The sequence below is a fragment of the Taudactylus pleione genome, unplaced genomic scaffold (assembly GCF_031769625.1).
Source record: "Taudactylus pleione unplaced genomic scaffold, aTauple2 ptg000356l, whole genome shotgun sequence".
In the NCBI taxonomy this organism is placed as follows: domain Eukaryota; kingdom Metazoa; phylum Chordata; class Amphibia; order Anura; family Myobatrachidae; genus Taudactylus; species Taudactylus pleione.
This window is the reverse complement of record NW_028284757.1, coordinates 160,092-232,180: the sequence shown is the minus strand read 5'-3', so window position 1 is coordinate 232,180 and position 72,089 is coordinate 160,092. Positions and strand designations below refer to the sequence as shown.

The 72,089-nt window shown below is 46.0% G+C and overlaps 1 pseudogene; it reads left to right on the top strand.

Moving 5' to 3' along the window:
* The first annotated feature begins 32,051 nt into the window (after positions 1-32,051).
* On the top strand, positions 32,052-43,063 carry LOC148508562 (uncharacterized; annotated as a pseudogene).
* Positions 43,064-72,089: the final 29,026 nt, after the last annotated feature.

Genomic DNA, 72,089 nt, shown 5'->3' with positions numbered 1-72,089 from the left:
AGACCTGAACAGTGCTCCCTGCCCTGCGGTGCCCTGTACCATGGCACTGGTCGGACTGCCCTAGTTACGGCCCTCTGAAATAGATGTGAGATAGAGGGACGTGAGATAGAGGGACGTGAGATAGAGGGACGTGAGATAGAGGGACGTGAGATAGAGGGACGTGAGATAGATGGATATGATATATACAAAGTTATGAGAGAGATGTGAGATAGGTAGATATGAGATGTGAGATAGGTAGATGTGTTGATAGATGTGAGCTAGATATGAGCTGCTGTAGATATGAGATAGATAGATATGTGATAGATATGAGATATATATATGAGATAGATAGAAGTGAGATATTGTAGATAGATGTGAGATAGATAGATATGAGATAGATAAGATATATAGTTATGAGATAGATGTGAGAGAGACAGATATGAGATAGATAGATATGCGATAGATAGACAGATATGAGATAGACAGATATGAGATAGATAGATGTGAGATAGATGGATGTGAGATAGATGGATGTGAGATAGATGGATGGATGTGAGATAGATGGATGTGAGATAGATGGATGTGAGATAGATGGATGTGAGATAGATGGATGGATGTGAGATAGATGGATGGATGTGAGATAGATGGATGGATGTGAGATAGATGGATGGATGTGAGATAGATGGATGGTTATGAGATAGATAGATATGAGATAGATAGATATGAGATGGATGTGAGATAGATGGATGTGAGATGGATGGATGTGAGATGGATGGATGTGAGACGGATGGATGTGAGACAGATGGATGTGAGACAGATGGATGTGAGACAGATGGATGTGAGACAGATGGATGTGAGACAGATGGATGTGAGACAGATGGATGTGAGACAGATGGATGTGAGACAGATGGATGTGAGACAGATGGATGTGAGACAGATGGATGTGAGACAGATGGATGTGAGACAGATGGATGTGAGACAGATGGATGTGAGACAGATGGATGTGAGACAGATGGATGTGAGACAGATGGATGTGAGACAGATGGATGTGAGATAGATAAGATATATAGTTATGAGATAGATGTGAGATAGATAGATATGAGATAGATATGCGATAGATAGACAGATATGCGATAGATAGACAGATATGAGATAGATAGACAGATATGAGATAGATAGACAGATATGAGATAGATAGACAGATATGAGATAGATAGACAGATATGAGATAGATAGACAGATATGAGATAGATAGACAGATATGAGATAGATAGACAGATATGAGATGGATGTGAGATAGATGGATGTGAGATAGATGTGAGATAGATTGATGTGAGATAGATGGATGTGAGATAGATGGATGTGAGATAGATAAGATATATAGTTATGAGATAGATGTGAGATAGATAGATATGAGATAGATATGCGATAGATAGACAGATATGCGATAGATAGACAGATATGCGATAGATAGACAGATATGAGATAGATAGACAGATATGAGATAGATAGACAGATATGAGATAGATAGACAGATATGAGATAGATAGACAGATATGAGATAGATAGACAGATATGAGATGGATGTGAGATAGATGGATGTGAGATAGATGTGAGATAGATTGATGTGAGATAGATGGATGTGAGATAGATGGATGTGAGATAGATGGATGTGAGATAGATGGATGTGAGATAGATAAGATATATAGTTATGAGATAGATGTGAGAGAGACAGATATGAGATAGATAGATATGAGATAGATATGCGATAGATAGACAGATATGAGATAGATAGACAGATATGAGATAGATAGACAGATATGAGATAGATAGACAGATATGAGATAGATAGATATGAGATGGATGTGAGATAGATGGATGTGAGATAGATGTGAGATAGATGGATGTGAGATAGATGGATGTGAGATAGATGGATGTGAGATAGATGGATGTGAGATAGATGGATGTGAGATAGATAGATGTGAGATAGATGGATGTGAGATAGATGGATGTGAGATAGATGGATGTGAGATAGATGGATGTGAGATAGATGGATGTGAGATAGATGGATGTGAGATAGATTGATAGATGTGAGATAGATTGATAGATGTGAGATAGATTGATAGATGTGAGATAGATTGATAGATGTGAGATAGATTGATAGATGTGAGATAGATTGATAGATGTGAGATAGATTGATAGATGTGAGATAGATTGATAGATGTGAGATAGATTGATAGATGTGAGATAGATTGATAGATGTGAGATAGATTGATAGATGTGAGATAGATTGATAGATGTGAGATAGATTGATAGATGTGAGATAGATAGATAGATGTGAGATAGATAGATAGATGTGAGATAGATGTGAGATAGATAGATAGATGTGAGATAGATAGATAGATGTGAGATAGATAGATGTGAGATAGATATGAGGTGAATGGATGTGAGGTAGATGGATGTGAGATAGATGGATGTGAGATAGATGGATGTGAGATAGATGGATGTGAGATAGATGGATGTGAGATAGATGGATGTGAGATAGATGGATGTGAGATAGATGGATGTGAGATAGATGGATGTGAGATATGTGTTGATAGATGTGAGCTAGATATGAGATACTGTAGATATGACAGATAGATATGACATAGATATGACAGATAGATATGAGATAGATATGAGATAGATGTGAGATAGATGTGAGATAGATGTGAGATAGATGTGAGATAGATGTGAGATAGATGTGAGATTGATGTGAGATTGATGGATAGATGTGAGATAGATAGATGGATGTGAGATAGATGGATGTGAGATAGATGGATATATAGATATGAGATAGATGTGATATAGATAGATATGATATATAGATAGATATGAGATAGATAGATATGAGATACGATAGATAGATATGTGAGATAGATGGATAGATGTGAGATAGATAGATGTGAGATAGATATGAGATACTGTAGATAGATATGAGAGATAGATGTGAGATAGAGAGATGGATAGATGTGAGATAGATATGAGATACTGTAGATATGAGAAAGATAGATGTGAGATAGATGGATAGATATGAGATGGATGGATGTGAGATGGATGGATGTGAGATGGATGGATGTGAGATGGATGGATGTGAGACGGATGGATGTGAGACGGATGGATGTGAGACGGATGGATGTGAGACGGATGGATGTGAGACGGATGGATGTGAGACGGATGGATGTGAGACAGATGGATGTGAGACAGATGGATGTGAGACAGATGGATGTGAGACAGATGGATGTGAGACAGATGGATGTGAGACAGATGGATGTGAGACAGATGGATGTGAGACAGATGGATGTGAGACAGATGGATGTGAGACAGATGGATGTGAGACAGATGGATGTGAGACAGATGGATGTGAGACAGATGGATGTGAGACAGATGGATGTGAGACAGATGGATGTGAGACAGATGGATGTGAGACAGATGGATGTGAGACAGATGGATGTGAGACAGATGGATGTGAGACAGATGGATGTGAGATAGATAAGATATATAGATGTGAGATAGATGTGAGATAGATGTGAGATAGATGTGAGATAGATGTGAGATAGATGTGAGATAGATGTGAGATAGATGTGAGATAGATGTGAGATAGATGTGAGATTGATGTGAGATTGATGTGAGATTGATGTGAGATTGATGTGAGATTGATGTGAGATTGATGGATAGATGTGAGATAGATAGATGGATGTGAGATAGATGGATGTGAGATAGATGGATGTGAGATAGATGGATATATAGATATGAGATAGATGTGATATAGATAGATATGATATATAGATAGATATGAGATAGATAGATATGAGATACGATAGATAGATATGTGAGATAGATAGATGGATAGATGTGAGATAGATAGATGTGAGATAGATATGAGATACTGTAGATAGATATGAGAGATAGATGTGAGATAGAGAGATGGATAGATGTGAGATAGATATGAGATACTGTAGATATGAGAAAGATAGATGTGAGATAGATGGATAGATATGAGATGGATGGATGTGAGATGGATGGATGTGAGATAGATAGATGTGAGATAGATATGAGATACTGTAGATAGATATGAGAGATAGATGTGAGATAGAGAGATGGATAGATGTGAGATAGATATGAGATACTGTAGATATGAGAAAGATAGATGTGAGATAGATGGATAGATGTGAGATGGATAGATGTGAGATGGATAGATGTGAGATGGATAGATGTGAGATGGATAGATGTGAGATGGATAGATGTGAGATGGATAGATGTGAGATGGATAGATGTGAGATGGATAGATGTGAGATGGATAGATGTGAGATGGATAGATGTGAGATGGATAGATGTGAGATGGATAGATGTGAGATGGATAGATGTGAGATGGATAGATGTGAGATGGATAGATGTGAGATGGATAGATGTGAGATGGATAGATGTGAGATGGATAGATGTGAGATGGATAGATGTGAGATGGATAGATGTGAGATGGATAGATGTGAGATGGATAGATGTGAGATGGATAGATGTGAGATGGATAGATGTGAGATGGATAGATGTGAGATGGATAGATGTGAGATGGATAGATGTGAGATAGATATGAGATACTGTAGATAGATATGAGAGAGAGATGTGAGATAGATAGATGGATAGATGTGAGATTGATAGATGTGAGATAGATATGAGATACTGTAGATATGAGAAAGATAGATGTGAGATAGATGTGAGATAGATATGAGATACTGTAGATATGAGAAAGATAGATGTGAGATAGATAGATGTGAGATAGATGTGAGATAGATAGATGGATGTGAGATAGATGGATGTGAGATAGATAGGATGTGAGATAGATGGATGTGAGATAGATGGATGTGAGATAGATAGGATGTGAGATAGATAAGATGTGAGATAGATAAGATGTGAGATGTGAGATAGGGAGATGTGAGATAGGGAGATGTGAGATAGGGAGATGTGAGATAGGGAGATGTGAGATAGGGAGATGTGAGATAGAGAGATGTGAGATAGAGAGATGTGAGATAGAGAGATGTGAGATAGAGAGATGTGAGATAGAGAGATGTGAGATAGAGAGATGTGAGATAGAGAGATGTGAGATAGAGAGATGTGAGATAGAGAGATGTGAGATAGAGAGATGTGAGATAGAGAGATGTGAGATAGAGAGATGTGAGATAGATAGTTGTGAGATAGATATGAGATACTGTAGATAGATATGAGATACTGTAGATAGATGTGAGAGAGATAGATGGATGTGAGATAGATATGAGATACTGTAGATGGATGTGAGATAGATGGATGTGAGATAGATGGATGTGAGATAGATGGATGTGAGATACTGTAGATGGATGTGAGATAGATGGATGTGAGATAGATAGGATGTGAGATAGATAAGATGTGAGATAGATAAGATGTGAGATAGATAGGATGTGAGATAGATAAGATGTGAGATAGATAAGATGTGAGATAGATAGGATGTGAGAGAGAGAGATGGATGTGAGAGAGATAGATGGATGTGAGAGAGAGAGATGGATGTGAGAGATGTGAGAGAGATAGATATTAGATCAACATGAGATAGACGTGAGATAGATAGATGTGAGATAGATAGATAGAGAGATGTGAGATAGAGAGATGTGAGATAGAGAGATGTGAGATAGATGTGAGATAGATAGTTGTGAGATAGATATGAGATACTGTAGATAGATATGAGAAAGATAGATGTGAGATAGATAGATAGATGGATGTGAGATAGATAGATGGATGTGAGATAGATATGAGATACTGTAGATGGATGTGAGATAGATGGATGTGAGATAGATGGATGTGAGATACTGTAGATGGATGTGAGATAGATGGATGTGAGATAGATGGATGTGAGATAGATGGATGTGAGATAGATGGATGTGAGATAGATAAGATGTGAGATAGATAAGATGTGAGATAGATATGATCTGAGATAGATATGATGTGAGAGAGAGAGATGGATGTGATAGAGATAGATGGATGTGAGAGAGAGAGATGGATGTGAGAGATGTGAGAGAGATAGATATTAGATCAACATGAGATAGACGTGAGATAGATAGATGTGAGATAGATAGATAGAGAGATTTGAGATAGAGAGATGTGAGATAGAGAGATGTGAGATAGAGAGATGTGAGGTGGATAGATGTGAGATAGATAGATATATAGATGTGAGATAGATATGAGATACTGTAGATAAATGTGAGATAGATGGATGTGAGATAGATGGATGTGAGATAGATATGATATATAGATAGTTATGAGACAGATGTGAGATAGATGTGCGATAGATATGTACAGAGGCGTCGCTAGGGATGGTGTCACCCAGTGCTATATCTCATGGTGACAGCTCCCTCTCCACCCAAAAAAAAAAAATCAGGACCAAGATGCGCAGCTCCACACTCTCTCCCCCTTACCAGTCACGCAGTCCAGTACTCACACTGCAGTGCTCCACCCAGAATGCCGGCGGGCATAAGCAGAGAGAGAGGGACTCACGAGATGATGGCACATCATCTCACGGGACCTGTAGCTCCGTTTCGGCGAGATACAGTGGGCAGTAACTATGATAGACACATAACACAACAGTACCAGTCCAGACTGAACATTAGGCTGGCCCGGAGAGCAGGGCCATTTCAACGGGCTGGAGCTCCCAGTGCGAACCTATAAAATATGCCCCCCCCACAAAAAAGCTTAATATAGTAAAAGTGGTCTCACAATAAGAGGCGTGTTAAAAGACTACCTTTTGAATAAATGACGTTAACATAACCATAGGATTAGGGACAGCAATACCTGTTAAAATTTCCATGGTACCATCAGTCATCCCCCCCCCCCACAGGGAAAAAAACACTTTGCTCCCCAATACAAAAAATAACAATGCTCCCCATAGAGATAAATAACATTGGTCCCCCACAGAAAATAGCACACGTCCCGGCCAACCAGCCACCCCTTTTATGTCCACAGCCAGCCTGCTCCCCCCTTCTGTGTCCCCAGCCAGCACTCCTTCTGTGTCGCCAGACCGCCAGGCCCCCTTCTGTGCCTCCAGATAGCTACCCCCCTATTGTGTCCACAGCCAGCTAGCTCCTTCTGTGACCTCAGGCAGCCTGCCCCCTTTTGTGTTTCCAGACAGACTATCCCCCCTTCTGTGTTTTCAGACAGCCTACCTCCTTTTGTGATCCCAGACAGCCTGTCTCTCCATCTCTGTCCCCAGCAAGCTACCCCTTCTTCTGTCCCCAGCCAGTCAGCCCCACTTCTGTCCCCAGCCAGCCACTCCCTCTACTGTCCCCAACCAGCCAGCCCCACTTCTGTCCCCAGCCAGCCCCTCCCTCTTCTGTCCCCAGCCAGCCCCTCCCTCTTCTGTCTCCAGCTAGTCAGCACCCCTTCTGTCCCCAGCCAGCCACTCCCTCTTCTGTCCCCAGCCAGCCACTCCCTCTTCTGTGCCCAGCCAGCCACTCCCTCTTCTGTCCCCAGCCAGCCACTCCCTCTTCTGTCCCCAGCCAGCCACTCCCTCTTCTGTCTCCAGCCAGTCAGCCCCTCTTCTGTCCACAGCCAGCCACTCCCTCTTCTGTCTCCAACCAGCCACCCCCTCTGCCCACTGTTGTCCCCAGCCAGCCATTCCCTCTTCTGTCCCCAACCAGCCACCCCCTCTGCCCACTGTTGTCCCCAGCCAGCCACTTCCTCTTCTGTCCCCAGCCAGCCCCACCTATCCCCAGCCAGCCACTCCCTCTTCTGTCGCCAGCCAGTCAGCCCCACTTCTGTCCCCAGCCAGCCACTCCCTCTTCTGTCCCAAGCCAGCCACCCCCTCTGCCCACTGTTGTCCCCAGCCAGCCACTCCCTCTTCTGTCCCCAGCCAGCCACTCCCTCTTCTGTCCCCAGCCAGCCACTCCCTCTTCTGTCCTCAGCCAGCCACCCCCTCTGCCCACTGTTGTCCCCAGCCAGCCACTCCCTCTTCTGTCCCCAGCCAGCCACTCCCTTTGCCCACTGTTGTATCCAGCCAGCCACTTCCTCTTCTGTCCCCAGCCAGTCAGCCCCACTTCTGTCCCCAGCCAGCCACTCCCTCTTCTGTCCCCAGCCAGCCACTCCCTCTTCTGTCCCCAACCAGCCACTCCCTCTTCTGTCCCCAGCCAGTCAGCCCCACTTCTGTCCTCAGCCAGCCACTCCCTCTTCTGTCCCCAGCCAGCCACCCCCTCTGCCCACTGTTGTCCCCAGCCAGCCACTCCCTCTTCTGTCCCCAGCCAGCCACTCCCTCTTCTGTCCCCAGCCAGCCACTCCCTCTTCTGTCCCCAGCCAGCCACCCCCACTTCTGTCCCCAGCCAGCCACCCCCACTTCTGTCCCCAGCCAGCCACCCCCACTTCTGTCCCCAGCCAGCCACTCCCTCTTGTGTCCCCAGCCAGCCACCCCCTCTGCCCACTGTTGTCCCCAGCCAGCCACTCCCTCTTCTGTCCCCAACCAGTAAGCCCCTCTGCCCACTGTTGTCCCAAGCCAGCCACTCCCTCTTCTGTCCCCAGCCAGCCACCCCCACTGTTGTCCCCAGCCAGTCACTCCTTCTTCTGTCCCCAACCAGCCACCCCCTCTGCCCACTGTTGTCCCCAGCCAGCCACTCCCTCTTCTGTCCCCAACCAGTCAGCCCCACTTCTGTCCCCAGCCAGCCACTCCATCTTCTGTCCCCAACCAGTCAGCCCCACTTCTGTACCCAGCCAGCCACCCCCTCTGGCCACTGTTGTCCCCAGCCAGCCACCCCCTCTGCCCACTGTTGTCCCCAGCCAGCCACCCCCTCTGCCCACTGTTGATCCCAGCCGGCCACCCCCACTGCCCACTGTTGATCCCAGTTAGCCACCCCCTCTTCTGTCCCCAGTTAGCCACCCCCTCTTCTGTCCCCAGCCAGCCATGCCCACTTCTGTCCCCAGCCAGCCACCCCCACTGTTGTCCCCAGCCAGTCACTCCCTCTTCTGTCCCCAGCCAGCCACTGCCTCTTCTGTCCCCAGCCAGCCACCCCCACTGTTGTCCCCAGCCAGTCACCCCCTCTTCTGTCCCCAGCCAGTCACCCCCTCTTCTGTCCCCAGCCAGTCAGCCCCACTTCTGTCCCCAGCCAGCCACCCCCACTGCCTCTTCTGTCCCCAGCCAGCCACCCCCACTGTTGTCCCCAGCCAGTCACTCCCTCTTCTGTCCCCAGCCAGCCACTGCCTCTTCTGTCCCCAGCCAGCCACTGCCTCTTCTGTCCCCAGCCAGCCACCCCCACTGTTGTTCCCAGCCAGTCACCCCCTCTTCTGTCCCCAGCCAGCCATGCCCACTTCTGTCCCCAGCCAGCCACCCACACTGTTGTCCCCAGCCAGTCACCCCCTCTTCTGTCCCCAGCCAGCCACTGCCTCTTCTGTCCCCAGCCAGTCAGCCCCACTTCTGTCCCCAGCCAGCCACCCCCTCAGCCCACTGTTGTCCCCAGCCAGCCACTTCCTCTTCTGTCCCCAGCCAGCCCACCCCCACTGCCCACTGCTGTCCCCAGCCAGCCACTTCCTCTTCTGTCCCCAGCAGCACTCTGGCTTCCCTTACATTGATGGCTCCTCTCTTGCAGCAGCGGTGGGCAAGCAGCAAGCTCCACTCCACTAGCAGCGTCGGGCGGGACGGGAGGCTCTTCTCCAGCAGCGGCAGGCAGACGGGCTCCTCTCATCCAGCAGCGGAGGTGCAGGTTGACGCCATGATGTCACGCGCTGCGTGCCTTAACGGCGGCCGGGATGTGCAGCGGCCGTGGAAGAAGGTGGGAAATGGGTGGGCAGATCCCCTTCCAGAGACCATGAAGTGGCTAGCGGCTGGTGTGCTCCACCTCCGAGGTTCTGCGGTAAGTGTAATGGTGGGAGAGTGTGTGGTCTTTGGTGTCACCCCCTTGGAGGGTGACACCTAGTGCGGCCCACACCCTCCGCGCCACTGGATAGATATGAGATAGATAGATGTGAGATAGATAGATGATAGAGAGAGAGAGAGCTAGATAGATATTAGATCAACATGAGAGAGAGAGATGTGAGAGAGAGATGTGAGAGAGAGATGTGAGAGAGAGAGATGTGAGAGAGAGAGATGTGAGAGATGTGAGATAGATATATATGATATAGATAGATATGAGATAATGGGATTTTGGTGCCTACCGGTAAATCCTTTTCTCTGATTCCACAGGGGACACTGGAGGTGCTTACGCTGGGTGTATAGAGGCGTGGATAACTGGAGCCGGCAATTTAAATAATTTAGAAGTGTGAAGCTCCTCCCCCTCTATGCCCCATCAGCCCTCAGTTTAGAAAATGAAGACCGAGAGGAGATGGAAAACAAGCGGAGTAAAAAAGGGAGAGAACACACAATAATCAAAACATACAATATATGGAACAAACCGAACAGGTAGGCTAAGAGCGCAGAGGTGGGCGTCCACTGTCCCCTGTGGAATCAGAGAAAAGGATTTACCGGTAGGTACCAAAATCCCATTTTCTCTTTCATCCACTAGGGGACACTGGAGGTGCTTACGCTGGGGACGTCCCAAAGTTTTCCCCACGGGTGGGAGCACTCTGCGGGACCTGCTGAGCAAGACGGCCAAAACGGGATGCCGAAACCGCGAACGTATCAAATTTGTAAAACTTGACAAACGTGTGCACAGAAGACCAAGTTGCCGCACGGCACAATTGTGACATGGAGGCTCCCCTACCAGCCACCCAGGACGCACCCACAGAACATGTGGAATGAGCTGAAATGGACGAAGGAGGCCGGCGTTCGGCACCAACATAAGCCTGATGAATAGTCAGTTGGATCCACCGTGCCAAAGTCTGCTTAGATGCTGGCCAACCCCTCCGAACTGCATCATAGAGGACAAAAAGTGACTCAGACTTACGGAGGGAAGCAGTCCTGTCAACATAGATGTGGAGAGCTCTAACCACATCCAAGGTAGAAGAACCACCAGAGTCCTCCACCAAAGACGGTACCACAATAGGCTGATTAATATGAAAAGCCGACACTACCTTGGGAAGGAAGGTGGCTCCCATCCGGATTTCCGCCCTATCAGCATGAAACACAAGGTAAGGTGGCTTATAGGACAGAGCACCCAATTCCGAAACTCTACGAGCCGAAGCAAGAGCCAAGAGGAGGACAGTCTTCCAAGACAAGTACTTAATATCAACCTCTTCCAAAGGTTCAAACATGGACGACTGAAGAAACAAAAGCACTAAGTTCAAGTCCCAGGGAGCAATCGGAGGTACAAAAGGAGGCTGCACCCGCAAGACCCCCTTAAGAAACGTCTGCACCTCAGGAATGAGGGCCAATTTCCGTTGAAAGAAAATGGAAAGGGCAGAAACCTGCACCTTTAAAGTTCCAAGACAAAGGCCAGAATGCAGACCCGTCTGAAGAAAAAGCAGAAACCGGGACAACCGAAAAGACCTAGATGGAAGATCCCGACTGGAACACCACGAGATATAAGAATGCCAGATGCGGTGATAATGCGCAGCAGAAATTGTCATTCCCACCATGCTACGCGCCAGGAAACCAGAGTCTGGGATTCCTCTGCATCTTAGGATATCTGTTTCAAGAGCCACCCCGTTAAACGCAGTTGCGCTAGGTTGGGGTGTACTAAAGGACCTTGCTGTAGCAGATCTGGGCGCAGAGGAAGGGGCCACGGATCATCTGACAATAGGGACCGAAGGTCTGCGAACCAACTCCTCTGAGGCCAGTTCGGAGCCACGACAATGACAGAGGCTGACTCGTGTTTTATCCTTTTTAGCAGTCGAGGAAGAATTGGAATTGGAGGAAAGAGGTAAACCAAGTCGTAGTTCCACGGAACTGTCAGAGCATCTACTGCCACTGCCTGCGGATCTCGAGTTCTTGACACTTATACCGAGAGCTGATGATTCAATCGTGATGCCATGAGGTCCACCTGAGGACATCCCCATCGACGTATCAGCGCGTTGAACACGTCTGGATGAAGCTTCCATTCCCCGGGGTGGATATCCTGTCGGCTTAGGTAATCTGCTTCCCAGTTGTCCACACCCGGGATGAATACCGCCGATAGGATTACTGACTGGCTCTCGGCCCACCTGAGAATCTGAGTTACTTCTCGAATGGCCATGTGACTCAGAGTCCCTCCTTGGCAGTTGATGTACGCGACGGCTATCGCGTTGTCGGACTGAACTCTTACTGGACGAGTTCTTAGAAACTCTGTTGCTTCTATCAGAGCATTGTAGATCGCTCTGAGTTCCAACACATTTATGGGCCACTTTTGTTCTAGAGGGGACCATCGACCCTGAAAATTATAATCGAGGACTACAGCTCCCCATACTCGAAGGCTGGCATCCAATGTTACGATGATCCAGTCCCACACTCCGAATCTCCGGCCCACTAGAAGATTGTTGGATTGTGTCCACCAGAGAAGGGCCACTGTGGTAGCTGGGCTCAGACAGATCTGTCGATGTAGGAGCAGATGAGACCCTGACCCCTGTGTTAGTAGGTCCAGCTGAAACACCCTGGAGTGGAACCGCCCGAACTGTATTGCCTCGAAGGCCGCTACCATCTTCCCCAGGAGATGCAGACAAAGAAGGAGGGACACCCTTTTTGGTCTGAGGACCAGCTGAACTAACAACCGGATATCCCGGGCCTTGTCTACTGGAAGAAAGATCCTCTGTGATGCCGTATCTAAGATCATGCCCAGAAACAGGAGCTTCTGGGACGGATTGAGATTTGATTTCTTGAAGTTTATTATCCAACCATGTTGGATTAGAGTCTGATATGTCAGTAAGGCATGACTTGTAAGAAGAGATACCGACTGCGCCTTGAGTAACAGGTCGTCCAAATAAGAGATTATGTTCACTCCCAATGACCAAAGGAGAGCAATCATGACTGACATGAGTTTGGTGAAGATGCGGGGAGCCGAGGATAACCCGAACAGCAATGCCCGAAACTGATAATGATCCTTCAATATGGTGAAATGCAGAAAGGCTTGGTGTGGTTCCCAAATGGGAACGTGGAGATAAGCATCCTTGATATCCATGGATAATAGGAACTCTCCTGGTTCCAAGCTCGCAACAACAGACTGCAGAGACTCCATTTTGAACCGATACATATTCAGATACAGGTTCAATGACTTGAGGTTCAAGATGGGCCTGACTGATCCATCCGGTTTGGGTACTACAAACAGGTTTGAGTAAAACCCCATACCTCGTTGATGTTCTGGAACTGGGACTAGCACAGATGATACTACTAGAGACTGGATAGCCTCCTGTAGAACCCTGGCCTTGTCTGCAGGTATTGGCAGACTTGTAGTGAAGAACCGAGGTGGAGGGGGACCTCGAACTCTATTCGGTACCCCAGGGAAATTAGTCTGTGGATCCACGGCTCTGGAGATGTCTGGTTCCAAACTTGTTGAAATCTTTGCAGGCGGCCTCCCACTGTAGGTGGTCCCAGGTGGGACGGAAGACCGTCATGCCGCCTGTTTCTCAGCTGGCTTAGGCTCCTGTCTACGTGCAACCGAGTGTGGGCGACCTCTACCTCTGCCGCCTCTTGTTTGGGAGGGAGCACCTCTGGCTCTACCACGAAAGGAATGTGGTGCACGAAAGGAATGAAAGGAAGGTCCAGTGTAAGATCTTCTGGGAGCCGGTGCAGTTGACGGGAGGAAGAAAGACTTACGCCCCGTGGCCTGGGATATCCATTTGTCTAATTCCAGGCCAAACAGCATGTCCTATTGAATGGTAAACCCTCCACCATACGCTTGGATTCTGCGTCCGTATGCCAGGCGCGCAACCAGAGGGCTCTGCGGCCCGAAACAGCAGAAGCAGATATGCGAGCACTAATCTGACTGATATCTTTTGACGCTTCTCCCAGGAAAACTGCAGACTCGCGGATGTGTTCTGCTAGTAAGCGTAACTCTGCTCTAGAAGTACCCGAGTCCAAACCTGTAATCAACTGGTCAGCCCAGCAAACCACTGCCTTGTTAACCCAAGCAGTAACAAGGGTGGGCCTAAGTTGAGCACCCGCTGCGGTATTAATAGATCTTAGCATTGTCTCCAATTTACGATCCGAAGGATCTTTTAGTACTGTAGCTCCCGGTACTGGGAGTGCTGTTTTTTTAGAAAGACGGGAGACGGATGCATCTACTGGAAGGGGTGTTTCCCACTTCTCCATCATGGATGATGGAAAAGGGTAGCTAGAAGGAAACCAGCGCGGAATTTGGAACAGTTTATCCGGTTGCTTCCAGGCCACTGAGAGCTGCTGTTGAAGATGCAGTGAGAACGGAAAAACTGCCGAACTCTTTGGTTGTTCATGTAATAATTCACACTCCTGGGATGCAGGAATAATATCCTCAGGTAAGTTAAGGGTTTTTCTGACCGCCAAAATTAAAGATTCCACCCCGGGAGAGGTGGACTCTAACTCTAGAGGGGTATCGTCCTGTAATGCGTCCTCCAATTTCCCTTCCTCAGTATCCTCCGCAGCGAGGAATTCCTTGTCAGACTCTTCTGACTGGAGAATAGCCGATAAAGGACGCTTTTGTGTCGGTCTTTGGTAGGAGGTGGAGGGTGCGGACACAGCTGTACCCATTACCTGTACCAGGGTGTCTAGAGACTTGGTTAGCCCAGCAACCCAGGGAGGCTGAGACTTCCGTGCCTCAGCTAACTTAAATCCGTCATTACTCCTACCATGTCAGCGGCCCATGTAGGCGCAGGTGAGGCAGTATTAGCCACAGGTGGATCAATTGCTATACAAGCATCACATAACGTGGACCCAGTGGCATGCGGCCTGGATAGTTTGTTGTTACACCTAGAACAGACAAACATCTTTTGAGATGCTTTTGTTCTGTTAGACATGGATACACACTGTCACCACACACAGAGGGACAGAGTATACTCAGAGGGACAGAGTATACGCAGAGGGACAGAGTATACGCAGAGGGACAGAGTATACGCAGAGGGACAGAGTATACGCAGAGGGACAGAGTATACGCAGAGGGACAGAGTATACGCAGAGGGACAGAGTATACGCAGAGGGACAGAGTATACGCAGAGGGACAGAGTATACGCAGAGGGACAGAGTATACGCAGAGGGACAGAGTATACGCAGAGGGACAGAGTATACGCAGAGGGACAGAGTATATGCAGAAGTAAAGAAAAACAGAAGGCTGGCTTGGCACACAGAGGAGGAGATACACCCCACCCCCTTCCCACAGATCAGATTCCCTGCACCCCCAGTGTATTATACACAGCCTCCGCTTAACTTGTAGCTGCTGTAGCCAGTAATGGGGGAGCCAAAGAATCCAGCCTTCAGTTCTGCTGCACTTCTCCTGTATAAGGGAGAGATGCAGGCATTTAACAGTTAATAAATGGCAGCCACGCTGTTTTTTACAGCCGCTTGCCGCATATAGAGAGAGAGAGCCCACGCTAATTAGGCCCCGCCCCCTTCTTCATGCCCTAAGGGTCCAATATGGCTGCTAAGTCCATTCCCCCCTCCGCGCTACCCGCATGTATCAACGGGGAGAGGGAAGAAACAAGCAGCTGCGTGTAGCTGTGTATTCCCTAACAGCGCAGGGCAGCACTGACAGCGGGACCTTGTAGCGCTGTCTAACAGCGCTATGCACACCTAACAGCGCAGCATGCTGTGTCAGCGGGGGCAGGAGCTGGGGGCAGGAGCCAGGGGATGCGCAGCTTGTTACTCACTGCGTGTCCCCGGAGGTCTCTCTCTCTCGGCAGTCAGCAGAGTCTTCTCTTCTTCTTGTGTGAAGACTTTGCTGTGGCGATAAGGAGCTGTCAGGAGCCCTTGTAATGAGCCCTGCGCACTCCTTCCTGGTGTTTGCTAAAACATCAGGGCGCCAGGTACCCGGATCCCACCTTTTAGATAGGTGGCGAAGGGTACCTATAGGAGTGTAAAAGATGCTTATAAATAAAAAAAAGAGCACAGCATAATGTGACCAGCTCCTAGAGGCACATTTTCTAAACTGAGGGCTGGTGGGGCATAGAGGGGGAGGAGCTTCACACTTCTGAATTATTTAAAGTGCCGGCTCCAGTTATCCACGCCTCTATACACCAGCGTAAGCACCTCCAGTGTCCCCTAGCGGATGAAAGATAGATGATAGATAGATGTGAGATAGATAGATGATAGAGATATAGATAGATATTAGATAAACATGAGATAGATAGATATGAGATAGATATGAGATAGAAATATATGAGATAGATAGAGAGATATGAGATAGATAGATATGAGATTGAGGGGCCTATTCATTAAATGTAAAAATTCTCTGGAGATAATTAGCTTTAGAACTCTCATGGAGTTCTAGCTAATTATAGGTGGGATTCATCATTCCACCTCTCCATAAGTATCTATTCCGGTACCTGTCATTTTTGCGATGACAGCTTTTCGGGAAATAGATACTTTTCCCTGCGTACACTACCTTATCCCATCTGGAAACAGTGCTGCGCATGCGCTGTTACATCTGTAAAACCAGCGCATGCGCAGCACTGCCTACAGATGCGTTAAATTTCGTACCCCCCCCGACTTACCTGTCCGCGCAGCAGCCTCCGGCTCCGTCCTGCTGCGCTGTCATGTGGTTTCCCAGCAGACCACATGACAGATTAGAAAAAGAAAAAAATTTTTTTTCTTTTTCTAAACTTTCTTGTGCTCTGCTGGGGAGCACACATGTCCGACCAGCCTCCGGAGCCTGAGGACGGAGCAGAGCGCCAGAGGGACTCGTCGGGGGACCTGCACACGCTGATACAGGTAAGTGGGTTCTGCTATTTGCCACCTCACAGTGGCGAATAGTAACTGCATCAAATTCCGAAAATTGATAATTTTCGGAATTTGATGAATACCACAATTTCCACATCCCCATACTAATGTACTAATACTAATGTACTAATACTAATACTAATGTACCCATACTAATGTACTAATACTAATACTAATGTACCCATACTAATGTACTAATACTAATACTAATGTACTAATGTACCCATACTAATGTACTAATACTAATACTAATGTACCCATACTAATGTACTAATACTAATACTAATGTACTAATGTACCCATACTAATGTACTAATACTAATGTACTAATGTACCCATACTAATGTACTAATACTAATGTACTAATGTCCCCATACTAATGTACTAATGTACTAATGTCCCCATACTAATGTACTAATGTCCCCATACTAATGTCCCCATACTAATGTCCCCATACTAATGTACTAATGTACCCATACTAATGTACTAATGTCCCCATACTAATGTACTAATGTACTAATGTCCCCATACTAATGTACTAATGTCCCCATACTAATGTACTAATGTCCCCATACTAATGTACTAATGTACCTATACTAATGTCCCCATACTAATGTACTAATGTCCCCATACTAATGTACTAATGTACCCATACTAATGTACTAATGTACTAATGTACCCATACTAATGTACTAATGTACCTATACTAATGTCCCCATACTAATGTACTAATGTACTAATACTAATGTACTAATGTCCCCATACTAATGTACTAATACTAATGTACTAATGTCCCCATACTAATGTACTAATGTCCCCATACTAATGTACTAATTTCCCCATACTAATGTACTAATGTACTAATGTACCCATACTAATGTACTAATGTACCTATACTAATGTCCCCATACTAATGTACTAATACTAATGTACTAATGTCCCCATACTAATGTACTAATACTAATGTACTAATGTCCCCATACTAATGTACTAATGTACTAATGTATGGGGAGTGTGGAAATTAACGTAGGGGAACTTAGCAATGAGATATCTGTGATATCTCCTGTGCTAAGTCTGTTCATGAATACCAAAATAACGTTATTTAAGGAAAATGTCCTTAAAAAAGTTATTTTAGTGTTGATGAATAGGCCCCATAGATAGATATTAGATAAACATGAGATAGATAGATATGAGATACTGGAGATAGATGTGAGATAGATGTGAGATAGATGTGAGATAGATGTGAGATAGAAAGATGAGATAGAAAGATGAGATAGAAAGATGAGATAGAAAGATGAGATAGAAAGATGAGATAGAAAGATGAGATAGAAAGATGAGATAGAAAGATGAGATAGAAAGATGAGATAGAAAGATGAGATAGAAAGATGAGATAGAAAGATGAGATAGAAAGATGAGATAGAAAGATGATAGATAGAAAGATGAGATAGAAAGATGAGATAGAAAGATGATAGATAGATATGAGATAGATAGATGTGAGATAGATGTGAGATAGATATGAGAGATAGATAGATGTGAGATAGATATGAGAGATAGATAGATGTGAGATAGATATGAGAGATAGATAGATATAAGATAGATATAAGATAGATAGATATGAGATAGATAGATATGAGATAGATAGATATGAGAGATAGATAGATATGAGATAGATAGATATGAGATAGATAGATATGAGAGATAGATAGATATGAGAGATAGATAGATATGAGATAGATATGAGATACTGGAGATAGATATGAGATAGATATGAGATAGAAAGATATGAGATAGATGTGAGATAGAAAGATGTGAGATAGATATGAGATAAATATATAGATCGATAGACTGATAGATATAAATTAGATAGATATTAGATATGTAGATAACATAGATAGATATGAGATAGTAATCAACAAAGAGAAAAGAAAGACCAGGCGCTCTAATTAGGTCTCCTCTATAGTCCCTCGTTAAGGGTAATTAATAGAAGTACCAAGATAGGTGTATGCTACACCCTATATAGAAAACCAAACAAGCAAAAGTATAGACAGCACTGGTAAAAAAAGGACAATATTGCAGTAGATAGAAAAATGAAAATTAATAAATGCAAAGAAATATTAGAATTCAGAATAAGTATCAATATACCTGTAAAACAGTTAGCACAACATTGGTAATTACCGGCCGGTAAAACTTGCATACAATTTTATCCAACCCTAAGGGCTCTATTTGTAATGCAGATTGTAGTGTGAATTCAGGCAATATCACAGGGATTTACTACAAATCCCTTGCAGGGACAGAGCTTTGCGATAAAGCTCTGTCCCTGCGAATCCCCTCCGCACACTAGTCACGGTATTTTCGCAAAAAATGCCGTGACAAAGTGCCCGCGCATGTGTTGAACCCCTGGCGCTAAGCCCCATCCCCGTCATTAAGCCCCACCCCCTGCAACCCCCCCTCCTTAATAGCACTTACCTGCAGTCACCGGTGCTCCGGTTATGTCTTCCATGCCTCCGGTCAGCTGATATCCCATACTGCACTGGGACCTGATCACCTGATGACCGGGCAGCAATGCACCATGGGAGACCAGCTGACCGGAGGGAGAACATCACTGGAGCCCTGATCACCGGTCCCTGGAGTCAGGTGAGTGCATTTTTTTTTGCAGAGACCAGATCTGTTAGACCACACAGCTGATTACTGGGACCGACTCCCGGCGCTCCTATCCCCGTTAGAGCAGAGCAGGAGCCGGTAACCGGGGGAGACCCTGGATAACGCCACCTCCAGGTGACGTTATTATCACAGGGCTTCCCCCAGTATTTTTTTTACAATTTATTCTTAGTAACTATGGTTAGATCACATTTCCCATTACAGTTATGGGAAATGCGATCTGCTTTACTAACAATAAGTGATAATTAGGGGTTGGAGTAGAATTTTATGAATTCTACTCCAATTGCCCTGTAATAACTACAGGTGATACTAAAATAATGTGACAAGGGTGTGACAGCACAAAACAGCCTTTATCACTTCAAAAAAATCCCTTATAAAACCTCCAGGTGGGAGAAAAAATCATTTTATAGCTTCAGTCTCAAAGAAATGGCAAATTGCTAAGTATATAGTTATTATGTCAGTCAGCTTGGGATAGATGATAAGCCACGCTAATGTTCATGCAGAAAGCGGTGATTAGTTTGCTGAAGGCTTTTATATTTGCAGAATAGAGGGTTAGTAGTAACAGTAGTCCAAGAACGCATCCAGGTGTATAAAAATGCTTATTTGTTCCCCATATTCATTCTGAAGCCTCTATACAGCGTAGCGCAGTCTCACGGTATTCTGCTCGCAGTAAGAAAAGGCTTTGTATGTATAATTCTCCCGGGAGTTAAAAAGAAGGAATATACCAGCTGGTTTAAATAGAGGGGGCACAATCCTTTACGCGTTTGTCCACCTTCATATGCACTCAGCGGCTTCCTCAGAAGTTCGTGAGATAGATAGATATGAGATGAGATAGATGTGAGATATATAGATGTGAGATAGATAGATATGGGATAGATATGGGATAGATAGATATGGGATAGATATGAGATATATATGAGACAGATAGATATGATAAAGATAGAAATTAGATAGATATGAGATAGATAGAAATGAGATAGATAGACAGAAAGATAGATATGAGAGATATATGAGATATGGGATAGATAGATAGAAATGAGATAGATGGATAAATATATATGAGATAGATAGATATGAGATAGATAGATATGAGAGATAGATAGATAGGAGATAGATATGGGATATATAGATAGATATGAGATATATATGAGAGATAGATAGATATGAGATAGATAGATAGAAATTAGATAGATAGATAGATATGGGATAGATAGATATGGGATAGATAGATAGATAGAAATGAGATAGATGGATAAATATATATGAGATAGATAGATATGGGATAGATAGATATGAGATATATATGAGATAGATAGATAGATATGGGATAGATAGATATGAGATAGAAATTAGATAGATAGATACAGTGCATCCTGAAAGTATTCACAGCGCTTCACTTTTTTCACATTTTGTTATGTTACAGCCTTATTCCAAAATGGAAAACATTCATTTTTGTCCTCAAAATTCTACACACAATACCCCAAAATGACAACGTGTAAAAAGTTTTTTTGAGACTTTTGCAAATTTAGTTAAATAAACAAAAACAAAGAAATCACATGTACAGTACACAAGTATTCACAGCCATTGAGCAATACTTTGTTGATGCACCTTACAGCCTCAAGTCTTTTTGAATATGATGCCACAAGCTTGGCACATCTATCTTTGGGCAGTTTCGCCCATTCCTCTTTGCAGCACCTCTCAAGCTCCATCAAGTAGGATGGGAAGTGTCGGTGCACAGACATTTTCAGATCTCTCCAGAGATGTTCAATCGGATTTAAGTCTGCGCTCTGGCTGGGCCACTCAAGGACATTCACAGAGTTGTCCTGATGCCACTCCTTTGATATCTTGGCTGTGTGCTTAGGGTCATTGTCCTGCTAAAAGATGAACCGTCGCCCCAGTCTGAGGTCAAAAGCGCTCTGGAGCAGGTTTTCATACAGGATGTCTCTGTACATTCCTGAATTCATCATTCCCTCTATCCTGACTAGTCTACCCGTTCCTGCCGCTGAAAAACATCCCCACAGCATGATGCTGCCACCACCATGCTTCACTGTAGGGATGGTATTGGCCTGGTGATGAGTGGTGCCTGGATTCCTACAAACATAACGCCTGACATTCACGCCAAAGAGTTTAATCTTTGTCTCATCAGACCAGAGAATTTTGTTTCTCATGATCTGAGAGTCCTTCAGGTGCATTATGGCAAACTCCAGGCGGGCTGCCATGTGCTTTTTACTAAGGAGTGGCTTCCATCTGGCCACTCTACCATACAGGCCTGATTGGTGGATTACTGCAGAGATGGTTGTCCATCTGGAAGGGTCTCCTCTCTCCACAGAGGAATGCTGTAGCTCTGACAGAGTGACCATCGGGTTCTTGGTCACCTCCCTGACTAGGGCCCTTCTCCCCCGATTGCTCAGTTTAGATGGCCGGCCAACTCTAGGAAGAGTCCTGGTAGTTCCGAACTTCTTCCATTTACGCATGATGGAGGCCACTGTGCTCATTGGGACCTTCAAAGCAGCAGATATGTTTCTGTACCCTTCCTGAAATTTGTGCCTCAAGACAATCCTGTCTCGGAGGTCTACAGACAATTCCTTTGACTGCATGCTTGGTTTGTGCTCTGACATGCACTGTCAAGTGTGGAACCTTATATAGACAAGTGTATGCCTTTCAAAATCATGTCCGATACTTTCTGGATGCACTTTAGATAGATATGAGATAGATAATAGAGAGATAAATAGGTATGAGATAGATAGATATGAGAGATATATAAGTAGATGATAGACATGAGATAGATAGATATGAGAGAGATAGACAGACAGGAAATAGTTAGACAGACATGAGATAGATAGATAGACATGAGATAGATAGATGTGAGATAGATAAATAGATAGACATGAGATATAGACATGTGATAGATGTGAGATAGATAAAAAGATATGAGACATTAGATAGATAGATAGACATCAGATATGAGATATAGATATGAGATAGATAGACAGACGTGAGATAGACAGACGTGAGATAGATAAATAGATAGACATGAGATATAGACATGAGATAGATAGATATGAGATAGATAAAAAGATATGAGACATTAGATAGATAGACAGACATCAGATATGAGATATAGATATGAGATAGATAGACGTGAGATAGATAGATGTGAGATAGATGTGAGAGAGATAGACAGACAGGAGATAGACAGACAGGAAATAGTTAGACAGATATGAGATAGATAGACGTGAGATATAGACGTGAGATATAGACGTGAGATAGATAGATAAATAGACATGAGATATAGACGATAGATAGATGTGAGATAGATAAATAGATAGACATGAGATAGATAGATGTGAGATAGATAAATAGATAGACATGAGATAGATAGATGTGAGATAGATACTTTTAGAATGTAAGCTCTCACGAGCAGGGCCATCTACCCTCTTGTGCTTCTCCTTACTATAGTGTCATTTACTTCTTACCACTAGGGCACCTAACACTTGGTTGCTTATGCTCTGTTGCTTATCTGGGTGATATGGTCACTAATGTAGCAATATATATTATCCATGTCCTGTATTGTATTGTTCTGTAAGTCACTTGTATACAATTTGTTTTTGTACTTTGTAAGGCGCTGCGGAACACTTGTGGCGCCATATAAATAAATGCTAATAATAATAATAATAATAATAATAGATAGACATGAGATATAGACATGAGATAGATATGAGATAGATAAAAAGATATGAGACATTAGATCAGTGTTGGCTAACCTTGACACTCCAGCTGTTGTGGAACTATATATCCCAGCATGCCCTGCCACAGTTTTAGCATGCCCTAATAGCAAAACTGTAGCAGTGCATGCTGGGTTATGTAGTTCCATAACAGCTGGAGTGTCAAGGTTAGCCAACACTGCATTAGATAGATAGACAGACGTGCGATGGATAGACGTGCGATGGATAGACGTGCGATGGATAGACGTGCGATGGATAGACGTGCGATGGATAGACGTGCGATGGATAGACGTGCGATGGATAGACGTGAGATAGATAAATAGATAGACATGAGATAGATAGACGTGAGATATAGACATGAGATAGATAGACGTGAGATATAGACATGAGGTAGACGTGAGATGGATAGATGTGAGATAGATAAAAAGATATGAGACATTAGATAGACATCAGATATGAGATATAGATAGATGTGAGATAGATAGACACGAGATAGATAAGAGATGGATACTGTGGCCAGAGACCTGACATACGTGGTTAAAATGGCCACCACAGCAGTGAAGGGGTTAACCGTCATGCTTCTGCGCTGTTTTTGAATGGACCAATCAGTGCTTAGACCGTTGGCGAGGATTCGGACTGCAGCCAGGAGCACTTAGACCCGGGCGGCACTTGCCTGTGCATAGTGCTGAATAATACAATAACAATTTAATTAAATAGAAAACATATAATACCCAATATTTAGTATAATTAAATATAAAAAATGGATTCCTGAGTAAATATATAGAGATAAAATGATGTACAGTAATTGCTCGATCAAAGGCATTAGGTATAAACCCTGTAGGCACTTAGAATAACAAACTGGAAGCAATGAATAAAAGCCCAGCGAAACAGTCTTTAAGGGTTGCAAATAGTCCAGTCACAATGATGTTAGATTTACCGGCCTGTGATGAGGGCTTAGAGGAATCCTTGATTAGCGATGGTCTCACAACCAACGATGATCCGAGGCACGTCATGAAGCCTCACGATAACCTGTAACTGGAAATATTGCACATCGTCCCGGATCCAAACAATGATCCACAGAATAGTAAGGTGTATGCTTCCAAAGTGACAGGTGCCAATATCTCGGGTCAAATAATCTTTCCAATGCATTTCAATGCCTGAGAGCAGCTGTTTCAAATTGTATGTTTGTAAATCAGCCTTTAAATAGCGCCTTTCATCAGGACTAAGTAGTACCCAGGTGTCCGCAATTGAATTAATCTTTAACATATACTGTATACATATTGGCATGCAGCACCAAGAGACAGTTCAAGAGACACTTTAGTCCACCTCCCAGTAAAGGCAATGAAATGGAACACACACACCTTTGGACTGTGAGGTATTACAGATGTGAGATAGCAGTAGTGGGTGTCTCTATGCTGGCTGTGCTGTGGCTGATGTTACAGATGTATACACAGGACTGTGAGGTATTACAGATGTGAGATAGCAGTAGTGGTGTCTCTATGCTGGCTGTGCTGTGGCTGATGTTACAGATGTATACACAGGACTGTGAGGTATTACAGATGTGAGATAGCAGTAGTGGTGTCTCTATGCTGGCTGAGCTGTGGCTGATGTTACAGATGTATACAAAGGACTGTGAGGTATTACAGATGTGAGAGCAGTAGTGCGTGTCTCTATGCTGGCTGTGCTGTGGCTGATGTTACAGATGTATACACAGGACTGTGAGGTATTACAGATGTGAGATAGCAGTAGTGGTGTCTCTATGCTGGCTGTGCTGTGGCTGATGTTACAGATGTATACACAGGACTGTGAAGTATTACAGGTGTGAGATAGCAGTAGTGGGTGTCTATGCTGGCTGTGCTGTGGCTGATGTTACAGATGTATACACAGGACTGTGAGGTATTACAGATGTGAGATAGCAGTAGTGGTTGTCTATGCTGGATGAGCTGTGGATGATGTTACAGATATATACACAGGACTGTGAGGTATTACAGATGTGAGATAGCAGTAGTAGGTGTCTCTATGCTGGCTGAGCTGTGGCTGATGTTACAGATGTATACACAGGGCTGTGAGGTATTACAGATGTGAGATAGTAGTAGTGGGTGTCTATGCTGGCTGAGCTGTGGCTGATGTTACAGATGTATACACAGGACTGTGAGGTATTACAGATGTGAGATAGCAGTAGTGGTGTCTCTATGCTGGCTGTGCTGTGGCTGATGTTACAGATGTATACACAGGACTGTGAGGTATTACAGATGTGAGATAGTAGTAGTGGGTGTCTCTATGCTGGCTGAGCAGTGGCTGATGTTACAGATGTACACACAGGACTGTGAGGTATTACAGATGTGAGATAGCAGTAGTGGGTGTCTCTATGCTGGCTGAGCTGTGGCTGATGTTACAGATGTATACACAGGACTGTGAGGTATTACAGATGTGAGATAGCAGTAGTGGGTGTCTCTATGCTGGCTGTGCTGTGGCTGATGTTACAGATGTATACACAGGACTGTGAGGTATTACAGATGTGAGATAGCAGTAGTGGGCGTCTATGCTGGCTGTGCTGTGGCTGATGTTACAGATGTATACACAGGACTGAGGTATTACAGATGTGAGATAGCAGTAGTGGGTGTCTCTATGCTGGCTGTGCTGTGGCTGATGTTACAGATGTATACACAGGACTGTGAGGTATTGCAGATGTGAGATATCAGTAGTGGGTTTCTATGCTGGCTGTGCTGTGGCTGATGTTATAGATGTATACACAGGACTGTGAGGTATTACAGATGTGAGATAGCAGTAGAGGGGGTGTCTATGCTGGTTGAGCTGTGGCTGATGTTACAGATGTATACACAGGACTGTGAGGTATTACAGATGTGAGATAGCAGTAGTGGGTTTCTATGCTGGCTGAGCTGTGGCTGATGTTACAGATGTATACACAGGACTGTGAAGTATTACAGATGTGAGATAGCAGTAGTGGGTGTCTCTATGCTGGCTGAGCTGTGGCTGATGTTACAGATGTATACACAGGACTGTGAGGTATTACAGATGTGAGATAGCAGTAGTGGTGTCTCTATGCTGGCTGTGCTGTGGCTGATGTTACAGATGTATACACAGGACTGTGAAGTATTACAGGTGTGAGATAGCAGTAGTGGGCGTCTCTATGCTGGCTGAGCTGTGGCTGATGTTACAGATGTATACACAGGACTGTGAGGTATTACAGATGTGATATAGCAGTAGTGGTGTCTCTATGCTGGCTGAGCAGTGGCTGATGTTACAGATGTACACACAGGACTGTGAGGTATTACAGATGTGAGATAGCAGTAGTGGGTGTCTCTATGCTGGCTGAGCTGTGGCTGATGTTACAGATGTATACACAGGACTGTGAGGTATTACAGATGTGAGATAGCAGTAGTGGGTGTCTCTATGCTGGCTGTGCTGTGGCTGATGTTACAGATGTATACACAGGACTGTGAGGTATTACAGATGTGAGATAGCAGTAGTGGGCGTCTATGCTGGCTGTGCTGTGGCTGATGTTACAGATGTATACACAGGACTGAGGTATTACAGATGTGAGATAGCAGTAGTGGGGGTGTCTATGCTGGTTGAGCTGTGGCTGATGTTACAGATGTATACACAGGACTGAGGTATTACAGATGTGAGATAGCAGTAGTGGGTGTCTCTATGATGGCTGAGCTGTGGCTGATGTTACAGATGTATACACAGGACTGTGAGGTATTGCAGATGTGAGATATCAGTAGTGGGTTTCTATGCTGGCTGTGCTGTGGCTGATGTTATAGATGTATACACAGGACTGTGAGGTATTACAGATGTGAGATAGCAGTAGAGGGGGTGTATGCTGGTTGAGCTGTGGCTGATGTTACAGATGTATACACAGGACTGTGAGGTATTACAGATGTGAGATAGCAGTAGTGGGTTTCTATGCTGGCTGAGCTGTGGCTGATGTTACAGATGTATACACAGGACTGTGAGGTATTACAGATGTGAGATAGCAGTAGTGGGTGTCTCTATGCTGGCTGAGCTGTGGCTGATGTTACAGATGTATACACAGGACTGTGAGGTATTACAGATGTGAGATAGCAGTAGTGGTGTCTCTATGCTGGCTGAGCTGTGGCTGATGTTACAGATGTATACACAGGACTGTGAGGTATTACAGATGTGAGATAGCAGTAGTGGGTGTCTATGCTGGCTGAGCTGTGGCTGATGTTACAGATGTATACACAGGACTGTGAGGTATTACAGATGTGAGATAGCAGTAGTGGTCGTCTCTATGCTGGCTGAGCTGTGGCTGATGTTACAGATGTACACACAGGACTGTGAGGTATTACAGATGTGGGATAGCAGTAGTGTGTGTCTCTATGCTGGCTGAGCTGTGGCTGATGTTACAGATGTACACACAGGACTGTGAGGTATTACAGATGTGAGATAGCAGTAGTGGTGTCTCTATGCTGGCTGTGCTGTGGCTGATGTTACAGATGTATACACAGGACTGTGAGGTATTACAGATGTGAGATAGCAGTAGTGGGTGTCTATGCTCGCTGTGCTGTGGCTGATGTTACAGATGTATACACAGGACTGTGAGGTATTACAGATGTGAGATAGCAGTAGTGGGTGTCTCTATGCTGGCTGTGCTGTGGATGATGTTACAGATGTATACACAGGACTGTGTGGTATTACAGATGTGAGATAGCAGTAGTGGGTGTCTCTATGCTGGCTGTGCTGTGGCTGATGTTACAGATGTATACACAGGACTGTGAGGTATTACAGATGTGAGATAGCAGTAGTGGGTGTCTCTATGCTGGCTGAGCTGTGGCTGATGTTACAGATGTATACACAGGACTGTGAGGTATTACAGATGTGAGATAGCAGTAGTGGGTGTCTATGCTGGCTGAGCTGTGGCTGATGTTACAGATGTATACACAGGACTGTGAGGTATTACAGATGTGAGATAGCAGTAGTGGGCGTCTCTATGCTGGCTGAGCTGTGGCTGATGATACAGATGTATACACAGGACTGGCTGAGTGTGACTTATTTGCACGTGCATTCAAAAATAATGCTCTATATAGCATCCGATATCGCTGCTGCACCCTTCTTTGAATCGCCCATAATGATGACTCAAAGATTTAATTTGGTGGACGAGTCCTTCAATGACTCCTCAGTGTCCAATCTCATAGCTAGTTATTTGGGGAGTAGGTAGATGCTGATATGTACAGAGGCCTTGTTACATATAGGTCCCGTGTGACGTGTGATTAATGTGTGGAAGCAGAGTCACAGACAGAGTAGCGTTCCCCTGTCCCAGCTCATTGTATGGGGATTATCTCTCTCTGCCCTCTCTATGTTCTCACATCCCCTTCCTCATTAGGGGCTCATAGAGTGAGGATCAGGATGAGTTGGGCATGTTGGGGCCAGTCCCTGGAATGCCCCCTCCCACCCTCGTTAGCTCCCTGTTGATCAATAAGCTCCTAATAACATTAATTAAGGATCAGTGGTTATAGAGCTGGCAGTGCCAGCCAAGATCAGTGCTGAGCATGTCAGTCAGATTAAACCCATTATTAAGCATGATTTCATAGAAAGGAAACATACAGGGCACATGTCACTATGCCTGAGATCAGGACATAGGAGTCCTCTTCTGTGCTCATAGGTCTGTGTGATCCTCTTCCTGAGCTGTCTATACTGTTTGCTCTATATACTGTGTGTGGCAGGGACAGGGTATATATTATTTATTACTGGTAACTTTTATATAGGGCGCACGTATTCTGCAGCGCTGCACAGAGGATACCTCAGTCCTGTCCCAGTGTCACTTACACTCTATATTCCCTATCACATGTACACTGTATACACACACACACACACACACACACACACACACACACACACACACACACACACACACACACACACACACACACACATGGGTCACCTCAGTCCTGTCCCAGTGTCACTTACACTCTGTATTCCCTATCACATGTACACTGTATTCATACACACACACACACACACACACACTAGGGGGTCACCTCAGTCCTGTCCCCTTATCACTTACACTTTATGGAGCTTATTCAGACCTGGTCATTAGCTCTACGAGCTCACAAGCTGGTCGATGTTGCTCCAGTGCGCATGCGCACAACGGAGCCGGCTCCGTCGTGCGAATGTGCGAAGACTGGGCGAGCTGTCGATGTTGAGTGACAGCTCGCTCCGTTTGCTGGGCGGGCCGGGGGCGTGCCCGGCCAAACGGAGGCGTTCTTATCGGAATGTTTTCCATTTGGGGGAGGCCCCACTGACATCATCAGTGATGTCAGTGGGGAACCTCCTGCTCAAACAGAGCAGGAAGCCTTCTGGGGCTTAAGGTTGACGAGACCCTACCTTAGGGTCTTGTCGTAAGCCCCGATGGTCGCGATCATCTTGACCATCAACCTTAGCGGTCATTAGAGCTGTGGGTGTTAACCCACAGCCTAACGACCGACATAGAGGCGGCCGTTCAGGATGCAAGCGACCTCCCTGTTTCAGAACGAACACTTGCATCCAACAACCGCCTCTGAATGAGGCCCTATATTCCCTATCACATGTACACTGTACCCATACACACACACTAGAGACCATTCCCCTGGATGCACATCGTGACGGATGAGGAAGTCCGCTTCCCAGTTGATTACTCCCAGAATGAACACTGCTGCGATTGTCTTCCGCCCAAGTCAGAATGCGGGATACCTCTTTTAGGGCTGCCTTACTTCTAGTTCCTCCTTGACGGTTTATGTAAGCCACCGTGGTGGCGTTGTCTGACTGAATTTGTATGGGTTTTCCATGCAGAATGAGTCTTGCTTGTTGCAGCCCTCTGAATACTGCCAGAAGTTCCAATATATTGATCGGCAGGGCAGATTCCACTGACGTCCACTGCCCCTGGAAGACATGTGGACCCATCACAGCACCCCAGCCCCGAAGGCAGGCATCCGTCGTTAGAAGGACCTAGTCCGAGACCCAAAACAGTCAGAGACAGGCGCACCTCCGGAGAAAACACGATCATTTGAGTCCTTATTCGACGGGTAATCCATTGCATCTGGTGAGAATCAACAACTGCAGAGGCCTGGAGTGAAACTGAGCATACTCCAACATGTCGAACGTCAACACCATGGAACCAGTAACCTCATTGCCTAGTGAAGAGACACTCGTCAACTCTGTAGGTGATTGCGTATCCTGGACCGCAACACGGAGATTTTTTCTTCCATCAAGAAGATCCTTGGCTGCTGAAATTCCAACAATGCCCCCAGGTGGACCATCCTCTGCGAAGGAGTTAGAGAGGACTTCTTCCAGTTTACCAGCAAGCTGTGAGTCTGCAACACTGATATTGTCAGTTGCAGATGGTTGTGAAGTGCTTCTGGAGACCCCGCCAAAAACAGAAGGTCGTCCAAGTAGGGTAACAGGTGAACTCCCTGCAACCACAGGTGGGCCGCCATGTCCGCCATTACCTTTGTAAACACCCGAGGCACTGTGGAGAGGCCAAACGGCACAGCCCGAAACTGGTACTGGTGATTTAGTATCACAAATCTGAGGTAACGTTGATGAGCCCTGGCATTGGGAATATGCAAGTAGGCATCCTGAATATCCAGAGACACCATAAAATCCTGAGGTTCCATAGCTAATATAATGGAATGCAGGGTCTCCTTTCAGAACCGAGGGACCCTTAGAATCTTGTTCAGGGACTTGAGGTTGACTTGAGGTTGAGGATAGGGCGGTAATACCCTGTCCCCCGAGGGGTAACGGAACACGCACTATGACCCCCATATGGAGCATAGAGTGCACCTGGATTGCCAGAGCCTTTTCTAGATCTGAAGGCAGGCCTGCTCTGAAGAACTGATGAGGAGGCATTCTGCGGAAGGAGAGGACATACCACTTAGTTAACACTTCCCTTACCCAAGTGTCTGTGGTGGTCTGGCACCAGCACTGGATGTATTGCAGAACCCGGCCTCCCACCTTGGGGTCCCCCAAGGGGAGGCCAGACCCGTCAGGCTGAGGGTTTGTTATCCTGCTTGGCGGCCGGGCATATGGTGCTCCAAGCCTGTTTCTTGGGCTTGGTGGCCTTTTTGGACCCTGATGGTCTCGGAAAGGACTGCACCTTAGGCTTACCCTGTGGGCGATAGCATCGAAAGAACTGAGTTCTAGACCCAGATGTGGCCGGGGCTGAAGGTAGATATGCAGATTTTGCTGCCACCAGCGTGTTGACAATCTTGTCCAAAGTGGGGCCAAACAGGACCTGCCCATTATAAGGTAAGCATTCTAAGCCCTTTTTGGATTCAGCATCTGCCCTCCAAGAGCGCAACAACAAGGAGCAGTGAGCAGACACCACCGCCACGGAAATCCTAGAAGTAAGTAGGCTCACTTCCAAAGCTTCTTCAGTAATGTACGCAGCGGAATCCCGGAGATTACCCACTAACACAACTTGCTCACTGGTAACCTCTGAAGCAAAGGATGCTTCCAGGGCGTCCGCCCATCTTTCCATAGCCTGGGCCACCCAGCAGACTGCCATAGCTGGTTGGGAGACCCCTCCAGCGAGGGAATAGATAGACTTAAGACATACCTCCACCTTACGGTCTGTAGCGTCAGTCAGAGAGGACATGGATGGCATAGGTAATGTCGCACTCTTCACTAAGCATGTCACATGAGAATCCACCTGAGACCTGGGGAGGAGACTCCCATTTAGTGAAATAATCTCCGCAAAGGGGTATGCATGGACCAGACGCTTTTGAGGTTGAAACCGTTTCCCCAGAGACTTCCACACCTCCTCTACGTGATCCACTAACTGACCAGATAGGGGAAAAACTGCAGCAGCACCCTTAACTTCTTTAAAATAAGCATACATGGGTGTAGACGCAGTAAGGTGGTCATCTGTAATTACCATGGCCGTACAGACTGCCCGTATGAGACCTGGAATATATATCTTAGACTTAACCTCCGCCCCGTACTGCGGAGTGTCAGAGTCAGATAAATCTTGAAGTTCTCCCTCATATGATGACATGTCATCCTCCCCATACTGTGTAGTCAGGGGTCACAACAATGGTCTCTTAGCAGGCCTAAGTGGCGGTTCTTGTAACCGATCCGTTAGGTTCTGCATTGTGGCAGACAGAGAATTTACCCAGACAGGCTCCCATTGGGAAGAACTCTGTTGAGGGGGACACTGCATTACCCTCAGCTGTCCTGGAACCCCTAGTACTGGGGACAGGACTACCGCCTGCTGCATGAACCCCAACTGAGGGAACGCAGGGGGGGCAGACAGCCTATCCGCTAGGACAGTTAAAGCTTGTTCGAAACAAGCCAATGGAGGTTCTTAGTTAGTGCTGGGTACAGCAGAAGTACCAGGAATGGCTAAGCACGCACTACATAAACCATCCTGAAGTACATCCCCCTCCCCCACACCTGCTTTACACCTGGAGCAGGAGAACAGGAGAGGTGCACCCATAGACACAGAATCCTCACTCCCTGACATCATGGTATGTGACCCACCACACAGTAACAATGTAGACTATGAGACCGGTTCACACCCTAACAGTACTGGCACCATGAGGGCAGAGAAAGGGTGAAATATACAGTGATAGCAAAATGGCTGACAGAAGAAACATCAGGCAAACAGCGCTAGTATAAAGTCACACACCAATGCAGAGAATTACCTGCACAATTGTGCTAGCCTCAACTATCCACACCTACAGGCTGGTAGGAATAGCGCCTGCATACACCAACCTGCACCTTCTGGAGGAGAGGTATGCAAGGGGGGACCCAGGCTCTGCACTCCGCTACCAGCGTGTGTTGCACAAACAAAGATGGGCTCCGAGAAATGCAGAGGAGGCGGGCCTGGTGGGAGGATCGCTGCCTCAGCCTGGCAGGCTGCAGTGGAAATGCACTGAGCAGCGGAGGAGGGGCCTCCTGTATTCAACAGGGATGGTGCCCTCGCTGGCAGATGATTAACCCCAGGGATGCTGGAACTTGTCCCTGGTGTTCTAATGGCAGCACAGGCTCAGTGCCTGGCTCCACTATACTGCCGTCCCCAGGGAGCCCCCAGCCCTGGGGACCATGGACTGTATCAGCGGGCGCCTACCGCAGACGCCCGCTGCTTACCTTGCTGCCCCCCGTACGATCCAGCCACAGTCCAAAAAGCCCCTGGGGGTTCCCGCTAGCTGGAACGCCCAAGAGCCCGCCGAGTTCCCCGGATAAGTACCGGTGGTCGGAGTGGCGGCATGGACATCCACTGGACTATCCGTGCTGACCACTCTTGAAGATCTTCAGAGGCTGTCACAGTGCAGTGACCCGACACCGGCCGGGCATCTACTGAAACTGAAGGTGCCTTGGCCTGGGGGCGGGGTATAGGAGAGGGGGCCCTGGTGCATCATGGGGTGGAAAACTTTAACTGTGTGGTGCCTGATGGATAAAGCCATGCCTATACCCCAAGGTATCCCTGTGGATCCCTAAGGACCCTGAAGTAGAAAGATAGACATGATGTAGATAGATAGATATGAGATAGATAAATATGAGATAGATATGAGATAGATAAGTGCTGGAGGTGTGACGGTATACGGTGGTATGACATACTGGCACTTTGGCAGAAATTTAGAAGCAGACTGCACAGCAGTGTACAGTATAGTCTCAGCCCGACATACAACACTGACCTTGGACACTGATTCCTCACTCTGACAGCGCCGCTGTTAAGAGCAAAGAAGGCTTGTCACTGCTCCGTCTCCCGAAGGCAGAGGCTCTCGCTCAAGGACTCAGAGGAGCCATTTTTTGCTAGAGTGCCTACTGTGTCTCCTCTCTGTACATATCTCCGTGTAGTCTCTATTCAACAGTGCCACATACGCGGCCCCATGTCTCCCTGCACTGCCCGGCTGGTGCCTCCCCTCTGCATAGTCCCTGTCCTTTAGTCCCTCACCGCCTATGTCACCCTACTCTGCCGGGAAGCTGCCTCTCCTCCGAGTAGTCAGTTTCCTCTTGTGTTCACCCGTGTCTCCCAGCTCAGCCCGGCAGCTGTCTCCCCTCCTCCGCACAGTCCCTCCCCCCGTGTCTCCCAGCTCAGCCCGGCAGCTGTCTCCCCTCCTCCGCACAGTCCCTCCCCCCGTGTCTCCCAGCTCAGCCCGGCAGCTGCCTCCCCTCCTCCGCACAGTCCTTCCCCCCGTGTCTCCCAGCTCAGCCCGGCAGCTGCCTCCCCTCCTCCGCACAGTCCTTCCCCCCGTGTCTCCCAGCTCAGCCCGGCAGCTGCCTCCCCTCCTCCGCACAGTCCTTCCCCCGTGTCTCCCAGCTCAGCCTGGCAGCTGCCTCCCCTCCTCCGCACAGTCCCTCCCCCCGTGTCTCCCAGCTCAGCCCGGCAGCTGTCTCCCCTCCTCCGCACAGTCCCTCCCCCCGTGTCTCCCAGCTCAGCCCGGCAGCTGCCTCCCCTCCTCCGCACAGTCCTTCCCCCCGTGTCTCCCAGCTCAGCCTGGCAGCTGCCTCCCCTCCTCCGCACAGTCCTTCCCCCCGTGTCTCCCAGCTCAGCCCGGCAGCTGCCTCCCCTCCTCCGCACAGTCCTTCCCCCGTGTCTCCCAGCTCAGCCCGGCAGCTGCCTCCCCTCCTCCGCACAGTCCCTCCCCCCATGTCTCCCAGCTCAGCCCGGCAGCTGTCTCCCCTCCTCCGCACAGTCCTGTCCTCTTCGTGCTTCTCACCCCCTGTGTGTGCCTGCACTGCCTAGCAGCTTGCTCCTCTCTTCGAAGTCCCTGTTTTGAAAGTGCCTCTCACTCCCCAATGTACTCTGAGACTGACTGCATTAGCCACCTGGATGCCATGCAGTTATTTTAAAGTAATGTTTTCCTTTCATATGTAGCCTTTTTATTCTTTCCTGTGGGGGCCATTTAGTTTATTTTTTTTTTTTTAAGTATTTTCTGGGCAATTATGTGTTTTTTTTTTGCATGTGAAGCCTTTGGCCGGGATGCACTAAATGGAAAATGCGATAAAAAAAAATGTTTTCTGGGTTTTACCACATTTTCCATATCCCCTATTGAGTGGCTGCCCGGGCTCCTATGTTTATTTATTTTCCTGTGGGGGCGAGAGATAGATATGAGCCTGTAGAGGAGTCACATACATTATATTAAAGGTATACAGCCGGTAGAGGAGTTACATACATTATATTAGAGATATACACAGCCGGTAGAGGAGTTACATACATACATATTAGAGATAAACAGCCGGTAGAGGATTCACATACATTATATTAGAGATACACAGCAGATAGAGGAGTCACATACATTATATATTAGAGATACACAGCCGGTAGAGGAGTCACATACATTTATATTAGAGATATACTCAGCCGGTAGAGGAGTTACATACATTATATATTAGAGATACACAGCCGGTAGAGGAGTCACATACATTTATATTAGAGATACACAGCTGGTAGAGGATTCATATACATTATATTAGAGATATACAGCCGGTAGAGGAGTTACATACATTATATTAGAGATACACAGCCGGTAGAGGAGTTACATACATTTATATTAGAGATACACAGCCGGTAGAGGAGTTACATACATTTATATTAGAGATATACAGCCGGTAGGGGAGTTACATACATTTATATTAGAGATATACAGCCGGTAGAGGAGTTGCATACATTTATATTAGAGATACACAGCCGGTAGAGGAGTTGCATACATTATATTAGAGATATACAGCCGGTAGAGGAGTTACATACATTATATTAGAGATATACAGCCGGTAGAGGAGTTACATACATTTATATTAGAGATACACAGCCTGTAGAGGAGTTACATACATTTATATTAGAAATATGCAGCCGGTAGAGGAGTTACATACATTTATATTAGAGATATACAGCCGGTAGAGGAGTTGCATACATATATATTAGAGATACACAGCCGGTAGAGGAGTCGCATACATTTATATTAGAGATACACAGCCGGTAGAGGAGTTACATACATATATATTAGAGATACACAGCCGGTAGAGGAGTCACATACATTTATATTAGAGATACACAGCCGGTAGAGGAGTTACATACATTTATATTAGAGATATACAGCCGGTAGAGGAGTTACATACATTTATATTAGAGATACACAGCTGGTAGAGGATTCATATACATTATATTAGAGATATACAGCCGGTAGAGGAGTTACATACATTTATATTAGAGATACACAGCCGGTAGAGGAGTTGCATACATTATATTAGAGATATACAGCCGGTAGAGGAGTTACATACATTTATATTAGAGATATACTCAGCCGGTAGAGGAGTTACATACATTATATTAGAGACACACAGCCTGTAGAGGAGTTACATACATTTATATTAGAGATATACAGCCGGTAGAGGAGTTGCATACATTTATATTAGAGATACACAGCCTGTAGAGGAGTTGCATACATTATATTAGAGATATACAGCCGGTAGAGGAGTTACATACATTATATTTGAGATATACAGCCGGTAGAGGAGTTACATACATTTATATTAGAGATACACAGCCGGTAGGGGAGTTACATACATTTATATTAGAGATATACAGCCGGTAGGGCAGTTACATACATTTATATTAGAGATACACAGCCTGTAGAGGAGTTGCATACATTATATTAGAGATATACAGCCGGTAGAGGAGTTACATACATTATATTAGAGATATACAGCCGGTAGAGGAGTTACATACATTATATTAGAGATATACAGCCGGTAGAGGAGTTACATACATTTATATTAGAGATACACAGCCTTTAGAGGAGTTACATACATTTATATTAGAGATATGCAGCCGGTAGAGGAGTTACATACATTTATATTAGAGATATACAGCCGGTAGAGGAGTTGCATACATTATATTAGAGATATACAGCCGGTAGAGGAGTTACATACATTATATATTAGAGATACACAGCCGGTAGAGGAGTCACATACATTATATTAGAGATACACAGCCGGTAGAGGAGTTACATACATTATATTAGAGATATACTCAGCCGGTAGAGGAGTTACATACATTATATTAGAGATATACTCAGCCGGTAGAGGAGTTACATACATTATATTAGAGATATACTCAGCCGGTAGAGGAGTTACATACATTATATTAGAGAGATACTCAGCCGGTAGAGGAGTTACATACATTATATTAGAGAGATACTCAGCCGGTAGAGGAGTTACATACATTTATATTAGAGATATACAGCCGGTAGAGGAGTTACATACATATATATTAGAGATACTCAGCCGGTAGAGGAGTTACATACATTATATTAGAGATACACAGCCGGTAGAGGAGTTACATACATTTATATTAGAGATATACTCTGCCAGTAAAGGAGTTACATACATTATATTAGAGATACACAGCCGGTAGAGGAGTTACATACATTTATATTAGAGATATACTCAGCCGGTAAAGGAGTTACATACATATATATTAGAGATACACAGCCTGTAGAGGAGTTACATACATTTATATTAGAGATACACAGCCGGTAGAGGAGTTACATACATTATATTAGAGATATACAGCTGGTAGAGGAGTTACATACATTTATATTAGAGATATACAGCTGGTAGAGGAGTTACGTACATATATATTAGAGATATACAGCCGGTAGAGGGGTTACATTCATTATATTAGAGATATACAGCTGGTAGAGGAGTTACATACATTATATTAGAGATATACAGCCGGTAGAGGGGTTACATGTGAGGAGGCAAGGCAAAAGGACTTCTAGGACTTGCCTGCATGTTGAAAAGAGTTAACCCCATGACCCATTTCTGTTCTTAAATTGAAGCCCTCAGTCTGCATGTCTCATACAGGAAGTTTGTCAGCAGCAGACAGCAAGGGACTGTTCCTTTTACAAAGCCCTCCTCCTTCCTCTCTGGAAAGACTGACACCAGGGCCCACCAATGAAAGAGAGAGAGGGTGGTGCAGCAAGCGGAATTGTGGGATAGTGTGTAAGTACAGTGTGACTAGAGGTTGGGATGTTGTCTTCTCTCAGTGTCTTTAGATATATAGCAGTTCTGTGTGCCCTGCTACAGCTGCCATTGCTGACCAGGCAGGGAGGAGATATAGAGCAGCTGGAAAAGACTTTGCTGAACTCTTAGCGGACTCTAATGATATAACCCTGCTTACTGTTTGCTGGATTTCTGTGTCTCCATGAATAAAGTTCATCATTCCTTCATTATAACCCGCTCCACTGTGTGATCTCTGAACCCCAGGATATCCAGGTCACCTGGTATCCTCACATTTGGCAGCAGCGGTGGGACGTCACGCAGTTCCTGTAGTAATTCCAGGGGAGTGAGTAGAAGCAACGCTAACACCAGAGAATATCAGCAGGGAGAGTCAGTCAGGAGTTGCAACCGGTGGCCAAATTGAAAACGTCATGAGAGAGCAGGAGAAGTTTGACTGGACAGCCCGGAAACAGCACCTGCAAGGATTTTGCAGGATGCGTATAATGGGTCTGACACCCGGAAGATTCTGGTACTGCGGTTGTTGGAGTGGGATCGTGCACACCCAGAGGATCCTGACCACCTAAGTGATGTTGAAGAAGGACTGACAGGCAGTGAAAGCACTTCTTCCAGTTGGTTACCTGAGTCAACCACCACTACTCCCGTCCTGCTACAGAGCTGGCTGGGAGTGCTAGGTGAAAGTGCAACTACACAAGAGAGAGCTGAAGTGATCCAAGCCATATTAGGGGTACAAATCTCTACTAGCAGCGGAACTGTGCTGTCGCCCAGAGGGGCTGAACAAGAGAAGCGGCGCTTGAGATTTAAGGATCTTCCCACATTTCGAGAGAATGAAACAGACATTGACACTCACCTCCAGATCTTTGAGAATCTCATGAGAGTGCATGGGAAAGAGCCAGCTGAATTGCCCAAGTACTTGGGGCCAAGTCTCACCAGTAGGGCTCTGGAAGCCTACAGGGCTCTAACTCCCCAGGAATATGGAGTCTACACCTGTATAAAGAAGGCATTGCTGGCTAAGATTTAGATCACTGCAGAATCTTATCGTCTCAAATTCAGGACACTGAGCAAAAGTGGGTCTGTTTCCTACCAAGAGTTTGCCAGTCAGCTATGGCAAGCTTGTGGAAAATGGCTCGAGGGTAGACAGGCCTTTACTATGGAGCAGATCGTCAACCTAATCGTGGTAGAACAACTAATGATTAAGATGACACCAGAGGTACGGGAGTGGGTCGCAGACCGGAAGCCCAGCACACCTGAACAAGCTGCAGAATGGGCTGATGAATATATAGCTAACCGCCCCAATGGAGAGTCTTCAGTTCAACAGGTGGTACAAGAACCCCACAAGTGGAGAAGCTCCCTGACAGAGAACCGTGCATCAATGATAGTAGTAAAGGAGGCCCTATCAAAAACCTCTCCTATCAACCAGCCAGATTCAAAGTGGCTAACCCAGAACCTCGGAAGTGTTACAGCTGCAATCAACCAGGAAACTTGTTGAGGGACTGTCCACGCATGCGAGGGCCATTCCCTGGGGCTAGACCGGCCCCAGTCTCTGTGGTATGTTACCTCATGGAGGATTATTGCAAGGCAGTCATCCAGTCAGATGCGGTTGAGATTATGGATGTAGACCTGGTTCTGGGGAAGGAGCAGGAAACTCCTCAGAATATGCAGTGGTACTTACAGCCTGTGTTGGTAGAGGACCAGTGGGTACAGGGTCTTTGAGATTCTGGGGCCTCACTCACATTGATTGAGCCAGACCTGATTCCCACCTCCCGGGTGATTCCTGGACAGTATGCACGAATTGCCACTGCTGGTGGATAACAGACCGATATCCCTGTCACCAAGATACATCTCAACTGGGGAGCTGATCAAGGAATCGTGGAGATCAGAGTACTCAAGGGGCTACCAGCCAAGGTCATCCTCGGGAATGATCTGGGACAGGGACTGGTGACACGCTTCGTGCAAGTGGTGACCCGAAGCCAAACCCAAAGAGCAGTGACCCAGATGACAGATTCAGAACAGAACCAACCTACCCCGGTCACAATGGTGAGTGATTCCAGTCCCTTGTCCAGTACTTCAGAGATAGACTTGGGGGAGGTGGACCGGAGTGAGTTTCGACAGGCCCAATGGACAGACCCTTCCCTAAGTAAATTAAGGAGCACAGCTGACCTGTAATTGGAAACAGCCGATGGGAACAAGATAGTTAGGGAAGAGGAATTGCTGTACCAAGTTGTCGTTCCTCAGTCTGGACAGGAAACAGTCATGCCCACTAAACAGTTGGTGGTACCTACATCATACAGAGCACAATTACTAGCCCTTGCTCAAGACATTCCAGCGGTCGGGCATTTTGGCATGCGTAAAACACTGGCCCGACTGTTGCGGAATTTCTTCTGGCCACGGATCTCTAGAGACGTTAAGCAGTATCGAGACACCTGCGATACCTGCCAGAGACTGGGGAATCCCCAGCAAAAATCTCCTCAGCACCCATTACCTATTATAGGGGAGCCCTTTGCCCATGTTGCCATAGACCTAGTCGGACCATTAGCTATTCCCAGTCATATGGGAAAAAAGTACATTCTAACGCTGGTGGACTTTGCTACATGCTATCCTGAGGCTGTGGCCCTATCATCTATTGAGACAGAACATGTTGCGCAAGCATTGACTGACATACTCAGTCAGCTTGGATACCCGCAGGAAGTCATCACAGATCAAGGACCCCAGTTCCAAGGTGAACTATTGCAAACCCTGTGGGAAAAGTGGGGGGTTCGACCTCTTCGGACCACCTCTTATCATCCGCAGACGAATGGACTCTGTGAACATTTTAATGGAACGCTAAAAAGACTTCTACAAGCTTACGTTCAGTCAGAAAGGAGTGACTGGGAGAGAGCCCTGCAACAGCTTCTATTCGCTTATCGGGAAGTCCCACAGGCGTCTACTGGATATTCCCCATTTGAACTTTTGTACAGCCAGAAAGTGTGGGGCCTATAGACCTGGTCAAAGAGAGCTGGGAGGGAACTTTCCAAGAACACCAGCAGCCAATTTTACAATATGTAGAGAATATGCGGAACCGCATGAGAAGATTGCTACAGTTTACCCAAGAGCATCTCAGGGAATCACAAGAGAGACAAAAGGAATGGTATGGTGCCCACGCTCAAGACTGAGAGTTGCATCCAGGGCAAAAAGTAATGGTGTTTATCCCAGTGCGAAGAAAAACTGCAGGCCACATGGGAAGGACCATATACCGTGGTAAGGTGCACCGGACCAGTCAATTACGTGATTGCCCTGGATAAGGGAGGGAAGTACCTACACACATCCCATATAAATCAAATTAAGGCCTATTGTGATTGTCAAGCAGTAACAATGGTGGTATGTTGTCCTCCGATGGAGACACCAGAAACTGATCCATGCTTGACCTTTTGGGAGCTGCTAAAGAGAAGAAAGGAGTGGAATCAGTCCAGGTGGGACAACAGTTGAATGTAGCCCAGCAGCAGGAGATGTGGATGATCTTAGAGGCTGAACAGGCCCAGTTTTCTTGTCTACCTGGTCGAACTCATCTGACTGCCCACCATGTGGACACTGGAAGTGCTAGGCCCATCCGACAAGTCACCTACCGGATTACTCCAGGTGTTATGAGGCAGGTAAAGGCTGAGATCGAGGAGATGCTAGCTTTGGGGGTCATACTGCCATCTAAAAGCCCATGGGCTGCTGGGGTTGTGTTGGTTCCCAAGAAAGATGGAACCACACGGTTTTGTGTGGACTATCCCAAATTAAACACAGTCACCACCACTGATGCTTACCCTATGCCCCGTGTTGATGAGCTACTGGATCAGATTGGAGGGGCTGAGTTTGTCTCAACACTGGACTTGAGTAAAGGCTACTGGCAAATCCCACTTACCAAAGAGGCACAGGAGCGTACTGCCTTCATCACACCGGAAGGACTCTTTCAGTGGACTACGATACCTTTCAGGATGAAGAACACCCCTGCCATATTCCAGTGAATGGTTAATGACCTCCTGGAGGGGTGTCAAGACATTTCCCAAGCCTACCTAGACGACATTGCCATCTTCAGCCATACCTGGGAGGAGCATTTAATTTGGTGACAGAAGTGCTCAAGAGGATTAGACAGGCTGGACTCACCATACGCCCAGATAAGTGTCAGATGGGGATGGCTGAGGTTCAGTACCTAGGACATCGGGTCAGAGGAGGTGCTATCAGGCCTGATCTGGCAAAGGTGGAGGCTATTGCCAATTGGCCCCAACCTGTCAACCAGAAACAAGTGCGTGCATTCCTTGGAGTCGCTGGCTATTACAGGAAATGTATACCACATTACAGCACCGTGGCCAAGGCTCTGACTGACTTGACCAAAAAGAGATATGCTCAAAATATTGAATGGACTGTTGAGTGTGAGCAAGCTTTCAACACCTTAAAAGACTTGCTGACTCGAGCCCCAGTGTTGGCTGCCCCTGACTACAACAGAAAGGTTATTGTGTAGACTGATGCATCAGGGTGTGGACTTGGGGCAGTGTTGAGTCAAGTGGGAGAAGACTGTAGGGAACATCCAATTGTGTATCTATCCCATAAACTAGCTGACCGAGAGATAGCCTATGCCACTATCGAAAAAGAATGTCTAGCCATAGTCTGGGCCTTAAAGAAGCTACAACCATATCTTTATTGGAAAGAATTTACTGTTGTCACTGACCATAACCCATTGTATTGGCTAAACAGAACCTCGGGGGAAAATGGGAGGTTGTCGAGGTGGAGTCTGGCGTTACAAAGTTTCAACTTTTCCATTTCTCACAAAAAGGGATGAGAACATCACAATGCTGATGGGCTATTCAGATGTGAGGAAACAAATATCAAGCTTCGCAGACCCTCGGGCCGAGTCGACAGTCAGGACTCCAACATTTGGACCATGTCTGTCTCCTTGATTTAAGAAGGGGGAGGTATGTGAGGAGACAAGGGAAAAGGACTTCTAGGACTTGACTGCATGTTGAAAAGAGTTAACCCCATGACCCATTTCTGTGTTCTTAATTGAAGCCCTCAGTCTGCATGTCTCATACAGGAAGTTTGCCAGCAGCAGACAGCAAAGGTGTGTTCCTGTTACAAAGCCCTCCTCCTTCCTCTCTGCAAAGACAGACACCTGAGCCCACCAATGAGAGAGAGAGAGGGAAGTAGGGTGGTGCAGCAAGGGGAATTGTGGGAAGTGTGTGACTCTGAAGGTTGGGGTGTTGTCCCCTCTCAGTGTCTTAAGCTATATAGCAGCTTTATGTGCCCTGCTACAGCTGTCATTGCTGGCCAGGTAGGGAGGAGATATAGAGCTGCTGGAAAAGACTTTGCTGAAATATGAGTGGACTATAATGATATAACCCTGCTTACTGTGCTGGATTTCTGTGTCTCCATGAATAAAGTTAATCATTCCTTCATCATAACCCGCTCCACTGTGTTATCCCTGAACCCCAGGATACCCAGGTCACCCGGTATCCTCATATTACATACATTTATATTAGAGATATAAATGTATGTAACTCCTCTACCGGCTGTATATCTCTAATATAAATGTATGTGACTCCTCTACCGGCTGTGTATCTCTAATATAATGTATGTAACTCCTCTACCGGCTGTATATCTCTAATATAAGGTATGTAACTCCTCTACCGGCTGTGTATCTCTAATATATAATGTATGTAACTCCTCTACCGGCTGAGTATATCTCTAATATAAATGTATGTAACTCCTCTACCGGCTGTGTGTCTCTAATATATAGCCTGTAGAGGAGTTACATACATTATATTAGAGATATACAGCCGGTAGAGGAGTTACATACATTATATTAGAGATACACAGCCGGTAGAGGAGTTACATACATTGAGAAACCAAAAGATTGCTTAAGAAAAGAGGTGTTTTAAACCTCTAGGATGGGGGCAGGCATGTATGCAAATTACTTGTGGGAGTTAGCCTATGGCAAGCAGGGGTGGGTGTGTAACAGGAACATTATATAGTGGGATAAAAGTGTGGGCCAAAGCCTCTTTGTTCCAGATTCCCCACCCTCCCTCCCCTATAAATTTTGGTATGTTGTGGGTTTGGTTTTGGGTGGCGGGAAAGAACGGCAGGTCGCCAGTCCGGGTGCATTTATGATTTAAGGGCGCTCCCTTCATTGAAGGGTAGTTGGCTGTACCAACCTAACGGGGGGGCAGTATCACCACCTAAACGGGTGGGAAGTCAAGATGGGGGTGAGCGTTACCTTTTGTTGATGATATGAGTTACATGGTTATGTGTATGCACTCTGGGCGATCTACGCCTGCTATGCCTTTTGTTGTTTGTGTGTGGGCATAGCAGATCTGGCTGATTTCTGGCCGTCCTTTCTTTGCCACCATACATCCTTAAATAAATAATAATTATTATTGCTCCAATAAATCTCCATCAAGTTATCTGCTAAATCCACATCTCAGTGTCTTTATTTTATGTTAGTATGATAAGTGGTTTGCACACATGACAACACCTCATCCGATAGAAGGTTTATATATTAGAGATACACAGCCGGTAGAGTAGTTACATACATATATATTAGAGATACACAACCGGTAGAGGAGTTACATACATTATATTAGAGATACACAGCTGGTAGAGGAGTTACATACATTATATTAGAGGTATACAGCCGGTAGAGGAGTTACATACATTTATATTAGAGATACACAGCCGGTAGAGGAGTTACATACATTATATTAGAGATATACAGCCTGTAGATGAGTTACATACATTTATATTAGAGATATACAGCCTGTAGATGAGTTACATACATTTATATTAGAGATACACAGCCTGTAGAGGAGTTACATACATTTATATTAGAGATACACAGCCGGTAGAGGAGTTACATACATTTATATTAGAGATACACAGCCGGTAGAGGAGTTACATACATTTATATTAGAGATACACAGCCGGTAGAGGAGTTACATACATTTATATGCGAGATACACAGCCGGTAGAGGAGTTACATACATTTATATTAGAGATATACAGCCGGTAGAGGAGTTACATACATTTATATTAGAGATATACAGCCGGTAGAGGAGTCACATACATTTATATTAGAGATACACAGCCGGTAGAGGAGTTACATACATATATATTAGAGATATACTGCCGGTAGAGGAGTCACATACATTTATATTAGAGATATACAGCCGGTAGAGGAGTTACATACATTTATATTAGAGATATACATGGCCTCCCGAACAAGAGACACAGAGGCTCTCCTGGTAGATACTGTCGGTACGTTGGACCTTCCAGTTTGTGTAGCTGTTTCCTCCATTCTCCCTTCTTCCTTGAGTACTTTGAAAGTTCAAGCAAGAAGGTGGCAAGATCCTGCTGGTGGCTCCTGCATGGCTGAGACGTCATTGGTACTCGGATCTTCAGTGTCTCTCCATTGACACTCTGTTGCTGTTGCCTCAATGTCCGGACCTGTTGTCTCAGGGTCCTTGTACCCAGACCTGGCTTGTCTGTCTTAGGAGGGATGTCTCAACAGCCATGCCATCAAAGGTCAAAGGGTTTCCCCAGATCTGTGGTGAATACCATGCTCAGTGCTCAGAAACCTTCTTCGGCCAGAATTTACCACAGGGTGTGGCATACCTATTTTGAGTGGTGTCGCCCTAGAGGGTATGATCCCCAGGTGTTTCAGATATCCAAAGTGCTGGCTTTCCTACAGGTGGGCTTAGATCTAGGTCTCCGCCTCGCCTCCTTAAAGGTGCATTTCTCTGCTCTGTCGGTGTGGTTTCAGCATAGGATAGCTCCACTTCCTGATATCCGCACCTTTATGCAGGGTCTCCTTTTATTCAGCCTCCCTTTGTCCCTCCGGTGGCTCCTTGGGAGTTGGCTGTAGTCCTAAGGGCTCTACAAGGACCTCCATTTGAACCCCTGGGCTCAGTGGATTTGAAATGGCTTACAGCTAATACTGTGTTTCTTCTGGCTATTGCTTCCACCAGAAGGGTGTCAGACTTGGGGGCTCTCTCCTGTCACCCCCCCTTTCTGATTTTTCATCCGGACAGGGCGGTACTTCGGACCCGCCCTGGTTTCCTTTCCAAGGTGTTGTCTAGTTTCCACATTAATGAGGAAATGATAGTAACGGCTTTTAACTCTTCGGATCTCTCAGCTGGTGAGACCTCATTGGATGTGGTATGGTATGGATTTATGTGGACTGTACCTGTTCTCTTTGAAAATCAGACTCCTTGTTTATGCTGTATGGATTTCACAAGAAGGGTTGGCCTGCCAATAAGCAGACCTTGGCACGGTGGATTCACATGGCGATCTCTAAGGCTTATGCTTATGAGGGTTTTCCAGTGCTGCCCTCAGCTCATTCTACGAGGTCTTTGGGTCCTTCGTGGACAGCTCACTGTGGCACCTTGGCTATTCAGCTTTGTAAGCCAGCCACATGGTCTTCTGTCCGTACCTTTGTCAGGTATTACGCTTTTGATACCTTTGCTTCTCAGGATGCTTTCCTTGGGCGGTGGATTCTCTTTTCCGCACAGGAGTGTCCCCTCCCTTGAAGGATACTGCTTTGGGACATCCCCAAGGTATCCCTGTGGATCTCTAAGGACCCTGAAGTAGAAAACAAGAGATATGGTAAGAACTCACCTTTGTTATCTCTGTTTCTATGAAGTCCTTAGGGTCCATAGGGCGCCAGCCCTGACACACTGTGCTTCAGTAGGGAGTTGTTCTGGTCACCAGTCTTCTGTCTCCTTTGTGTGAGAATGTGATTCTTATGTGTTCCAGACTTTCTTCTCTCTTTTTCTCTTCCTCCGGCCTATGGCTAGCTACTAAAATGGAAGGTGCCTTGGCCTGGGGGTGGGGTATAGGAGAGGGGGCTCCGGTGCATCCAGGGATTGAAAACTTTAACTGTGTGGTGCCCGATGGACGAAGCCATGCCTATACCCCAAGGTATCCCTGTGGACCTAAGGACTTTATAGAAACAGAGATAACAAAGGTAAGTTCTTACCATATCTCTTGTATCTCATATCTATCTACAGTATCTCACATCTATCTATCTACATCATATCTATCTCATATCTATCTATATATCTCATGTCTATCTATCTCATATCTATCTCTCATCTATCTAGCTCATATCTGTCTATCTATATCATATACAGTATCTACATCTATCTACCTCATATCTATATTTCTATATAATTTCTATCTCAAAACTATCTATCTCATATCTATCTACTGTATGTATCTGATCTATCTCCAGTATCTATATCTAGCTATGTATCTCATAGATATGAGGTAGATGTTGTAGATAGATATATTTCTATCTGTCTAAAAACTATCTAATTTCTATCTCATATATCTACCTACTGTATCTATCATATATATATATATATATATATAGTATTTATCTTGTATCTATCCATCTCCTATCTATCTCATATCTGTCTACAGTATCTATCTCATATCTCTATCATCTATCTCATATCTATCTACAGTATCTCACATCTATCTACATCATATCCATCTAGCTCATATATATATCATATACAGTATCTATATCAATCTATCTACAATATCTACCTGATATCTATATTTCTATCTAATTTCTATCTATCTCAAAACTATCTCTCATATCTATCTATCTACTGTACCTATCTCATCTATCTACAGTATATCTAGCTATGTGTCTCTATCTACAATATCTACTTCATATCTATATGTCTATCTAATTTCTATCTGTCTAAAAACTATCTATCTCATATATATCTACCTACTGTATCTATCTATCTCATATCTATCTATATATCTACAGTATTTATCTTGTATCTATCCATCTCATATCTATCTCATGTCTATCTACAATTTCTATCTCATATCTCTATCTATCTATCTATCTATCTATCTATCTATCTATCTATCTATCTATCTATATATTTAGTAGGGTACAGGCTGCAGACATGTTACAAGGCTGCATAGGTTTTTATTTCAAAGTGTGTTTTTTTAAGTAGTATTACATGCACAGCATAATTTAAAGAGTTCGACTGGAGTTTTACAGGAGGAACACAGGAGGACAACAGATAAAATAGAACTCTTTACAACCTGGAAACTATTTAAAATGATCTTCTGAGCTTCTGGATAGCCTGTAACTCAGCCACCAGCTTTCATTATAACCTGGACACACCTTAATAAAACACCCTGCTTCAGCATTAAAAGCAACTACCAGTTAGTTTGCTGCACTTTAAATTTTTGGATGCATGTTTAAATCATTCCTGTACCACTGTCAATGTATCTTTACACCACTGTAGTATCTACCATTGTTTAACACCTATACATCTTTAAGAATACGTTATCCTAAATTTAAAACTTTAACAATTCCAAACTCATTTTGTTTATTAGATGCTACTGTAGTTGTGCCTTTACATCTACCAGCACTATTCTTCCTTTTATCTGATTTTTAGACATTTTAACTGTACTATTCCTGTATCTCACTCTCATCACTACTACAGCTTCTCCCCCCTATTCCGTCATCTACACTATGTCTATTCTTCTGTTCCGCCCATCACTCAGCAGCTACATAACTCTCTCCTCTACCACCAGTTCCCATCTTTTTCCTCCCTCCATAGTCCCCTCTCCCTCCTTCCTCTCCTCTTTCTCCCTTCATCCCATCTAGTACTCTCCACCATATCTCCCACTACTCCATTATTTACTCCTATTCCACCATGGTCCTACTACACCACTACTAAGTCCTGCACCCTCCCTTTTCTCCAAGTTACCTCTCTTCTCCACCCACACCACACTAAACCTCCACCTTGTCCACCACCTGCTGTCACCCTTCCTCATTTTGAAGCCCACCACATATGATCACTATCCTTATCCCCCTGCTCTAATTCACTACAGTAACCCTGACAATCTCCCTCTTCTCTTAACTCTGTCCCTCTCTCCTGTGCCCTCTGGAAACCCAGTTCTGTCTATAATCAACTGGTCCGCATCCATGACAGCTTCATCACCAACTCCTTGCATCTCCTAGCCATCACCAAATCTTGGATTTGCCCATCTGACACCCCTTCTCCTGCAACTATCGCCTTTGGGGGCCACACATTCTCACACACTCTGGCCTGGAGATTGCCACAGTGTTGGGGTACTTCTATCGTCTGGTCACTCCCACCACCTCTTACATACTAAACTCTCCATTTCATTCTATCCATTCAATGCTCATGATATTTGCCTTTTCCAACTTCTTTGAGTAGCTGCCTTTTTTCGTCCCCTTGGCCTTAGTTCAAAATTCCATGATAACTTTGTTCCCTGGCTCCTAATCTTCAAATGGGCTCTGGAGACCCCTTTCTTCCTCAAAACTTTCCAGCGCTCATCCTAATCCACTACTCCATGTTCCTTCCTCACAATCCAGCCCATTTGTGTCACCCGTTTGTTTGCCCCTCCCCTTTAGAATGTAAGCTCTCACGAGCAGGGCCCTCTTCCCTCACGTGCTGCTTCTTCCCTTACTTATATTTTAATTTACAACAGCACCTAACACTTGGTTGTTAACACTCTGCTTGTAGCACTGTTATGCAGCCATTTTTATAAATCCTGTATTTGTCCTGCATTGTTTATACTTTTGATAAATGTTTTTCTTGTGTGCTCATTTGTTTCTGCACTTTGTAAGGTGCTGCGGAACCCTTGTGGCTCCATAGAAATAAAGGATAATATCTATCATCTATCTTTCATATCTATCTCATAACTATATCCCATATCTATCAACTGTATCTTCTATCTATCTCATATCTATCTCTCATATCTCACTCATATCTATCAATCTCTTATAAGAGATAGATATGAGATAGATAGAAATGAGATAGATATTTGATACAGTAGATAGATATGAGATAGATATAAGAGATAGGGGCCTATTCATCAACACTAAAATAACGTTTTTAAGGACATTTTCCTTAAATAATGTTATTTTGGTATTCATGAACAGACTTAGCACAGGAGATATCACAGATATCTCCTCGCTAAGTTCCCCTGCGTTAATTTCCACACTCCCCATACATTAGTATTAGTACATTAGTATTAGTATATTAGTACATTAGTATGGGGACATTAGTACGGGGATATTAGTACATTAGTATGGGGACATTAGTACATTAGTATGGGGATATTAGTACATTATTATTAGTACAGGTATATTAGTACATTAGTATGGGGATATTAGTACATTAGTATGGGGACATTAGTACATTAGTACAGGTATATTAGTACATTAGTATGGGGATGTGGAAATTGATAATTTTTGGAATTTGATGAATACCACAATTTTTGGAATTTGATGCAGTTACTATTCGCCACTGTGAGGTGGCGAATAGCAGAATCCACTTACCTGTATCAGCGTGTGCAGGTCCCCCTACGAGGCCCACCGGCGCTCTGCTCCGTCCTCAGGCTCCGTCCTGCTGGTCTGTCATGTGTGCTCCCCAGCAGAGCACAAGAAAGTTTAGAAAAAAAATAAATTTTTTCTTTTTCTAATCTATCATGTGGTCTGCTGGGAAGCACACATGACAGACCAGCAGGACGGAGCCTGAGGCTGCTGCGCGGACAGGTAAGTCGGGGGGGGGGGTACACAAACTTACCGCATCTGTAGGCAGTGCTGCGCATGCACTGGTTTTACAGAGAATTTTTAGGTTTAATGAATAGGCCCCTATCTCTCATATCTATCTCATATCTACTGTATCAAATATCTATCTATGGGGCCTATTCATTAAACGTAAAAATTCTCTGGAGATAATTAGCTTTAGAACTCTCATGGAGTTCTAGCTAATTATAGGTGGGATTCATCATTTCTCCTCTCCATAAGTATCTATTCCGGTACCTGTCATTTTTGCGATGACAGCGTTTCGGGAAATAGATACTTTTCCCTGCGTACACTACCTTATCGCATCTGGAAACAGTGCTGCGCATGCGCTGTTACATCTGTAATACCAGCGCATGCGCAGCACTGCCTACAGATGCGTTAAGTTTCGTAATCCCCCCTCCCCCTCCCCCCTCCGCTCACCTCCCCCCCCCGACCACCCCCCCCCGACTTACCTGTCCACCCAGCAGCCTTCGGCTCCGTCCTGCTGGTCTGTCATGTGGTTTCCCAGCAGACCACATGATAGATTAGAAAAAGAAAATAAAACTTTTTTTTTCTTTTTCTAAACTTTCTTGTGCTCTGCTGGGGAGCACACATGACAGCGCAGCCTCCGGAGCCTGAGGACGGAGCAGAGCGCCGGAGGGACTCGTCGGGGGACCTGCACACGCTGATACAGGTAAGTGGATTCTGCTATTCGCCACCTCACAGAGGCGAATAGTAACTGCATCAAATTCCCAAAATTCCTAATTTTCGGAATTTGATGAATACCACAATTTCCACATCCCCATACTAATGTACTAATATACCCATACTAATGTACTAATGTACTAATATCCCCATACTAATGTACTAATACTAATGTACTAATGTATGGGGAGTGTGGAAACTAACGCTGGGGAACTTAGCAAGGAGATATCTGTGATATCTCCTGTGTTAAGTCTGTTCATGAATACCAAAATAACGTTATTTAAGGAAAATGTCCTTAAAAACGTTATTTTAGTGTTGATGAATAGGCCCCTATCTCTTATATCTATCTCATATCTATCTCTTATAAGCGATAGATATGAGAGATAGATAGATATATCTATCTATGAGAGATAGGTAGTTATGAGATATAGATATATCTATCTACCTCAGTTACATGCTACGTTAGTGTGTTATAGCCGTTGACACTGTAACGTAGCATTTCCCGCGCAGATACACCGGAAGTCGCACACAGAACACAAGCATGCTGCCTCTCATTTTAATCAGCAGAAGCTGCTTGTGGTAACTACTCACATGGAAGGTAAAAATGTGCATGAAAACATGCTCGGCGCTACTGAGTCACGGCATGGCGCGACTAAAAAGGGCTGTTCAGCATGTAAGGGGGCTGGATGTACGAGGACACATCTGTTCTTACAGCTGAAATAGTTGGCAATAAGTGTAGCCCTAATCTGATTTCCACTTTCTGTGTTCACAGTCACTTGTTGGTAACAAACCTCGGGCTGCTCGCGCTCTATTACATAATGTGGGGGGAGTGGCTGATTTAATGCGAGATTATGCAATAAACAGCAGCAAAGTACAATATCTGACACTTTACCGTATGATATAATAATATGCCTCCCGATTTATGATTTTTCAATATACCTGAACATTGTTTTTAATAGCCCAAAGATGAGCCAGAAACGAGTGACAAACTGTGACCCTCTGTCTGATACAATCACCATGAGCCATCTGTGCAGGCAGAAATAAAGAGCTGAGAGACAGGGAGCGGAAGGCAGGCCGGTCAGGGGTACAAAGTGTGCCATCTCTAAGAACCGATCGACTATCACCCAGATGGTGGTAAAACCTTTGGAGGCTGGGAGATCAGTGATGGTCCATTGATATATGGGTCCAGGGTTGAAATGGAATAGACAATGGTTGTAATGGACCTACTGGAGACTGGTGAGAGATCTTATGCTGGGCACACTGAGGACATGAAGACACAAATTCCTCTACATCTGAACATAGAGAAGGCCACCAATAGGATCTATTAATAAATTCTAAAGTTTTTTTAATTCCTGTATGACTGGAGAATTTGGAATCATGGGCCCATGACATTAATTGCTTGTGAAGTTCTGGAGTCACAAATGTTTTCCCTGTAGGAGGGGTCATCACATCTGTACCAGCAAATACCATCGGATTCAACAGTGGGTACTGATCAGACTAGAGATGAGCGGGTCCAAATCTCTGAGAACCGGACCCACTTGAACATTGCAATTCTGAGTGGGAACAGAGTCCGGCTCGGAATCCAAAACGAGGCAAAACGTCATCATCCCGCTGTCGGATTCTCACGGGTTTTGGATTCTATAAAGGTCCCGGGGATCGGCGCCATTTCACTCCGGCTATGGCGAGTGTACAGCATAGACGAGCTCTGTTCTTCTGTATTGTTCAAGGGTGCAGTGTTGTCAGGCTGGGACTGCAGTACATAAAGTGGGGGGTGCAGTGTTGTCAGGCTGGGGCTGCAGTACATAAAGTGGGGGGTGCAGTGTTGTCAGGCTGGGACTGCAGTATATAAAGAGGGGGGTGCAGTGGTGTCAGGCTGGGGCTGCAGTATATAAAGTGAGGGGTACAGTGTTGTCAGGCTGGGACTGCAGTATATAAAGTGGGGGGTGCAGTGTTGTCAGGCTGGGACTGCAGTACATAAAGTGGGGGGTGCAGTGTTGTCAGGCTGGGACTGCAGTATATAAAGTGGGGGGTGCAGTGTTGTCAGGCTGGGACTGCAGTACATAAAGTGGGGGGTGCAGTATATAATGTGGGGGCTGCAGTACATAAAGTGGGGGGTGCAGTGTTGTCAGGCTGGGACTGCAGTACATAAAGTGGGGGGTGCAGTGTTGACAGGCTGGGGCTGCAGTATATAAAGTGGGGGGTGCTGCTGTGTCACTGTTGTCCTGTCAATCAAGGGGCAAAGTTTGCAGCTCATAAAGGGGTGTTGTGTCGTCCAGGGGTACTCTATCAATTCAGGGGTGATCTTCCCCAGTGTAAAAAAAAAGTTAAAATTAATAATTGTCATTCCACAAAAGATAAAAAAAAAATTTTCATTTTTTGTGTGCGCACTAGCTGCGCTATTATTGTTGTGACACTGCCGGTCAGACTGCAGTTTATCATCCACATAATTGCAACTCTGCAGGTGGTCCGTCCGCACTCCACAGGGGTGCTTTGTTGTCCATAAAGGGGTGCTGTGGTGTTCATCAGTGGGCTTTTGCCTCGTCCAGGGGTGCTCTTCCCCAGCGTCATTTTTTTTTTATTGTTCGGTGACACTGTCGTCCCGGCCACAGTTTATCCTCCATGTATATGTGAATCTGCAGGTGGTCCGTCTGCACTCCGCAGGGGTGCTTTGTTGTCCATAAAGGGGTGCTCTTCTCCAGTGTAAAAAAAACACACTTAAAAAAAATTATCTTTTTTTCAGTTTTTATTGTAATGATAATTTTTTTTATTTTTTGTGGGTGTGTTAGATATGCTATTATTGTTCGGTGACACTGTCGGCCAGACTGCAGATTATCATCCAAGTATTGTGACACTATAAGTTGTAGCGCAGTGTGTTGTTCTTTTTATAAAAAATATTGCAACACTGTAAGTGGTAGCGCAGTGTGTTCTTTTCTTATTCATAAAAAATCTTGTGACACTGTAGGTCATTCATATCACAGTGTAATATTTAAAATTGATACAAATTAACATGTGTGCTGTACCCCACTTCATTCATGTTTGTTGATATGGAGAATGATCAGTTGAGTGGAGAGCAGGAACCACATACTAGTGCTGGAGCTGCTGCCAGTGCCAGCAGTCATTGACAATACTATTCCATCTACGTCACCTACTAACTCCAATCCTCAAGGGCATATAGGGCTTAAGTCAGGGCATTTAAAATAAAAGAACCAATCTCTTACAGTGGTAAATAGAAAAAAAATCAAAGGGAAAGTTAGCTGCAGAAAGACATAAAATTGGCAATATGCCTTTCACCACACAAAATGGCAAGGAAAGACTAGTGACTTATGACTGGTGGTTCTGCCTCTTATGATGAAGTAAGCACAAGTGGACATGCTGACATAGAAATTGAGGATGCTTCTATGGAAGTGCACCAGGATGAGCAGGATATTTGTGTAGCTGACGCTAATAAGGATGTTGATGTTGTTTGTATAAATCAGGCACCAGTGGAAGAAACAGTTATTGCCCATGATAAGGAAAAGCCCATTGTCATGTCTGGGCATAAGACAAAAAAATTAACTACTTCTGTGTGGAATTATTTCTACCTAAATCTGGACACCAATTGTCTAGCCATCTGTTCTCTTTGTAAAGCCAGAATAAGTAGAGGTATAAACCTAACCATCTATGAACCTCCTCCGTTACGTCATCTGCAGCGCATCCATCCAAAAAGTTTTTTCAAAATTCAGAAACTTCCACTAAAAAAGTACCAAAAAGCAGTCCAGCATCAGCTAGCTCCCTTCTCTCTGCTAGATCCTGCCATATTCACAACCAACAACCTTCATCAACAATATCCTCAATCATGAAGCAATTGGTTTGTTTGGGCCCCCAGAAGTTACCTATGTGCAGCTGACAATGCTGGCAAGGAATCGGTATGATTTACCACTGGACTCCTGCCCGGCGGTTGGAATCCCAACAGTGGCATCCCGGCAGAGGAGGAAGTCCCGATCATCAAAGGTAAGTATTCTCTAACCTATTTCTAACCCTCCCTTAGGGGTGCCTAACCCTAACCTTCCCCCCCAGTGCCTAAACCTAACCCCCCCTTCCCCGCCGCCTAACCCTAAGTCCCCCGGGGGGTGCCTAACCCTAAGTCCCCCGGGGGGTGCCTAACCTTAAGACCCCCCGGGGGACTCTAACCCCCACTCCCCCTAGCCGAACCCTAACCTCCCGGGGATCCTAACCTTAAATCCCCCCCAGGAACCCTAAACCTAACCCTCCCCCCCCACCAAGGCTATCTGCGCTCGCCACCTGGCATTCCTTCGATCATGATGCCGGGCACCGGTCTCCCGGCATCAGTAAAATGACAGGCGTTTAGATTTAGATGCCTGTCATTTAACCCTCACCGGGATTAAGCAGTCGGGAAGCCGGCTGTCAGCATTAGGTCCACCGGCTTCCCGACTGCATACTGCTGGCAATGATCTCTACATGCATAAACTGGTTTTACAGAGGTAAGATGTTGTCACCATCATCATCTGATTCATCACCCTCATCAGTGTCTACATCATCTTTCTTCACACAATATTAATTTGTCCCTGCTGGAATCCACCATTACAGGTGCCTCTGTAATTTTTGGACGTAATTGGCGGTACAGGTCTTCCTCATGGAATTTGTAGTTCATTTAGATAAACATCATCTTTTCCACATTTTGAGGAAGTAGCCTCCTATGCTGATTGCTGACAAGGTTCCCGGCTGTGCTGAAAACTCTTTTGGAGTATACACTGGAGAGTGGGCAGCTCTAGTAAAGCAAAGCCAGTTTGTGCAAGGGCCTCCAAATTACTTGGTTGTGTTGACTGCATCACCAGTGTCAGGAATGTGATTGCCAGGCCCCAACGCAAGGCCCACTCAGCGACATTATGTACCTCTGGCCTTTGATTCCCTGGTGCTGAGCGTAGGTCCTATCGTTCTCGCTCCAGGACTGATTGATACTTGTCCCGCAGTGATGCATTATCCTCCAATACCAACAGCGGTGACGCCGGTTAATGGGCGTGGCCATCTTGCTTCTGCTATGCGATGTCGGATCAACCAATCAGATCTAGCCCTCAGGTCTACTTGGAATCTGAAGCCAATCCCGAACAGGATCAGGCTTCTGGGACTCAAGCCTGCACAATCTTGCTGCTCGACTGGAGCCACAGGAGAATACACAAGCGTGAGTACTCCAATGCTTACAGGAACTTTGCTTGGATCAGCTTCAGATCAGTCCACCTTCTATGGCCTCAGTTTCATCAGTTACCCCAGCAGGTGCTACCAGAGCCTCTGAATCTCAGTTATGCCTCCCAACTCCCAATCGCTTTGATGGTAACCCCAAGAATTGCCCGGGGGTTTCTTAACCAGTGCAAAGTGCACTTTCAGCTCTTCCCACAGATAGTCCCTTTTTCCCAAGCTAAGGTAGTGTATATTATCTCTCTTGACTGAGACAGTGTTGGATTGGGTATCCCCATTGTGGGAGAGGAGTGACCCACTAGTTTTGAATTACCAAGAATTCATTCACGCCTTCAAGAGGATATTTGATTAACCAGGCAGGTCAGTCGCAGCCTCTGTCGACATTCTTCGATTAAAGCAAGGGTCCCGTCTTGTGAGGCAATATGTCATCCAGTTCCAGACTGTAGCAGCCAAACTACAGTGGAATAAGGAAGCTCTGAATGCTGCCTACTAGAACGGTCTCTCAGACAGACTCAAGGATGAATTAGTCACATGGGACATACCGGACAATCTAGAAGACCTGATATCCCTGAGTGTCAAGATCGATCTGCGTATACGTGAACGTGGTGTCGAAAAAAGCCAAAGTGACCGTTTCAGGGCTCGTCCACAACCTCAGCCTCGCTCCTCTACTAACGAAGAGCTGATGCAGGTAAATCGTGCCAAGCTAACCAAAGAGGAAAAGCAGCGTAGGCGGCGAAAGAATCTATGTCACTATTGTGCGTCCTCAGAACACTTTCTGAATAAATGCCCGTTGAGACCGGGAAATGGATTACCAAGTCTGTGAGGAGGGAGTCAGACTAGGGGTTCTTGCTCCATCCTTCCCTAATCAAGATTGCTCCATTCCTGTCCTTATCGAAGACGTCAAATCCCAATTCTTAGAGTTCTCCGCCTTGATTGATTCCGGTGCTGCCGGTCACTTCATTTCCTTGTCCTTAGTACAGCAGCTAGCAGTTCCAGTCTGTCTTCTACCCCACACTTTTACCCTCACTGCTGTCAATGGGACACAGATTGATAATGAGGTTATCACTCATATCCTCATATCACCAAAATCCTCAGAATGAAAGTCGGAGTTTTACATATGAAACAAATAGAGTTTCTGGTTATCCCAGCTATGACCCATGAAGTAGTCCTTGGACTGCCATGGCTCCTTCGGCACAAGCCACATGTCAACTGGTCTATCACTCAGATTCTTTCCTGGAGCCCCTATTATCATCAGCACTGCCTAGATTGAGTGGTTCAAGAAGCGGACACCAAGGTTCATCCTTATGACGCTATTCCTTGTCAGTATCTAGACTTTGCCATTGTATTTTCGGAGCAAGCAGCGGATGAACTGCCACCTCATCAGCCTTGGGATTGCCCCATTGTCCTGATGCCGGAAAGATATCTCCCTGGGGTCGTACCTACCCCCTGTCAATTCCAGAGAACCAATCCATGTCCAAATACGTCTAAGAAGGGTTTTATCTGGCCATCCTGATCTCCTGCCGATGCTGGGGTTTTTTTTGTAAAAAAAAAAGATGGAGGGTTACAGCCATGCATCGACTATCGAGGTCTCCACAACATCACTGTCAAGAATATATATCCCTTGCCCCTCATCACCAAACTCTTCGACTGGGTTAAGGGCGACCGAATCTTCTCCAAATTAGGTCTTAGAGGAGCCTATAATCTTGTAAGAATTCGAGAAGGTGATGAGTGGAAAACCAAGTTCAACACCAGGGATTTGCATTACGGATACCTAGTGATGCCCTTCGGCCTCTGCAATGCTCCTGCGGTATTTCAAGAATTTGTCAACGAGATATTCCGGGATGTTTCATATCAGTTTGTCATTGTCTACTTGGATGACATTCTCATTTTTTCAAGTGATCTCAATACCCACCGACAACACATCAAAGAAGTTTTGCTCCAGTTACGTACTAACCATCTCTTTGGGAAATTGTCCAAGTGTGTCTTTGAAGTCCCTACCATAGCAAATTTGGATATGTGATCTCCAGTTCGGAACTGCGGATGGATACCGAGAAGCTTAAGGCTATCCAGGACTTGGTATTTCCCACTTTGTTGAAGGTCAGAGTTTCTTAGGCTTTGTAAATTATTACAGGAAGTTTATCTAATCTTTTTCGACCATTGTAGCACCCATCACAGCTATGACTCGAAAGGGAATTAATCCGGCTAATTGGTCCCCAGAAGCCCTTTCCGCGTTTCATGCTCTCAAGCTAACCTTCTCCTCTGCACCTATTCTTTCACAACCTGATACAGAGAAACCCTTTGTCCTAGAGATGGATGCATCAGTCTACGGAGTGGGAGCAGTCTTGTCTCAGACATTTGCAGATGGGAAGCTTGTATCTTGTGGTTTCTTCTCTCGGAAATTCTCTCCTGTCGAAATTAACTATTCCATTGGGGATCAGAAACTCTTGGCCATTAAGTTGGCTCTAGAGGAATGGAGGAGCCGGGTGCTATTTTTCTCCCGTTTTGACTTTGTTAAGATATCGTCCAGGATCTTTAAACACAAAGCTGATGCCCTTTCCAAGTCTATGTTGGCAGAAAAGGAGCAAACCTCCATGCAAGAGTATCCTATTGTCAACCCACTTGCCTTTGTGGCCACTGAAGTCTCCCCTACTCCTCAGGAAAAACATTTGTGACTCCAGAACTACGGAACAAGTTACTACCCTGGGCTCATGACTCAATCTTTTCTGGTCACTCTGGTGTTCATAAGACCTATTGCTTCCTTCAATGAAAGTATTGGTGGCCCTCAATGAAAACTGAGGTACAAGAGTTCATATGGTCCTGTACCAAATGCATTCAGCATAAGAACTCACGATGACCTCCAGCAGGGTTACTGCACCCCCTCTCAATTCCAGTCAAACCATGGTCACATTTATCAATGGACTATCGCCGATTTACCAGAATCCAAGGGGTTTACCATCATATGGGTTGTAGTGGACCGTTTCACTAAGATGGCTCACTTTGTCCCTCTACCACGTCTTCCTACTGCTGCCACATTGGCATGACTATTCATCCAGGAGATCTTTAGTCTGCACGGACTACCTCACGTGATAGTCTCGGATCATGGAGTTCAATTTCGAGGCCCGTTTCTGGAGAGCTTTGTGTGTGCGGCTATGCAAATCAAATTACAGTTTTCTTTAGCCTACCACCCGCAGTCGAATGGCCAAACAGAAATGGTAAATCAGGACCTGGAAACCTTCCTTAGGATATATTTGTCTTCTCAAGACAACTGGGCAGACTTGATACCTTGAGCGGAGTTTGCCCACAACTTCCATTACCATTCGTCTACTGGAGTAAGTCCTTTCTTTGCCAACTATGGGTTACACCCACGCATCCCTGAAATCCAGTCCAGTCATCCCTTAGAAGGGAGTCTCATAAGTACAAGGTGTTTGCAGACAGAAAACGGTCCGCTGTGCCCAAGTTCTCCCCTGGTGATTGCATGTGGCTCTCGACTAAATATTTGAGATTCAGGGTGCCCACCATGAAATTCGCCCCTCGAATCACTGGACCATTCGTCATGAGCGGGTCATTACTCCTGTGGCGTGTAAACTTCACCTTCCTCCTAATCTTTGGATTCCAAACACTTTTCATGTTTCCTTACTTAAGCCATTAGTACTTAACTGTTTCCATACCAAGATTCCCACGACTCCACCAGGGAAGATTACAATATCTGGTGGATTGGAAAGGGTATGGTCCTGCAGAAAGGTCCTGGATCAAGGCTGCAGATGTACACACTCCTAAGTTGGTGCACAATTTTGATTCAAGATTTCCAGAGAAACCTAAAGGGCAATCGAAGTCCACCCATAAAAGGGAGGGTACTGTCAGGAATGTGATCACCAGGCCCCGATGCAAGGCCCACTCAGCAGCATTACATACCTCCAGCCTCTGGCGCTGAGCGTAGGTCCTATCATTCTCTAACTCTCACTCCAGGACTGATTGATACTTCTCCCACAGTGATGCGTCATCCCCCAATACCAACAGCAAAGACACCGGTTCATGGGTGTGGCCATCTTGCTTCTGCTATGTGATGTCGGATCAACCAATCAGATCTAGCCCTCAGGTCTACTTGGAATCTGACGCCAATCAGCAACAGGCACTGCCTACATAAATCATTCATGGACATCCTGATATTGTCAAGTCTCTGACTTCCAGTATATCTTCGTGTTCTGCCCTTTGTCTAAAGATGCTACTCTGGGTACAAAACTCGAAGCACTAAAAAGGCTACTTTGGGTACAAAACCCAAAGCATCTAAAGACGCTACTCGGGGTACAAAACCCGGAGCACCTGTAGATGCACTCCTGCGCATCCTGACCATATCTCCGTGATACACCTCAGTGTACTACATCTGGAGTTCAATGCATCATTGTGTACTCAAGACCCACATTCCCTCGCAAGCCAAAGACGTCACCAGTCTAGCTGGGTATACCTCTATACCTTTGACCTAGGATCCCCATCTCATCTTACTGGGTGAACCCCGGTGACTAGGACTCAGGATTCCTGCATCCATCTAATGAGGATATCTCAGCATCTTCTGACCAGTGTCCTGCTTGTTGTGGAGTTCATGCACTAAGTCATCTCACTCCTACTACACTGCTACATTCCCATCACAGAATTGGAGTCATAATTTTCCTAAGGAAAAGCTATCTGAAACCTCCCCTGTTCTTGCTACCACGGTCTCAGCCCGCAGAGTCTGATTCATCACAGGAGGCCAACTTTCCTAGAGTTGTGACAACCAGTGGGTCTTTTGGGAATGTTTAGTTTTTCCTTGGTACAGTAGCTGCACTTGCTGGAAAAACTGAAAGAGGAGCCATCGCTGCATCACGTGCCACTTGAGCTGACAGTTTGCTTACCAACAGGTCTTTGCATCTCTTCAGATCTGTGTCTGTTGGGAAGAAAGACATGACATATGACTTAAACCTAGGATCGAGCAAGGTCGCCAAAATGTACTGATCCAATTGGAAGGTCCTTCTAATCCTTGGTTCCTGGTGAAGCAAATAAAGGACTTGATCTACAAGTCCAATGTACGTTGCAGAATAGCTTCATTTCAGCTACTTCAGTTTCTCAAATTGCTTTTCCAACAGTCTAATTAGGGCAATTACCTGACTCATGCTGGCAGTATCTGAACTCACTTCACAGGTGACTACTTCGAAAGTTTTTAGCACTTTTCACAACACAAAGTATTTTCCGCTGAGCTTGAGTAATGTGCATTCCCCCTCCTCTTCCTATGTCATAGTTCGTTGTGTAGCTTTGGATGGATTTTTGCTGTTCCTCCATCCACTGAAGCATGTAAAGGGTGGAGTTCCACCTTGTAACTACCTCTTGCTTCAGCTGGTGGCAGGGCAAATTCAACATTTCTTGCAGGTGCTGCAATCTTCTACATGCAGCTGCTGGATGGTGAAAATATCCAGAAATTTTTCAGGCCAGAGAGAGCATCTCCTGCACGGCCCTGTCATTTTTGAACAATAATTTGCACCACCACGTTGGTTGCATGAGAAAAAAAGAGGACATGTTGGAATTCACCCAGCTGTAATGCGCTCACCATATTGGTGGCATTGTCAGAAATTACGAATCCTGAAGAAAGTCCAAGGGAGTAAGCCGTTTTGCAATTACTTTCCTGAGATTTTCTAAAAGGTTGTTAGCGGTATGCCTCTTAGTGAAACCAGTATACACAGAGTAGCCTGTAATCTTATGTTTGCTCTGTTCCGCTTGTCCACATATCTGTGGTTAAGTAGACAGTGGGTACAACGGCATTTTGGAGGACACTAATTATTATTATTATTATTATTATTATTATCCTTTATTTATATGGCGCCACAAGTGTTCCGCAGCGCCTTACATAGTACATACAACTAATGGGTGAACAAGAAACAAGTAACATACAGTACATTACAGTACAGGACAAGGACACAACTTATATACATTGCTGAAATAGTGATTAAAGCACTCACAATAAGCTGCTGGGAATTGGTGGTCCCGTGTTAGGTGCCCTAATGGGGAGTAGAGAGTAGAAGAAAATGTAAAGAGAAGCACATGAAGGAAGAGGTCCCTGCTCGTGAGAGCTTACATTCTAAGGGGAGGGGCAGACAGACAGGCGTGACACAGAAGGGGAAGATGGGAAGGAAAGAGCATAATGTTATTTATTTTTTTAACGTCCCTGTACAGGCTGGGAATTTCTTTTCTAGTGAAGTGGAATCTAGATGGGATTTGGTAGCAGGGACACAGGACCTCAATTAACTGTCTAAAACTAAAACCCACAGCATTTTTGGTGGATATTGGATGCACATCTAATACAAGCAATACAGTAGATGTTATGGCTTCAGTGATCCGCTGTGCAACTAGGTGACTGCTGTCATGCTTGCTCCCCTTTGCAAAGGATTGTTTAACAGTCAATTGTCTTTTTTAACTACTACTGGGATGAAGTTCCACTCCCAGGAGCAGCAGCAGTAGTCATAGCACTCAAGGATTCTTCTGCGGCAAGGACTGATGTGAATGATTTAATATTTTTGTAAATGCCTCCTCCCCTCCCTTTCACCCTCAGAAATTTGCTTCAGAATAAAATACATTTTTTAATTAAATTTACTACTAATCAACCCTTCCTTTCCCTGCCTTTAACTATATACTCCAACTCCCTCAGGCCTCTTGAATAATAAAAACATTTGTTTCCATGTGCCATGTTGGAAGTTGAACTGCCACCTGCCGCTGAAATCTTCTACATGCGGTTGCTGAATGGCAAATATGTCCAGAAACTACATACAGTGTGTAAAGCAGGCCGAGGTAAACTGAAGCACACCACCTGTTGTTGACAAATAACTTCCAGTAGGCCCAGCAAACATCACAGATGCTGGGAGTTCTAGTTCAGCTGGAGAGCTACAGGCTGCTTTCCTCTGATGTAAACAGCAAGTCTTGGTCCTATAATCCTTAACAACCGCCCTGAGCACAAAGTAAACGTCTGTTTACAGTGTGTACTAGTAGCACCTCCACAAGTAAGGCCACCGCATTTTGATTAGTTGTATAAAAAACCGCCTCCAGATCAAAGATGTCTTTCATGAACTTAAGAACTTGTTCCTACATTGATCTTCCCTCATAATTTTTTTAAGAATCAAAAAATGTAAATAAATAAATTAAAAACTAATCATTCCTTCCGTCCTTTCCGTGACTTTAGTCCTTAAACATATTCCAACTACCTCAGGCCTCTGACCTAGTTCTTGATTAATGAAAACATTCTTGGTTTTAAACTTCCTATGGGGTCATATAGTTTATAAAACTGCCATCCTATCTACCACTGCATTACCACTCTGTGCCATGTTGGAAGATGAACTGCCCCATTTTAGTGCCGCCCGTTGCTGTCATTTAGCTTACTCAGCCAGCTAGTTGGATTGAACCTTTTGGCCTAAACTGGATGAAATCAATATTGTGAGCTGTGAGGCAGTCAAAATTGACTGGAAACAAGTGGAACTTAATGTTATTGTGGTTAACAATACTGTAGGAACAAAAACAGGCCAAAATTATGTGATTTTAGCTGTTTTTATGATTGTTTAGAAAAAAAATACAGATCCAAAAGCAAAACACGCAAGGGCAGTTTTGCCAAAACCAAATTCAGATCCAAAACATGAAGGAGATACAGATCCAAAACCAAAACACGGGGGTCGGCACACATCCCTAGCTCAGACACATAAGATTTGTCCTCTGGATTCATGGGATGAGATAAGGTGTCAGCCTTGCAATTATGAGATCCAGGACGGAAAGAAATTTTAAAGTCAAGCTGTGAAAAAAACAATGCCCACCCTTCTTGTCTGGGTGTGAGACACTGGGCAGTCTTAAGGTACAGGAGATCTTATGATCGTTGTGACCGGATGGCCTCAGCCTCCACTCACGGTCACAGATTGGGTTTTGATCCCCACTGGGTTTTGTAGTATCAGGGATTCCCACTTACCATCAATGGCATTACTGGGAGGTGGCCTGAAGTGTGTTTGTGGCATCTCATGGTTGTTACTGTAAGGTTGCCTGAAGTGTGTGTGCTCCATCTCAAGGGTATTACTGGGAGGTAGCCTGAGATTTGTTTGCGCCATCTCATGTGTATTACTGGGAGGTGGCTTGAAGTGTGTGTTCGCCATCTCATGGGTGTTACTGGGAGGTGGCCTGAAGTGTGTGCACCATCTGATGTGTGTTACTGGGAGGTGGCCTGAAGTTTGTTTGCATCATCTCATGGGCATTACTGGGAGGTGGCTTGAAGTGTGTGTTCACCATCTCATGGGCATTACTGGGAGGTGGCCTGAAGTTTGTGTGCACCAACTCATGGGCTTTACTGGGAGATGGCCTGAATTGTGTGTGCACGCCATCTCATGAGAAATACTAGGAGGTGGCCTGAAGTGTGTTTGCGCCATCTCATGCAACACTGGGAGGTGGCCTGAATTGTGTTTTTCATCTCATGCAAAATTGGGAGGTGGCCTGAAGTCTGAGTGCTCCATCTAATTGGTGTTACTGGGAGGTGGCCTGAAGTCTGTGTGCTCCATCTAATTGGTGTTACTGGGAGGTGGCCTGAAGTCTGAGTGCTCCATCTAATTGGTGTTACTGGGAGGTGGCCTGAAGTCTGAGTGCTCCATCTAATTGGTGTTACTGGGAGGTGGCCTGAAGTCTGAGTGCTCCATCTAATTGGTGATACTGGGAGGTGGCCTGAAGTCTGAGTGCTCCATCTAATTGGTGTTACTGGGAGGTGGCCTGAAGTCTGAGTGCTCCATCTAATTGGTGTTACTGGGAGGTGGCTTGAAGTCTGTGTGCTCCATCTAATTGGTGTTACTGGGAGGTGGCCTGAAGTCTGAGTGCTCCATCTAATTGGTGTTACTGGGAGGTGGCCTGAAGTCTGAGTGCTCCATCTAATTGGTGATACTGGGAGGTGGCCTGAAGTCTGAGTGCTCCATCTAATTGGTGTTACTGGGAGGTGGCCTGAAGTCTGTGTGCTCCAACTAATTGGTGTTACTGGGAGGTGGCCTGAAGTGTGTTTGCAGAATCTCTTGGGCATTACTTGGAGGTGGCCTGAAGTCTGAGTGCTCCATCTAATTGGTGTTACTGGGAGGTGGCCTGAATTGTGTCCACCCTATCTCTTGGGCATTACTTGGAGGTGGCCTGAAGTGTGTTTTTCATCTTATGAAAAATTGGGAGGTGGCCTGAAGTGTGTGTGCTCCAATCTCATGTACGCTCTCCCCTACAAACCCATAACGGCATCATAGAAATATTTTATTCATAAAAGTCGTCCTTCTGCTATTTATTTATAGATTAGGTGAGCTTTTCACCGTCCAGGGAGAACTTTTGGCAAACCTGCTATGGGGCTGGTGCACGTGCAGATACAGATGATGACTGATCTCTCACACTGAGCATGGGGCCGATGCACGTGCAGATAGCGATGATAATGGATCTCTCACACTGAGCATGGGGCTGGTGCACGTGCAGAAACTAATGACGCATCTCTCACACAGAGCATGGGGCCGGTGCACGTGCAGAAACTGATGATAATGGATCTCTCACACAGAGCATGGGGCCGGTGCACGTGCAGATACTGATGATGACTGATCTCTCACACTGAGCATGGGGCCGATGCACGTGCAGATACTGATGATAATGGATCTCTCACACCAATCATGGGGCCGGTGCACGTGCAGATATCGATGATAATGGATCTCTCACACAGAGCATGGGGCCGGTGCACGTGCAGATACTGATGATGACTGATCTCTCACACAGAGCATGAGGCTGATGCACGTGCAGATACTGATGATGACTGATCTCTCACACAGAGCATGGGGCCGGTGCACGTGCAGATACTGATGATGACTGATCTCTCACACCAATCATGGGGCCGGTGCACGTGCAGATATCGATGATAATGGATCTCTCACACAGAGCATGGGGCCGGTGCACGTGCAGATACTGATGATGACTGATCTCTCACACAGAGCATGAGGCTGATGCACGTGCAGATACTGATGATGACGAATCTCTCACACAGAGCATGGGGCTGGTGCACGTGCAGATACTGATGATGACGCATCTCTCACACGGAGCATGGGGCCGGTGCATTTGCAGATACTGATGATAATGGATCTCTCACACAGAGCATGGGGCTGGTGCACGTGCAGATACTGATGATAATGGATCTCTCACACCAAGCATGGGGCCGGTGCACATGCAGAAACTGATGATGACTGATCTCTCACACCGAGCATGGGGCCGATGCACGTGCAGATACTGATGATAATGGATCTCTCACACCGAGCATGGGGCCGATGCACGTGCAGATACTGATGATAATGGATCTCTCACACCGAGCATGTGGCCGGTGCACGTGCACATACTGATGATAATGGATCTCTCACACCGAGCATGGGGCTGGTGCACGTGCAGATACTGATGATAATGGATCTCTCACACCGAGCATGGGGCCGGTGCACGTCCAGATACTGATGATAATGGATCTCTCACACCGAGCATGGGGCCGGTGCACGTGCAGATACTGATGATAATGGATCTCTCACACCGAGCATGGGGCTGGTGCACGTGCAGATACTGATGATGACACATCTCTCACACATAGCATGGGGCCGGTGCACGTGCAGATACTGATGATAATGGATCTCTCACACCGAGCATGGGGCTGGTACACGTGCACATACTGATGATAATGGATCTCTCACACCAAGCATGGGGCCGTTGCACGTGCAGATACTGATGATAATGGATCTCTCACACCGATCATGGGGCCGGTGCACGTGCAGATAGCGATGATAATGGATCTCTCCCACCGAGTATGGGGCTGGTGCACGTGCAGATACTGATGATAATGGATCTCTCCCACCGAGCATGGGGCTGGTGCACGTGCAGATACTGATGATGACGCATCTCTCACACAAAGCATGGGGCTGGTGCACGTGCAGAAACTGATGATAATGGATCTCTCACACAGAGCATAGGGCTGGTGCACGTGCAGATACTGATGATGACGCATCTCTCACACAGAGCATGGGGCTGGTACACGTGCAGATACTGATGATGACGCATCTCTCACACAGAGCATGGGGCCGGTACATGTGCAGACACTGATGATAATGGATCGCTCACACCGAGCAAGGGGCTGGTGCACGTGCACATACTGATGATAATGGATCTCTCACACAGAGCATGGGGCTGGTGCACGTGCAGATACTGATGATAATGGATCTCTCACACAGAGCATGGGGCCGGTGCACGTGCAGATACTGATGATAATGGATCTCTCACACCGAGCATGGGGCTGGTGCACGTGCAGATACTGATGATAATGGATCTCTCACACCGAGCATGGGGCCGATGCACGTGCAGATAATGATGATGACTGATCTCTCACACCGAGCATGGGGCCGGTGCACATGCAGAAACTGATGATGACTGATCTCTCACACCGAGCATGGGGCCGGTGCACGTGCACATACTGATGATAATGGATCTCTCACACCAAGCATGGGGCTGGTGCACGTGCAGATACTGATGATAATGGATCTCTCACACAGAGCATGGGGCCGGTGCAAGTGCAGATACTGATGATAATGGATCTCTCTCACTGAGCCTGGGGCTGGTGCACGTGCAGATACTGATGATAATGGATCTCTCCCACCGAGTATGGGGCTGGTGCACGTGCAGATACTGATGATAATGGATCTCTCCCACCGAGTATGGGGCTGGTGCACGTGCAGATACTGATGATAATGGATCTCTCCCACTGAGCATGGGGCTGGTGCACGTGCAGATACTGATGATGACGCATCTCTCACACAGAGCATGGGGCTGGTGCACATGCAGATACTGATGATGACGCATCTCTCACACAGAGCATGGGGCTGGTGCACGTGCAGAAACTGATGATAATGGATCTCTCACACAGAGCATAGGGCTGGAGCACGTGCAGATACTGATGATGACGCATCTCTCACACAGAGCATGGGGCCGGTGCACGTGCAGATACTGATGATGGATCTCTCACACACAGCATGGGGCCGGTGCACGTGCACATACTGATGATGACATATCTCTCACACACACAGCATGGGGCTGGTGCACGTGCAGAAACTAATGACGCATCTCTCACACAGAGCATGGGGCCGGTGCACGTGCAGAAACTGATGATAATGGATCTCTCACACAGAGCATGGGGCTGGTGCACGTGCAGATACTGATGATGACTGATCTCTCACACTGAGCTTGGGGCCGATGCATGTGCAGATACTGATGATAATGGATCTCTCACACCGAGCATGGGGCCGGTGCACGTGCAGATACTGATGATAATGGATCTCTCACACCGAGCATGGGGCCGGTGCACTTGCAGAAACTAATGACGCATCTCTCACACAGAGCATGGGGCCGGTGTACGTGCAGATACTGATGATAATGGATCTCTCACACAGAGCATGGGGCTGGTGCACGTGCAGATACTGATGATAATGGATCTCTCACACAGAGCATGGGGCTGGTGAACGTGCAGATACTGATGATGACGCATCTCTCACACAGAGCATGGGGCTGGTGCACGTGCAGATACTGATGATGACGCATCTCTCACACAGAGCATGGGGCTGGTACACGTGCAGATACTGATGATGACGCATCTCTCACACGGAGCATGGGGCCGGTGCATGTGCAGATACTGATGATAATGGATCTCTCACACAGAGCATGGGGCTGGTGCACGTGCAGATACTGATGATAATGGATCTCTCACACCAAGCATGGGGCCGATGCACGTGCAGAAAATGATGATGACTGATCTCTCACAACGAGCATGGGGCCGTTGCACATGCAGATACTGATGATGACGCATCTCTCACACCGAGCATGGGGCCGATGCACGTGCAGATACTGATGATAATGGATCTCTCACACCGAGCATGGGGCCGATGCACGTGCAGATACTGATGATAATGGATCTCTCACACCGAGCATGTGGCCGGTGCACGCGTAGATACTGATGATGACTGATCTCTCACACCAAGCATGGGGCCGGTGCACGTGCAGAAACTAATGACGCATCTCTCACACAGAGCACGGGGCCGGTGCACGTGCAGATACTGATGATGGATCTCTCACACACAGCATGGGGCTGGTGCACGTGCAGATACTGATGATAATGGATCTCTCACACAGAAAATGGGGCTGGTGCACGTGCAGATACTGATGATGACGCATCTCTCACGCACAGCATGGGGCTGGTGCACGTGCAGATACTGATGATGACGCATCTCTCACACCGAGCATGGGGCTGGTACACGTGCACATACTGATGCTAATGGATCTCTCACACCAAGCATGGGGCCGTTGCACGTGCAGATACTGATGATAATGGATCTCTCACACCGAGCATGGGGCTGGTGCACGTGCAGATACTGATGATAATGCATCTCTAACACAGAGCATGGGGCCGGTGCACGTGCAGATACTGATGATGACTGATCTCTCACACCGAGCATGGGGCCGGTGCACTTGCAGAAACTAATGACGCATCTCTCACACAGAGCATGGGGCCGGTGTACGTGCAGATACTGATGATAATGGATCTCTCACACAGAGCATGGGGCTGGTGCACGTGCAGATACTGATGATGACGCATCTCTCACACAGAGCATGGGGCTGGTACACGTGCAGATACTGATGATGATGCATCTCTCACACGGAGCATGGGTCGATGCATTTGCAGATACTGATGATAATGGATCTCTCACACAGAGCATGGGGCTGGTGCACGTGCAGGATACTGATGATAATGGATCTCTCACACCAAGCATGGGGCCGGTGCACATGCAGAAACTGATGATGACTGATCTCTCACACCGAGCATGGGGCCGATGCACGTGCAGATACTGATGATAATGGATCTCTCACACCGAGCATGGGGCCGATGCACGTGCAGATACTGATGATAATGGATCTCTCACACCGAGCATGGGGCTGGTGCACGTCCAGATACTGATGATAATGGATCTCTCACACTGAGCATGGGGCCGGTGCACGTGCAGATACTGATGATAATGGATCTCTCACACAGAGCATGGGGCTGGTGCACGTGCAGATACTGATGATGACGCATCTCTCACACATAGCATGGGGCCGGTGCACGTGCAGATACTGATGATAATGGATCTCTCACACCGAGCATGGGGCTGGTACACGTGCACATACTGATGATAATGGATCTCTCACACCAAGCATGGGGCCGTTGCACGTGCAGATACTGATGATAATGGATCTCTCACACCGAGCATGGGGCTGGTGCACGTGCAGATACTGATGATAATGCATCTCTCACACAGAGCATGGGGCCGGTGCACGTGCAGATACTGATGATGACTGATCTCTCACACCGAGCATGGGGCCGATGCACTTGCAGAAACTAATGACGCATCTCTCACACAGAGCATGGGGCTGGTACACGTGCAGATACTGATGGTGACGCATCTCTCACACGGAGCATGGGGCCGGTGCATGTGCAGATACTGATGATAATGGATCTCTCACACAGAGCATGGGGCTGGTGCACGTGCAGATACTGATGATAATGGATCTCTCACACCAATCATGGGGCCGGTGCACGTGCAAATACTGATGATAATGGATCTCTCACACCGAGCATGGGGCCGGTGCACGTGCAGATACTGATGATAATGGATCTCTCACACCGAGCATGGGGCTTGTGCACGTGCAGATACTGATGATAATGGATCTCTCCCACCGAGTATGGGGCTGGTGCACATGCAGATAATGATGATAATGGATTTCTCCCACCGAGCATGGGTCTGGTGCACGTGCAGATACTAATGATGACGCATCTCTCACACAGAGCATGGGGCTGGTACACGTGCAGATACTGATGATGACGCATCTCTCACACGGAGCATGGGGCCGGTGCATTTGCAGATACTGATGATAATGGATCTCTCACACAGAGCATGGGGCTGGTGCACGTGCAGGATACTGATGATAATGGATCTCTCACACCAAGCATGGGGCCGGTGCACATGCAGAAACTGATGATGACTGATCTCTCACACCGAGCATGGGGCCGATGCACGTGCAGATACTGATGATAATGGATCTCTCACACCGAGCATGGGGCCGATGCACGTGCAGATACTGATGATAATGGATCTCTCACACCGAGCATGGGGCTGGTGCACATGCAGATACTGATGATAATGGATCTCTCACACCGAGCATGAGGCCGGTGCACGTCCAGATACTGATGATAATGGATCTCCCACACCGAGCATGGGGCCGGTGCACGTGCAGATACTGATGATAATGGATCTCTCACACTGAGCATGGGGCTGGTGCACGTGCAGATACTGATGATGACACATCTCTCACACATAGCATGGGGCCGGTGCACGTGCAGATACTGATGATAATG